Source organism: Phocoena sinus, chromosome 20, assembly GCF_008692025.1.
Source record: "Phocoena sinus isolate mPhoSin1 chromosome 20, mPhoSin1.pri, whole genome shotgun sequence".
Lineage (NCBI taxonomy): Eukaryota > Metazoa > Chordata > Mammalia > Artiodactyla > Phocoenidae > Phocoena > Phocoena sinus.
Window position 1 is genome coordinate 40204703 of NC_045782.1, and position 70539 is coordinate 40275241.

At 47.5% G+C, this 70539-nt stretch overlaps 2 protein-coding genes across 6 annotated transcripts; one reads left to right on the forward strand and one right to left on the reverse strand.

Annotated features, from left to right (window-relative positions):
* Nucleotides 1-16630: 16630 nt before the first annotated feature.
* On the forward strand, nt 16631-44627 carry DHX8 (DEAH-box helicase 8). Its single transcript, XM_032615503.1, is given in 26 exon segments — nt 16631-16889; nt 21493-21578; nt 22080-22152; nt 22565-22650; nt 23338-23447; nt 23835-24027; nt 24029-24104; nt 24107-24176; nt 24555-24699; nt 24793-24996; nt 25688-25775; nt 27585-27682; nt 28649-28794; nt 30035-30081; nt 30084-30235; nt 31607-31801; nt 32108-32293; nt 32419-32629; nt 33483-33664; nt 35895-36035; nt 38818-38973; nt 41345-41482; nt 41969-42097; nt 42276-42472; nt 42951-43130; nt 43936-44627. Coding segments are annotated over 26 exon segments (3657 nt in total). The 5' UTR covers nt 16631-16741; the 3' UTR covers nt 44156-44627.
* A 3232-nt stretch (nt 44628-47859) lies between these two features.
* On the reverse strand, nt 47860-62704 carry ETV4 (ETS variant transcription factor 4). 5 transcript variants are annotated; one of them, XM_032615445.1, is made up of 13 exons: nt 62498-62652; nt 61858-61971; nt 61588-61681; nt 61319-61366; nt 54330-54383; nt 53055-53181; nt 52420-52581; nt 51918-52195; nt 50009-50083; nt 49779-49847; nt 49450-49622; nt 49077-49178; nt 47860-48754 (listed from the first exon to the last, which is right to left on the reverse strand). In XM_032615445.1, exons 2-13 carry the CDS (start codon nt 61918-61920, stop codon nt 48530-48532), a joined length of 1470 nt encoding a protein of 489 aa, XP_032471336.1. In that variant the 5' UTR covers nt 61921-61971; nt 62498-62652; the 3' UTR covers nt 47860-48529. The 5 variants fall into 5 exon arrangements, with proteins under 5 accessions (XP_032471336.1, XP_032471338.1, XP_032471337.1 ...); XM_032615446.1 differs by having other exon boundaries at nt 47861-48754; nt 52420-52563; nt 62498-62704; XM_032615447.1 differs by lacking the exon at nt 49779-49847 and having other exon boundaries at nt 50024-50083; nt 62498-62687.
* Between the last annotated feature and the right edge of the window lie 7835 nt (nt 62705-70539).

Below are 70539 nucleotides of genomic sequence, written 5' to 3' on the forward strand. Positions count from 1 at the left end.
TGTGGAGATGGGTAATACATGAAGGACTTTTTGCTTCATTCTGAGGAGGGAGTGGCCCTAATTTGCCAAATCCCAGTGGCTGCCCTTGATTCTGCTTTCAGATAGAATGCATTAAAAAAAGGAGTAGGGACTGCCCTCGTGGCGTAGTGGTTAAGAATCCGCCTGCCAACGCAGGGGACATAGGATCGAGCCCTGATCCAGGAAGATCCCACATGCCATGGAGCAACTAAGCCTGGGTGCCACAACTACTGACCCTGCGTTCTATAGCCCGCGAGCCACAACTACTGAAGTCCGTGTCCCTAGAGCCCGTGCTCTGCAACAAGAGAAGCCACTGCAATGAGAAGCCTGTGCACCACAGAGAAGAGTAGCCCCCACTCGCCACAACTAGAGAAAGCCTGCGTTCAGTAACGAAGACCCAAAGCAGCCAAAAATAAATAAATTAAAAAAAGGCAGCTGTGCAAATTTGACGGATAATCACTAACAAAAGAATGGTTAAAAAAAAAAAAGGGGGGTAGGGCAGACTTTCCTGGCAGTCCAGTGGTTAAGACTCTACGCTTCCAGTGCAGGGGGCGTGGGTTTGATCCCTGGTGGGGGAAATAAGATCCCACATGCTGCGTGGTGTAGCCAAAAAAAAAAAAAAAAAAAAAGGAAAAATAAAATTTAAAAAAATGTCTTAAAAAAAAGAAGCAAAATGGTAAAAAAAAAAAAGAGTAGGGCAATGCAACTAGAGATTATCATACTAAGTGAAATAAGTCAGAAAGAGAAAGACAAATACCATATGATATCACTTACATGTGAAATCTAAAATATGGCACAAACGAACCTATCTATAAAACAGGAAGAGACTCACTCACAGACATAGACAACAGACTTATAGTTGCCAAGCGGGAGAGGGGTGGTGGAGGGAAGGACTGGGAGTGCGGGATTAGCAGATGTAAACTATTATATGTAGGATTGATAAACAACAAGGTCTTACTGTATAGCACAGAGAACTATATTCAGTATCCTATGATAAACCATAATGGAAAAGAATTTTTTCTTTTTTTAACAGAGAGGTCTTTTTATTCATTTATTTATTTTTGGCTGTGTTGGGTCTTCGTTGCTGTGCACAGGCTTTCTCTAGTTGTGGCGAGCGGGGGCTACTCTTCGCTGTGGTGCGTGGGCTTCTCATTGCGGTGGCTTGTTTTTGTTGCGGAGCACAGGCTCTAGGTGTGCGGGCTTCAGCAGTTGCAGCACTCGGGCTCAGTAGTTGTGGCTCGTGGGCTCTAGAGCACAGGCTCAGTAATTGTGGTGCATGGGCTTAGTTGCTCCGCAGCATGCGGGATCTTCCCGGACCAGGGCTCGAACCACGTCCCCCTGCATTGGCAGGCGGATTCTTAACCACTGCGCCACCAGGGAAGTCCAGAAAAGAATATTTTAAAAAAAGAATGTGTGTATGTGTGTATGACTGAGTCACTTTGCTGTACAGCAGAGATTGCCACAACATTGTAAATCAACTCTACTTCAGTAAAAAAAGTAAAACAAAACAAACAAGAAGAAGGACTAGGGGGCTTCCCTGGTGGCACAGTGGTTGAGAGTCTGCCTGCCGATGCAGGGGACACGGGTTCGTGCCCCGGTGAGGGAAGATCCCACATGCCGCGGACAGGCTAGGCCTGTAAGCCATGGCCGCTGAGCCTGTGCGTCCATAGCCTGTGCTCCGCAACCGGAGAGGCCACAACAATGAGAGGCACGCGTACCGCAAAAAAAAAAAAAAAAGGAGTAGGGTGTTTGTTTTTGTGTTATTTTCTTGTTACTATATGCTTTAAAAAAAATAATAAATCCTGATTTAACGGATATGCAAAGTGTGATTTAGTCAATCAGGTTGAATGGAAGGGTAGCTGTCTGCATGCATTCTGTTTTTTAAAAATTTCGATAAAATGTACATAACAAAATTTTCCAGTTCAGTGGCGTTAAGTACATTCACATTGTAGTGCAACAATCACCTCCATCTACCCACAGAACTCTTTTCATCTTTCAGAATTGAAACTCTGTATCCTTTAAACAATAACTCCCCATTTTCCACCTCCCACCTTTCTTTTGATAGTATGTGTTAAGATGGTCAGAAGAAGCATTAAAAATATGAATTTTTCTCCCTTAACTGACCCAGCTTTCTGCTCATCACTGTTTCTCAGAAGAAATGATTATACAACCACATGAATCATCTGCCTCTAATGGGATCAAATGATTAAACATTCCCCCTTTACAGCTGTGGGCAGGGACGGGGCCTTGGAGTCACAATTCCTTGAGGCCTTATTAAGTTCAACTGGTAAGCTCACTGGGTAATTAATAGTCCAGATAATAGTCAAATGGGACAGATGCTGGGCTGACATTATTTTGAAGAATGATTAGGGAATGGAATCTTTTTTAAAAAGTTAAAAAAAATTTAAACATAATAGATGCTCAATTATGAAAATTTCAAGCTTCACGGAAGGGTATAAAGAGAACATTAATTGTTCCTCCTCAGTTCTCTCTCCTGTTACTTGTGCTGCTTTCTGGATTAAATATGTAGAAAAGCATATGTTTTCAAGTATGTGTATATCCATCTACTAATTTTTTTCTGGTTCTAAAACTATGTTTATTGTATCATCTATTCTTTAAGAAACACCAATGGAATATTATTCTTCTTACAGCTCTGCCACTTCACAACTGCCCTGTCTTCCCAGTATGGATGATTCATTTTGTCATTTCCCTGGTGATGGGCGTGAGGGTTGTTTGCAGTTTTTCGCTAAGCAGTGTGGCAATGAACATTCTCACGCGTTTAGTCATATAGTTTGCACACTTACGTGCACACGTCTATAGGATAAATTCCTAGAAACAAGATGTAAAAATTGGATGGATATTGCCAACTACCGAAAGCTAAAAATTTAGGACAACCGTTGACCTCTTGAGAAGCTTGGTCAGGCCCTCGTGACCCTATAAGCTGAAGAGATGCCCACCCAGTAAGTCAGTTAGGACCATCCAACTGAGGAAGATGCCGTGTGGTCGTAGCACCTGCATAATTTCAGGCGGGGTACTCCCAGCACTGAAAAGTTTCATCCTCATTGTAAGTGGTCAATTTAGCTTTCTGATTTCTAAGTCAGTCTCTTGATGACTTTGGTGAATATCAAATTCTCTGGAGACTGCTCACCGATCTAAGGGGACCAATGCAATTTACAATTTATTTTCTTCCCTTGAGGTTTGAGATGATCAGCCAAAGTATAGCTGCACTGCTGAAGCCTTTAGCCCCTACTGCTCAGCTGCTCTGCTGGATTGCTGGCTTGAATGACCAAAAGGCCCAGAGCTGCTCTGAGACCTGGGATAGGTCTGAGTTCTCATTTTCCCGAAAGCCCACGGGGATCCCAGGTTGATCTTGGCTGACCTGGAAGAATCTGCCCTAAGAAACATTTATCTTCCCATGGGAATTATTCTACTCATTTCCTCAAGATTGGTCTGATTGGAATCTAGCCAGGATCTCTGATAGTCCAAGGCAGATCTGAGTTAGAGATTCTCACCCAACTGATTCTGCCTGGCGGAGGAACTGAAGCATCTGGGGAGTCTGTGACAGATGTCTCCTAGCGGGTGTAGGAAGAGCTTTGGCAACTTCAGCTGGAGGAGAGTCCCCAAGTGACAGCAACGCCTCTGCCCCAATTTACATTTTGATCTAATTTCTGCATGTGATTTCTGAACTGCTAGTCTTCTGGTGACAGGGAATAAAGCAATGACGGGCCTCAATCATCTTTCATGTGCTCAGCAGGAGAAATCATGTTTTCTGCTGCTAGGATTGTCTACTAACAGAAGGGCAGGATTTTCACCTCCACGCGACTTAGGCAGTGGAATGTCCTCCTGCCTCCTTGAATCAGCTTCACATGTCATTGAAAGTAGCAAAAAGGGATTGGGGCTGTGTGTATGATCCAGAAATCATTCGCTAGCTCCTGCGGTAATTTCTTTTTTTTCTTGAGCAATTTTTTGTGTGTGTGTGTGTGTGCTCAAGGCATAGATTTCTGAAACGGATTGCTTGAGTAGCAAAACCTTTCAATGCAAGATCTAATTGTTTCTAGGGCCAGTAAACACTGCCTTGAGAACTTTCTTCAGGGCTGGCAGGCCTGAGAAGTGCCTCTCCCATGCAGTGGGGATCTAAGGTCTCCGAACTTGCAGTGCATGAGTTCATGATGGGGTTAGAAATGTTCACAGTTGCAGATGTAGCTTCGTGTAGTGTAGCGCAGGGCAAGACAACCCGGGAAGAGTCACTTTATGCCTCTGAACCACGTGTTCATTCCTCAAATGTCCACTGGGCATCAGTAGCACATGGAATCAATGAATGACTTTTTTGAGCAAACACTATGCCCCTGGCACCGTGGTAGGTGTCTTTTTTCAGTTTTCCTCTCTAAAATGTAGGTAATACTGCACCTGCTCTATTCCCCCAGGGTTACCGTTGGACTCAAAACAAGATAATGTGTGGGAAAATACTTTGGAAGCAGCAAACCATGTAACCATGTAGAGGCCTGTTACCTTTACCTTTATTTCAGATTTTCTACTTCCTCTGTTTTCCCTTCCTATCCTTCCAAGCCTGTACGAGTTTGCCTGGGTGTGGCTTCAAGGGGCTCATTATTCACCATGCCACCCAAGTCCAGTGTAGACACATAGCTGGGAGTGTAGCATTTCCTTCCGAACCCATGCCCTTAGGCACATGTGTCATCTTGAAATCTACATCAGTGGGAACACCAGCTTCCCACACCCTGTGGGAGATGGAGTTTGAATATGTGTGTGAATCACGTAAAGTTGAAGAGTTGGGTTCCGTGCTTTTGTACTGTGCTGTCCCTTGCCACATTGTCAGAGACAAGATCTGAGTGATCAGGTGAACTTGATCTGTAGCAAAAAGAGCATGGGCTCAGGAGTCAGACCCTCCAATCCTGGCTTCTGCTCTGCCAGTTACTAATTGTATAGATGGCTTGACCCAGCTTAGGCAAAAAGGGAAACTAGTGGAAGGATCCTAAGACATCTAGAATCAGGGATAACTGAAGTCAGGGACTTAAATGCCTCCAGGACACTCTTTTCTCTCTGGATTTTTTTTTTTTCTCCCTACATGTTGGCTTTATTCTTTTAGCTCAGTGTTTTCCCCAGAGAGGGGATCATGGCTTCTGGTAGCTCTTGTGTCTTATGGATCATAACTTTACCATTAGAGTAGGCCTGGTCTCTTCCTTTAATTCCAGTGTCAAAAATTCTGGAGAAGAAATCTGATTGGCCTGGCTTGGGTCATGTGTCAGGTCCTAGACCAGTCAACTTTGACAAGGGGAGGGGCAGGAAGGGTCATGTAACAGAGACAAAACCATTCCCAGAGATTAGGAAATTCATTGTGAGCCTGATAGCTAACCTATTTATACAGTTACTTCATCTCTCTGAGACTCAGTTTTCTAATATGTAAATGAGACTAATAATATGGTCCAATGCCACAATGAGGTATACAGCTCTCACATTTTTTTTTTTTTTTTTTTTTGCGATAAGCGGGCCTCTCACTGTTGTGGCCTCTCCTGTTGCGGGGCATAGGCTCCGGACGCGCAGGCTCAGCGGCCATGGCTCACGGGCCCAGCCGCTCCGCGGCACGTGGGATCCTCCCGGACCGGGGCACGAACCCGTGTCCCCTGCATCGGCAGGCGGACTCTCAACCACTGCGCCACCAGGGAAGCCCAGCTCTCACATTTTGACACCTTCACATTGCCCTTAGATTTAGCTAGCAGCAGGGGCTGAAAAATAATGAGATAAATCAGAAAACCTTTAATTTATTAATACAAAGAAATCTGGTAACGTGCAATATTTACTTTCACGTATCAAAATATGTAAAGCAGAGACTTTTAAACTTAAATTTATTTCCTAGGCAAGACCTAAATTCTGGAATTCAGTATCTAATTAAACAATACCTTTAAAAATGGTAAATGAGGGACTTCCCTGGTGGTGCAGCGGTTAAGAATCCGCCTGCCAACACAGGGGACACAGGTTCGAGCCCTGGTCCAGGAATATCCCACATGCTGCGGAGCAACTAAGCCCCTGAGCCACAACTACTGAAGCCCACGTGCTCTAGGACCTGTGCTTTGCAACAAGAGAAGCCACCGCAATGAGAAGCCCGCGTACCACAACGAAGAGTAGCCCCCGGGCTTCCCTGGTGGCGCAGTGGTTGAGAGTCCGCCTGCCGATGCAGGGGACATGGGTTCGTGCCCCGGTCCGGGAAGATCCCACATGCCGCGGCAGCAGCTGGGCCCGTGAGCCATGGCCGCTGAGCCTGCGCGTCCGGAGCCTGTGCTCCACAACAGGAGAGGCCACAGCAGTGAGAGGCCCGCGTATCGCAAAAAAAAAAAAAAAAAAAAAAAGAGTAGCCCCCACTTGCCACAACTAGAGAAAGCCCGCGTACAGCAACGAAGACCCAATGCAGCCAAAAATAAATAAATTTATTTTAAAAAACGGTAAATGAAACTGTGTGAATAATAAAAGATGCAAACCAATCTAAAGAATTATTGCAGAACTGACAAAAAGACAAAAAACACTAGTGTAGGCATAAAAGAACATAATTGAACGTGAAATTTTTCTGTTTTACATAAACCAGGTTAAAACTAATAAAGGGAAAGGTAAAATGTAGAAAATTAAATGAATAGCTTTTTAAAAGAAGTCAAAAATTCAAAACTATATTAAACAAATACATTAATAATATATATCATTATATATACAACTTTTAACATACAAGGGTGTGTGCAATTAATGTCTGTCTTTTATATTTATACCCAAAGCTGAATGATACCCAAAGATCATATTCCCATGCGCCGTGGAGGAAGAAAGGTCTCCTTTGAGCTGGGATGATAATAACTTGAGCATCAGACGGCCTTTTGATCACAAACCCAGTTGAAATTCACAGGTAGCTGTGAATGACTAGGCGAGGCAAATGGGGACAATATGGTTCTTGGAAAGAATTGAAGGGTATAGTTCAAGGCTTAAACCAACCCTGCTCAAATTTTCTTCTGAAAAGCAGCAGAATTTAGAGGCCCCATCATTTGAGACCTGGCCAAATTGCCTTGCTGCCTGTCTCCCCACTTCCCTGTTTCTTGCAGCTCCTACCTACCTCCTGCGGCTGTGATGATGATGCGTAAAGTATCTAGCCATGTGCCTATGTAGGTACTCAAAGCATACTGACTCTTTTTTACATACGGCTCAAAAAAAATCTTTAAAAAATCATAGGCACATAAAAAGGTTGGTTATAGACATTCATTGTAAGAGCAGGTCACATGGCTCAACTATTGACCACAGCACCCTCTGATTTGTTTAAAATTGGCTGAGAGGATCCCTCAGTGATTTTTAATCTGATTTGAGCACGCTCAATTTGAAAAATATCTCAGTATTCTAAAGGCTCCTTGGTCTATAAAGAATCAGGCAGGCAAGAGCATGTTTGGATGAAGATTCACATTTCATCCATGAAACTATATAAAATGCTTATATTTTATCTAGTATTACACAGACACATGATATAATTATACTACATGGTATGCCAAAAGCTCAGAATAGCAGAACACTTATTTAAATTATAGTTTAGAATTTCTCAAATCACTACCTTTTCCTAAGAAGTCCATGTCGTCATGACATTGTCTGCCCAATTTAAAAAAATAAGCAGGAAATCTAGTTTATCATTTGAATACGCAGTCTCCATCATACAGCAGAACATCTAGCCATGTGGCTTTGGGCAAACCACTTGATCTCTTCAACTTGAAAAACATTTTCATGCCTACCACGTGCAAGGCTTTGGGATGGACTTCTGTGGGATGACTCAGGCATGCCTTTGAGGAGAAGGGCATGCTGGGTAGGGACTTTCAGTAGAAGTTAAGTACAGAATCTGCAATAGTTCTGGAAGTAGACGGCGTATGAAGGAGGGGGGGCTAGCAAGTGGTTTGGTCTGGTGGAAGCATAGGGGACATGTAGACGTGCAGGGGGAGCTAAGGTTGTTGGGGAGCTGTTAATTGGATAGAAGGCTCATAAGGAAGGCAGGCATCGCAGATCTGGAGCCTGGATGACTTGGAGAATAGGATGCCTTTTAAACAACATTAGGGAAGATGGCAGTGTTAGTTTGGGGAAACCAAAAGAAGGATGCTTTTGGTTTTAAATATACCGAGCTTAGGATCCTACTTGGTTATCCAGTTGGAGCTTCCAATAGGTAACCGAAATAGGGGAGTCAAGTCTGAGAGTTGCAGGGGCTGGAGATAGAGATCTGAGAGTTGCCAGAAGTGATAGTTGAACTTGATTGGATCTGTATTCATTAGGACGTGGGTTCAACTGATGTAACAGCAACACCTAAATATGGTAGTTTAAACCAGACAGAAGTGTATATCTTTCTCACGTAATAATTCAGGAGTGGGACCTCCCTGGTGGCGCAGTGGATAAGACTCTACCCGCCCAATGCACAGGGCCCGGGTTCGATCCCTGGTCAGGGAACTAGATCCCACATGCATGCCGCAACTAAGGAGCCGGCGAGCCACAACTAAGACCTGGAGCAACCAAATAAATAAATAAATATTAAAAAAAAAAAAACAACGAATTCAGGAGTGAGGAGTCTAGGGCTGGAGTGGTGTCTGTGGGAGGTCAGAGACTTAGGCTCTACCCTTTTGCTCTATGAACCCTAGGGTCATGACCTTGTTCATATGGTCCAATATGACTCAACACTATCACATCTGTACTTTCAGCAGGGAAGGGGGAAAAATGGGAAAAAGACAGGACCTGAAAGTACTATAGGAACAGAATTGGGAGAGTTGCCTACTGATTAGTGCTTTCACTGCCATGGCCGGGTTCAATCCCTGGTCCGGGAACTAAGATCCCGCAAGCTGCGTGGCGCGGCCAAAAAACAAACAAACAAACTATAGGACCAGAGTCCCAGACTTAGCTAGACATGTGGCTGCCCACAATAAAGGTTACATTACTCATCTGCCTTGTAGATAAGTAGCCAATAAGAGGTGAGCAAAAGACACGTGAGCAACTCCTATATCCACCCTACGACATGCTTTGAATATCACTATATCCTTGGATAATGAATCAGAGACTGCACTGTGGTGAAAGCCAAATTAAGGATAGCCTCCTGAAGGAGGGGTTTCACGATGCTATCCACATGTCAAGGAGTATGAGAATTGAAGACTTTAGGGCAGTGGCCCTTCAACCAGGGTTGGTTTTGCCCCTCAGGGGACATGTGGCAATCTCTGGAGACATTTTTGGTTGTAAGTTGGACAAGGGGGCAGGTGGGAGGAGGGGGAACAGAGAGATTTGAGTACAGTTTACTTTTCGCAGAGCTCTGGTTGTATCAGGAAACAGATAAGGAGAGTAGGTTGAGTGAAAGCAGATAGAGAAAAGATTTCTTTTTTAAAAAAAAATTAATTTATTTTATTTATTTTTATTTTTGGCTGTGTTGTGTCTTCATTGCTGCGTGCGGGCTTTCTCTAGTTGCGGCGAGCAGGGGCTACTCTTCATGGCGGTGCACGGGCTTCTCATTGCAGCAGCTTCTCTTGTGGAGCACGGGCTCTAGACGTGCAGGTTTCAGTAGTTGTGGCATGAGGACTCAGTAGTCGTACATGGGGTTAGAGAGAGGAATTTCAGATATTGAGGTCAGGGGAGTAGAACCATTTCAAATAAAGATGGCATCTAATGAATTGATTTGATTACATTATCTCTTAAATCCCTTCTAACTCTAAAACTTCATAAGGGGCTTCCCTGGTGGTGCAGTGGTTGAGCGTCTGCCTGCCGATGCAGGGGACACGGGTTCGTGCCCTGGTCCGGGAAGATCCCACATGCCGCGGAGCGGCTGGGCCCGTGAGCCATGGCCACTGAGCCTGCGCGTCCGGAGCCTGTGCTCCACAACGGGAAAGGCCACAACAGTGAGAGGCCCGTGTACCACAAAAAAAAACAAAAAACAAAAACTTCATGAGAAGTACAAGTGATTGAAACTGCATTTAAATCCAAATATGCAAGTAGCTGACAGCGTGACCCCAATCAATCCTCGTCAAACGTGAAGTCCCATCAGGTCCAAGTCCATGGGGATAAAACAGGATGGGGATTTCTGCATGTGATCAGTAGGGAGGTTGATCAATCATTATGGGATCTCCATGTCTTGCAAAAAATTTCGGGTAAATTCTACTCACACTATTATTTGAGAGTTAGGGAAGATCAGAGTCTTTCTGGGTCATGTAAAAGCAAATATATGCTGGGATTCCCTGGCTGTCCAGTGGTTAGGACTCTGTGCTTCCAATGGGGAGACTTCCCTGGTGGCACAGTGGCTGAGACTCCACGCTACCAATGTCGGGGGCACGGGTTCAATCCTTGGTCTGGGAAACAAGATCCCGCAACCTGAGCAGAGCGGCCCCCCCCCCAAAAAAAAAAGCAAATATATGAAATATATGACTAAGAAGAAAGAATATCTTTGCCCCACACAAACCTATGTGATAAAGGTTTATCCGCACTTCCCTCCTTCCTCTCCCTCAGCCAATTTGCAGCAAAAGAGGGTAAGATGTTGTTGTGTGGAACAAATGATTTTTTTGAAAGGTGAAACCACAGGTTGGTGTTTATGGAGGACAGACCAGGGGCACTACTGAGAGGCAAAGTGGATGCTTATTAGGATTTGTGATCACTACTGAAGCAGGCAGGGAAGCTGGGGCCCTGAACTCTGTCTCTTTTTTCTTGGCCTTGAAAGCAGGAGCCGGCTTCCTAATTGCCCCATATGCTGGTTTTATTTGGTGGCTCAGCTGGGTGTAGTGAACCCTAGGAAGAGATGCATTCATTTTTAGTTACCTCACCAGATTGCTAATTTTCACTCTGGAGGCATCAGTCACCATAATGACTCTAATCCCAGGGCGGAGAGGCAGCTATTTCGGCACCAGGGCAGCAGCTATTGCTACCACCAAAGCTCCTTTGAGGCTCAGGGCCTGGAGAGCCCAGGGAGAAGTCCCTCATGGCTTGCTCTGCGGGGCACGCTCAGATTTGGGATGGAGGGCATGCCGGGAAGTCATCCTTCTTTTCTTGGGGGAAGAAATGGAGTTTCCGAAGGAGCAGTGTCTTTGGAGTTAGTGGCAAGTGTGCAGACTAACACAGACCTTTGGCCCGGAGCTAACTGGGCAGCTGTTTACATGCCTGACCTGCAAACAGAACACCAGCTCCTCTTTTCTCTGCTCTTTTCCTATCAACATACTTCTTGGTTTGCCTTGTTTTTTGCATCTCTCCTGAGGAAAGCCTCAAGTTACTAAAGAACGACCTCAAGCAGAAACCAGAGGCTACAAAAATACCCTGCTCCCAGAGGTCGGGGCTAAGTATCACTAGAGAAAAAAAAGAAAGCTCAGTGTAACTTGTCACGTTGTCACCTAGACTTGTAATATTGACTTAAATTTTTTCTTTCCTTTTCTTTTTTTTAAAGTTTTAAATCCTGCCATATGCTGATCTCCTAATTGGCTTCCTTGCCTTTTTTTTTTTTTCCCCTCTCTTCTCTTTTTTTTAAAAAAAATATTTATTTATTTATTTGGTTGTGCCAGGTCTTAGTTGTAGCAGGCAGGTTCCTTAGTTGTGGCATGCATGTGGGATCTAGTTCCCTGACCAGGGACCGAACCCAGGCCCCCTGAATTGGTAGCGTGGAGTCTTAGCCACTGTGCCACCAGGGAAATCCCCCCAAAATTTCTTTTTAAAGAAAACCAACCTAAATGAAGTCTACGAAATATCCACTACATCCCGAAGCAGGGTCACTTAAAGACGATTAACTAATAAATAAATGTGTGAAAATTTCTTACCTTTTCCACAGACGATGAGGAGGTAGAGATGGGGGAATAAATTCTCTTAACAAGTTCACATCCTAAGGGTGTCTGGGTGTCTGATTTGTTTTTCTTCCCCTGACATTTTAAAGACAGCCCTTAAAGTGAGAGAGAAAAGAGGAAACTTAACTGCGACAAAAAAGGAAAAGTCTGTTAAGAAGGAATTTTTTTTGCCTAATAATATAAAACTTTGGAGAATTTAGAGCTCAAAGCATCCTTTGTTAATGATGGCGGGTTGATGGCCTAAGAGGAGGGGAAATTTTAGGTCAGGGACATTTGGGGCGAAACTGGGGCTGTGCTTGAGCATTGTAAGATAAGGCAGACAAATAAAGGATTGCAACAGGAGGAATGGCCCTCTGAGATGGCCCTGGCCCCATCTGCCCCCTTCCCTCCCCTCAGCTGACCTCAGAGGACCAGAAGCAAGTGTGCTTTGTTTTTTGTCTTCCAATCACCTGCCCTTATGTTTAGGCAGCAGACAGACGGGACTAATAAACACAGCTCTGCCCCCAGTCACGCATATGGTATTAAGAATGTTCTAGTTCTTCCTTGATGGTTTTCTACTGCCTTTCTGACCCCTAATGATCCTTTCTAGAACCTACCACAGTGCCTGTGCACGAAGTAGATGTTCAATACATGTTTGATGAATTGATTCAAATTTGGAGAAGAACTTGGGGGAAAAGAGTAAAAAATGAGGGGTGTTTCACTACTTCACTCTCTCTGGGGTCCTGTCCCTCTCAGTGAGAGCCTCGGATGAAAGGGCTCAGGCCGTTCCCACCGATGACTTTCGGTTGGTTCCCAGAGTCTCTGGTTGGGTCAGGGCCCCGGTGGAGCAGTGAAGTAGGTGCCATTTTTTTCTGAACTCTCCCTGCATTAATAACAGTAACAGTTGAGTGGTAGTCACAGGCTTAGAAGCAAATCGTTCTGATTTTGCCTTCCAGAGCAGAGCTGTTTCCCCTGAGGTCCCAGCAGAAAAAGTCAGGGCTCTCTTGGTTGCAGCAACACCATTTTAAAAAAATTAATTAAATTAATTAATTAATTAATTAAGTTTGGGCTGCATTGGGTCTTCGTTGCTGCGTGCAGGCTTTCTCTAGTTGTGGCGAGTGGGGGCTACTCTTCGTTGCGGTGCACGGGCTTCTCATTGCAGTGGCTTCTCTCTCTCTTTTTTAAAAATAAATTTATTTATTAATTTTTCAATTTTTGGCTGTTTTGGGTCTTCGTTGCTGCGTGCGGGCTTTCTCTAGTTGGGGCAAGTGGGAGCTACTTTTCATTGCGGTGCGCGGGCTTCTCATTGCGGTGGCTTCTCTTGTTGCGGAGCACAGGCTCTAGGCACACGGGCTTCAGCATTTGTGGTGCGCGGGCTCAGTAGTTGTGGCTCGCGGGCTCTAGAGTGCAGGCTCAGCCATTGCGACGCACAGGCTTAGCTGCTCTGAGGCATGTGGGATCTTCCTGGACCAGGTATCAAACCCGTGTCCCCTGCATTGGCAGGCAGATTCTTAACCACTGTGCCACCAGGGAAGGCCTACCATTTTGTTTTGGTGACAGGAAGTCCTGTGGTTTTTCTCACCAACTTCCCTGAGGATGCCATCTTTCAGCTACACACACGTAGATTATTTCTGCTTTCCATCCAGCCAATCTAGGGCTGCCAAGAGGTTCAAGACTTTCTTCTCTGCTTCCTACTTTCCCCCAAGCCCCAAGTTCTTACCCCAATGCCAGAAGCTGGGACCAGTCTCTGGGACAAAACAGAAATAATGTGGGAATTGTGGGTAGGGTTGAACACATACATCAGTCTAGGAACAGGCATAAAAGCAAAGCCCTTGTTATTACAGGAGGGCAGTGGGAAATTATTTCTTATCCATCACGGGTGGTGGTAGTGATTAAGCATAAGCTATTTGTTTCAGTCTCTTATTTTATTTATTTATTTATTTATTTTGGCCACTCCACATGGCATGTGGGATCTTAGTTCCCTGACCAGGGATGGAACCTGTACCCCCTGCAGTGGAAGCTTGGAGTCTTAACCACTGGACCACCAGGGAAGTCCCTCGATATTTTAAATACTGTTTTGTGAAGGTAGATTATTTAATGGGAACTATCAACAGCTGTATTAAAGGGGCCACACGGAGGCTGTCCAAGGAAAGCAATATAATAATAACAGGCAATTAATTACATCTGGTTTAATATTTAAAAACATATCCAAAGGACAATGAGAATAAATTCACTTTTTCTTTTTTTTTTTGGCTGTGCCGCTCCACTCGTGGGATCCTTGTTCTCCGACCAGGGATTGAACCCAGGCTCTCGGCAGTGAAAGTGCTGAGTCCTAACCACTGGACCGCCAGGGAATTCCCAGAATGAATTCACTTTAAAAACTTATTTTAATTTTATTTTTTATTGAGGTATAGTTGATGTACATTATTATATGTTTCAGGTGTACAACATAGTGATTCACAATTTTTAGTGGTTATACTCCATTTATAGTTATTATAAAATATTGGTTATATTTCCTGTGCTCTAAATATAACCTTGTAAGAATGAACTCACTTTTTAAAACAATTTTTTATTGGAGTATAGTTGATTTACAATGATGTGTTAGTTTCAGGTGTACAGCAAAGGGAATCAATTATACATATACATATATCTGCTCTTTTTTAGATTCTTTTCTCATATAGCCCATTAAAAAGTATTGAGTAGAGTTCCCTGTGTATACAGTAGGTCCTTATTAGTTATCAATTTTATAGTAGTGTGTATATGTCAATCCCAATCTCCCAATTTATCCCTCCCCGCCATGAACTCACTTTTGAACTGCATTTGGTCCAGTGTCTTTCATGGGGAGACAGAGGAGCATTCCACATGCATCTGTGTTTGGGCTGTCAATTTATCAGTATCTATGCATTTGTTGTTTTCCTCTGGTTTCAAAAAATGAAAAAATTCCTTGGTATTACAGAATATATGTGTATTGCATAAAAAAACTTTGACTTCTGAAAACGTGTACTTAGTGGCATATGCAAATAAAATTTAGTCAGTTTTGCTGTTAATATTTACTACTGAGACGTGTGTTCAATAATTCCCAAATAATTCAAAGAGTTCTTATAGTACTGCTACCATTACTACATGTTATGGTTCTATAGCTCTTTTCCCCACAGAGCTTTTGTTTTTTGTTTTGTTTTTTGAGGTACGCGGGCCTCTCACTGTTGTGGCCTTTCCCGTTGCGGAGCACAGGCTCCAGACAGCGCAGGCTCAGCGGCCAGGGCTCACGGGCCCAGCCGCTCCGCGGCATGTGGGATCTTCCCGGACCGGGGCACGAACCCGTGTCTCCTGCATCGGCAGGCGGACTCCCAACCACTGCGCCACCAGGGAAGCCCTCCCACAGAGCTTTTAAAACAAAACAAACTCCACGCTTTTTCCCCCCATCCAGTTAAATATTGGAGGAAAGCAGAGCATTAATTTATATATATTTTGAAAGGCAAAGAAGCACAAAGAAAAGAATTCAATGGAATAAGCCCCAGGTATCGTAACTCCAGGCTGGCAAGTTGAGCTCACTAAATCAAGGGCAGGATTTTCCACCCCATTCATGGGGGAAAGGAGGAAGAGAAAGGGGGAGTGGGAAGAATGCAGAGGGTACAGTACTAATTCCTTAGGAACGTGGAAACATGGAGCTCTTGGAAGCAGTGAGAGCTACTGCTCTGGGGTGTTCTCCCTCTGCTATTCTTTAGTCCACGGTGAAATGTTGGAGGAGCAGAGTTCAAAGGTGCAGCAGGGTAACGTAGCCTGAAGCCAGAAGCAAAAGGGTCTGATTTCATCCCTTTTGATCAGACAGCCACTCACTTGGCGGTGCCTGTTTCCTCATTCATCACGCAGAGCAGTGTAGTGTGGGAAAATCCTCACGTCTGTCACATAGGAAAAGGGGGCCTGAAGCAGAAGCTGGGAGACCTGAGCTTATCGACTTCGGGTTCACAGCACAGCTGATATTTGGGGGAACAAGTTCTGAGAGGACTGAGGGTATGAGCATCCGGAAAATCGGGGGTTGAGAAGTGGTTTTCACAAGAGAGGAGCCACGTGGCTCTCTAGGGTCTCAGACTGAGGAGATCTACGCTTGACAGACTTTACGGTGACCATTGTCTCAGCTTTGGGATTATAGCAACTGCCATTTGTAGTGTGTTTACTACGAGTCAGGCTCCTTGTACAGTCATCTCATTTGATCATCACCTAAACCTAGTTAGAGCAACATTGTCCCACTTTACAGATGAGAAAACTAAGCCCCAAGAGATTAATTGGCCCGAGGTCACTCAGATAGTGGAAGTATCAGTTTCTTCGTCTGTAAAATGAGTTAATGACAGAACTAGACTCCATCGCCTGCTGGTTTGTTACAGAATCGCTTGAGATAGTCATGACCCAAGCGGAAGCAAAGCCCCAGGAATATAGGGATCGGCTGTAAAGCGAATCTTGCTTGCCTTTTCCATACTTGAATTCGGGTACCTTTTTCAAAGCTTCTAAAGCGCGGTTCGGCGGGGTGGAGTTCGATGGGGGGAGGTCGCGACCCCCTTTCCCCAGATCCCCTTGCGCAGGCCCCGGTCGCCCTCTGCCGATGTAGGGTGGAAGCGCGTGGAGAATGAACGTTTCCAAGCCTGAGAGCCGGCCAAGAACCTCGTTGGCCTGTAGAGGGCGCCTCCCTGTGTGCAGAGTAATCCACTCAGCCGTCCCTTCCTTAAGCACTTCCTGTCTGATCTCTATGGTCCATCCGATAACGCCAAGAGAAGCTCCTGGTGATATCAATTTACCGTAAACAAAAGAGAAGTGCGCCGACCCGGAAGAGGAAGCTGGAGCGGGGCGGGAGTAACTCGGAAGACCGGCAGTGAGGGGACCGGCGGGTACAGTAGCTCCGAAGACTGGCAGTGAGGGGCCCGGGGCAAATCGTCGCCATGGCGGTGGCCGTGGCCACGGCGGCAGCCGTACCCGGAACAGAGCTGGGCCCCGCGGAAGAACTAGCCAAACTCGAGTATCTGTCTTTAGTGTCGAAGGTTTGCACTGAGCTGGACAATCACTTGGGGATCAACGACAAGGATCTGGGTGAGTCCGCGGAGGTCTCTGCGCCATCTGGGTTTGGGCTTGAGGGAAGGGGAAGGAGAAAGGGGATTGATGGACCGAGCGTGTGGGTCCGTGTGAGTCTGTCTCTTTGTCAGAGACTTGGCCCAGGCAACCTGCGGCAGTGGCCTCCTCTTGAGAGCCCTCCGGGCTGAGCTGATAGAAACCATTTCCCAGAGCTGTCGGTGAAACCTGGAGCGGCCATCTCTTTATTTTTTTTTCAGCCACAGACAATTAAACAGCGTTAACAACAGCAATGATGATGATGTTCATGGCAGACACTTACTGGGTTCTCATTACATGCCAGATATTATGCTCAGTGTTGTACTTACATTATCTTATTTGGTTTTCATACCACTTTGTGAGATAGTATCTGTTTATAGTTTAAGAAAACAAGGCTCCAAGTAATTAAGTAACACCCCTCAAGATCACATATCAAATGTGAGCGAGCCTGGTCTGGAATCCAGGTCTTTTGTAGTCTGTGGCTTTAACTGTGCTCTTAACCATTCATGCTTATACTGTCTCTCAAGCACCAATGTCTAGTGTCTGTCAAACATGAGACGTCTTGGGACAAACTGTATACAGGGAGAACCCAAACTGAGAAAATGGAAAAGACTGGGGTCCTACAGCTTAAGGCCACAGGCAGGTGGAGTCCTTATGCAAGCAGAGGGATGGATGGGGTCGAGAGCATGAGTGGAGGGATTTTTTGACAGGTACAGGGATGCTTCATCCATTTTAACAGGAAGGAGGACAGAATATGGTTGTAGATGCAGATGGATTTAGGGACTGGTGGTAGGGAGATGAGGGAGAGAGTTCCAATGTGACTGTTCTGTTTTCTAAATGAAGATGAAGTCATCAATTGGAGGGATGGAAGGGAAGGGACACATGCATGACAAAGAGGGGTCAGGGAAGTTAGATGTGTGATCTTGGGTAAGATGTCATTTCTGTGAAGCTGTGTTTCCCATCTGTGAAATAGGTATGATACTGTGTTCTTCACAGGGTTAGTATATAGCACCTGTATATTTTAGTTCACTTTTCTCTTGCCTCCCATCAAGATGTACCTATCCTGTGTCATTTTTCCTCAGTGTTCTCTTTTAGATAATAGTGAGGTGATATTCTCGTCGATTTGCTATCTCTCTGGGTAATATGTTCCTTCATTCAGTAAACCTTTGTTGAGCTAGAGGCTTAGGAATACAGTAGAGAACAAGGTAGATTCTCTCAGTCAGTGCGCTTACATTGTTTCTCTCTCTCTGTCTTTTGAACTACAGTGTACTAATGCCTTAGCCTCTTTTAGAGGAAACAAAAAGTTATTGAGACCAAAACTGCCTCGCCCCCACCTTCGAGGGCCACTTGCAAGTCCAAGTTGTCAGGTGCAATAGATCTGAGGTTCCACCAACCCCTCCTTGGGTTTGATTAATTTACTAGAGTGGCTCACAGAACTCAGAGAAACATTTTACTAACTGGTTTATTATATTTATTTATTTATTTATGGCTGTGTTGGGTCTTTTGTTGCTGTGCGTGGGCTTTCTCTAGTTGTGGTGAGCGGGGGCTACTCTTGGTTGTGGTGTGCGCGCTTCTCACTGCGGTGACTTCTCTTGTTGTAGAGCATGGGCTCTAGACGCGTGGGCTTCAGTAGTTGTGGGACAAGGGCTCAGTAGTTGTGGCTCGCAGGCTTCAGAGCACAGGCTCAGTAGTTGTGGCTCACGGGCTTAGTTGCTCCACAGCATGTGGGATCTTCCCGGACCAGGGATCGAACCCGTGTCCCCTGCATTGGCAGGCAGATTCTTATCCACTGCACCACCAGGGAAGTCCCTAACTGGTTTGTTATAAAAAGATATAACTCAGAAACAGCTAAAAAGAAGGTATGTGGCAAGGAGAGAGGAGCTTCCATGCTCTCTGAGTGCCCCACTCTCCCCGAATCTCCATGTGTTCACCATCCTGGAAGCTGTCCAAACCCTGTCCTTTTGGGTGTTTATAGAGCCCTCACCGTATAGGCACATTTGATTAAATCATTGGCCATTGATGACTGAACTCAATCTCCAGCCCCTCTCCACTCCCAGCCCTCTAATCTCCTGATTGGTTTCCCTGGCAACTAGCCCTCATCCTAGTTACCTAGGGGCTTTCCTAAGGTTATCTCAGGAACATTAAAAAAAGATAACTTACTCTCTGCACTTAGGAAATTCCAAGGGTTTTAGGAGCTCCATGCCAGGAATGGAGACCAAGTATGTATTTCTTCTTATAAATCACACTGTTAAACACAGAATTACAAAAACAGTAACATTAAAAATACTAATATTGGAAAAGTGTGATAAACAATATTGTTTTTTTTTTAAATTATATTCATTTTTTTGGGCTGCAGTGGGTCTTTTGTTGCTGTGCATGGGCTTTCTTTAGTTGCGGGGAGCAGGGGCTACTCTTAGTTGTGTTGCGGGGGCTTCTCATTGTGGTGGCTTCTCTTGATGTGGAGCACAGGCTCTAGGCACGTGGGCTCCAGTAGTTGTGGCACACGGGCTTAGGTGCTCCGCGGCATGTGGGATCTTCCCAGACGAGGGCTCGAACCTGTGTCCCTTGCATCGGCAGGCAGATTCTTAGCCACTGCACCACCAGGGAAGTCCAACAATATTGTTTTGATGAAACTAAATTGCCAGAGTTGGTTTTAATAACAAAAAGGTATATATTTACTTCTTTTGTGTTTTATTTGTTGACTTGATTCTTTTGATTTTGACCTTGATGTATTATCATTTAAATTAGTCTCATTGGTTTTCCTGTTTTCAAAAATGAGCTTGTTTTTAATTACTGATCCAGTTTTTGGTACTTAATTTAATGATGTCCTCATATAATTCTGAAAATTGAAAAACAAAATCCTCATTAATGACGGCTACAGTATGAATATGCCGCTGGCTGCTTCAGGCCTGGCTCTTTTGAGCACTGTATGACTAGCACCATGTGACTTAGTTCTCCCTCCACATTTCTCTAAAGAATTTGGGCTCTGAAATCAGATTTCTGGATTCCAGTCCTGGCTCCACCAATTATTATTGGGTAAGTCACTGTCTCGAACCCTCAGCCTCCTCATCTGTAAAACAGAGACAATAATGGTACCTACCTATGAGGGTCGTTGTGAGAACCATGGGGATAACCCATGTGAAACACTTAGCATAGTACCTGGCATGTAGTAGATGTTTGAAAAGTCTTAACCACGGATGTTGTTATTAACTTGTTACTTAAAAAAAGCTGATGGCATCTGGCTTTCACTTAATGTCATAAAAAAGGTAAAGGCAAATTTCAGCATGGAAATGGTATGGTGTTACTAGTTTATAAGTTAGCTATCCAGATCTTCCATGTTATTATTATTTTTGAAGGATTAACATCCAAATGAAGGGAATTTGCTGGCGGTCCAGTGGTTAGGACTCCATGCTTTCACTGCGGAGGATACAGGTTCAGTCCCTGGTCGGGGAACTAAGATCCTATAAGCAGAGTGGTGCGGCAAAAAAAAGAAAAAAAAAAGAAATCCAAATGAAATCATTAAAATTTTCATGTGGAACTTACAGTGTGAGGCTTATTATCTCAGCCTATCATAATGCACTTTTCTCCCGAAAGTCTCGTAATTAATAAATAGTTCTAGGGCTTTCCTGGTCGTGCAGTCCCCGATGCAGGGGACACGGGTTCGTGCCCCGGTCCGGGAAGATCCCACATGGTGCAGAGCGGCTGGGCTCGTGAGCCATGGCCGCTGAGCCTGCGCGTCCGGAGCCTGTGCTCCGCAACTGGAGAGGCCACAACAGTGAGAGGCCTGCGTACCGCCAAAAAATAAATAGTTCTAATATTAGAAATTTCAAACTGAAGCCGGTTTGTAGAGAAAAATCAGGGGGAGAGGGGCAAGTGAGTCTTTCACCGACTCTTATGTTGTACCATCCAGCAGCTGCCTGGCCCTCATATATAGATCAGGTGTGTCCTTTCAGAAACTGTAGAAAGCATCCTATTTGTGCGTGTGTCCATGTGTGCGTGCATGTACACATGCACATGGGCTCATGCTCTTGGACGTGGTTGCCTCTAGAATCTATATGGTGGAGTACATATCTAGCAGCTTCATGAAGAGAGTACAGTGATCTGGGACAAGGAGGTCTTCCTCCCTTAAATACACTCAAGGGCCTGATGAGCCATTTCTTTTTTTTACTTATGAAAATTAACTAGACTATACATGGCTAATCTTGGTAGTCTAAATTCTTTCTTTACCCTTATTGAATGGTGGTCGTCGGTTTTTATGACTGTTGGATAACCCAACTGGTTTTATTTATTTGTTTATTTATTTATTTTTTGCGGTACGCGGGCCTCCCACCGCTGTGGCCTCTCCCGCAACGGAGCACAGGCTCCGGACACGCAGGCCCAGTGGCTGTGGCCCACAGGCCCAGCCACTCCGCAGCACGCGGGATCCTCCCGGACCGGGGCACGAACCCGCGTCCCCTGCATCGGCAGACGGACCCCCAACCACTGCGCCACCAGGGAAGCCCTGGTTTTGTTTTTAACATACTTGAAACTGATTTCTTGCTGAAGTCTCCATTCTTCTGGTTGTAATCCCTTTTCTCATTTGCAGCTGAATTTGTGATCAGTCTTGCTGAGAAAAATACCACCTTTGATACTTTTAAGGCTTCACTGGTCAAAAATGGTGCAGAATTCACGGTATGTGTATGTAGAGAACCCTGTTTTGTTTCAATGTCACTGTTGGATTTAAATTTTGATAGTACATGCCAATCAAGTAAGCCGTTAAGTGTGATGTTTTCATGCCACTAAGCAGTGGTAATGTAACCGAATTACCTGTGACACCTTTCTAGGAAAATGGGGCAGGATTTCCATTATTAAGTCCTTATGGGTGTTTACATTCTTGTTCTGTGAATCAGGAAGTGAAAAGCAAGAGTCTAGGTTTGAGAGGTAGTTCTAAACCATGGGAAATAAAATGGTTGATGGGAACTAAATTACTTCCCCCCAAAGAGTCCTAAGTAATAGCTTTCTCTGAGGCTGTGTTACTAGGTTCGTGCCATATTAGGTTGACGCTGTATGCTTCATTTGTCCCAGTTAGCCAAATTCAGGTGCATAACCACCCTTTTCTAAAGGACACCCCTTTTCTTAGTGTTTTCAAGCACTGATCCAGGAGCTGGCAATTTTTGTTGTTTCTTTTCAAAGGATTCTCTTATTAGTAACTTGCTGCGTCTCATACAAACCATGCGGCCTCCAGCGAAGCCTTCCACAAGCAAAGGTGAGCAGAGCTCCTAGCCAAGCTTCATCTCCAGAATAGTTTAGATTGTAAGCGTCCTGTGAATTGCATTTATTTCCCTTGCAGCAGCTGCTGAGCAAGTAAATGTTCTAGTAAAATTTTCAAGTGACTTAAGACAAAATTAAAATGATAAGACATAACCAATCAAATGAATGCTGAATCATACTCCCCACTGCCACGCCAGGATAGTTTGTTAAGGGTTTTGTAATCAGTGTTTTTTTTTTTTTTTGAAAATTGAATTACGTTTATAGTAATGTATGTGAGTAATATGTAGAAAAATGTTCTGTTTTTAGTTTGATGCAAATCTAATGTTGAAGTTCTTTTGTTAACCACTAAGAGTATTAAATATATCTTTTTTTTTTTTTAACCCCTTCATGCGCTTTAATGAAACAAGATCCAGTTGTTAAACCCAAAACTGAAAAAGAAAAGCTGAAGGAACTCTTTCCAGTCCTTTGCCAGCCAGACAACCCTTCAGTTCGGGTACTGTTATCATGAGAGCATGAGGATGAGGGTGTCTGCTGTAACTGCATTTTCCCCGCTCCTCACCCCTTTTCTTTGTCTCATTAGTTATTAATTTTAAGTTTGTCTACACTGTAACATATTTTTCAAAGTGAAAGGGGTCACTCCCTGAGCACATACTGTTGTATAGAATAGTGTTAAAGGGTTCAGAGAACCATATTTTAGGGAAATGGGATTGGGAATTATGGAAAGCAGTGATTGGGGATCTGGAACAAGTATGAAACAACTTAAGGTTCTGGAACAGATGCCTGATGTGCGAAATTAGATTTTGACATCTAATTTTAGATGTCATTTAATTTTTCTGACATTTAATTTTTCTAATTTTAGAAAAAAGTTTTGACATCTGTTTTCTGTTTATAATCCTCATTTTCATGCTTTCACGGGAGGAGTGATATCTAATTGCCTTCCATAGGCTTGTATTAAGGACAAGGGGGATTTGCCAAGTGTAGAAATGATTTCCAGGAACCTTTGCTCATACCTTCTTCCTCTCTCTCAAATTGTGTTGGAAATCTCTGTCCTCTCTGCTTCTTTACATAAGTGGTCAGAAATGTAGGGGGTGTTAGATTTGTAGAGGTACCTGAAGTACAGATTCTTGAGTGACTTTTCTTGTCCCCTCTTCTCCTAACTTGGCTGCCTCTGCCCCTGTAGACCATGCTGGATGAGGATGATGTGAAAGTCGCTGTGGATGTCCTGAAAGAACTGGAGGCCTTGATGCCCAGCGCAGCAGGCCAGGAGAAGCACAGAGATGCTGAGCACCGGTTTGTCCCTAGCGTCCTGTCCTTTGGAAGTTTAGGATATGGTGATAGTTGAATTCTGGACCAGCCAAGCAAAATTTTGGGCAAGTTTACAGAATCTAGACTGGCCACGTACCATACTATTGCATCTATTTTCATTGCGCCCTGTCGAGAATGTTTATGCAGCACATGCTGAGGTGTTCAGAAGATAGAAATCCAGGTTGAAAGAGGATGAATATGTTTGTGGCCTCCTTTATTGGCCTGCAGGGATGTCATAGTTATTGAAACTCTGGTTCAGTTCAGCATTTAGTGAGTACCTGCCATGTACATGGCACTGTGCTGGGTGCTTGGGAAGGCAAAGATGGAATTGGGCTGGTTTCTTTTTCAGACAGGTATTTGTTGATTTGTTAGGGACAAGACAAAGAAGAAGAAGCGGAGCCGAGAGCGAGACCGCGAGCGAGACCGAGACCGCAATAGAGACCATAAGCGGAGAAACCGGTCCCGCTCTCGATCACGTTCCCGGACCCGGGAGAGGAATAAGGGGAAGTCTAGATATCAGTCCAGGAGCAGAAGTCAGAGTCCCCCCAGAGACCGGAAAGACCGAGGACAAGTATGGGGAGAGGAATCTGGACAGATGGCGGGATAAGCACGTGGACCGCCCTCCCCCAGAAGAGCCCGCCATCGGGACGTTTACAACGGCAAAGTTACCAGCATCATGCAGTTTGGATGCTTTGTGCAGCTGGAGGGACTAAGGTAATGGCCCGGTACTCTTCTTTCACACCACTGAAGGACAGAATTTCTTTTATCACGGGATTTTCACGTTCTAAAAAATTACGGTATCAGATTGTTAGAAGTGACTTTTTATTTGAAATGTCATAGAGCCATTATTCCTTCCTCTGCCTTCGGGAGATCTGCCCTTTTGCTGGTTGAGACAGATGAGAATTTGTTGCCCCCTGGCCCCCAACTTTTTCTCTGGGAGGGTGGTAATCCTACTTTATTGTTTGGCCACCTTCTTGGAACTTTCCTCTTGAGTTTAAGACCATTTCCCTTTGTTCATTTCCAACAAGGGTGGAAATCGGTTGGGGAAAAAGTATTTTAGGCATGTTCCAGACGTGTGTGACTCTCCCTTAGGAAGCGGTGGGAAGGCCTGGTGCACATCTCTGAGCTCCGCCGGGAAGGCCGTGTGGCCAATGTGGCTGATGTGGTGAGCAAAGGCCAGAGGGTCAAGGTCAAAGTGCTGTCCTTCACTGGGACCAAGACCAGCTTGAGCATGAAGGTAGGTGAGATATCCAGCCGGTTTCCACAGCTGATGGCCAGGGAAACATAAGAGGACGGCAGGTAGGCTCTGTCCCTTGTTTTTGTGCCTTAGGATGTGGATCAAGAGACTGGAGAAGATCTAAACCCAAATCGACGACGGAATCTTGTCGGGGAGACCAACGAGGAGACCTCTATGAGGAATCCGGATAGACCCACCCACCTCTCCCTTGTCAGTGCCCCTGAAGTAGAGGACGACTCGCTGGAGCGCAAGCGCCTTACCCGCATTTCTGACCCGGAGAAGTGGGAGATCAAGCAGGTTGGGGCCATTTGCTCTTACGGCCACGTAGTCATTCAGCAGGTAGCATGGTGTTTAGGAGTGCGGGCCCTGGAGCATGATGGCTTGGGTGACTTTAGGCCACTTGCTAGCTTGTGATCCTGAGCCGGGTTACACTACCTTTTTGTGCCTCCACGCCCCTATCTGTAAAACAGGGCCAGTGGTGACATTGTGGGCATTAAACGAGTTAGTAGAAGTGAAGCTCTTAGGTTAGTGCCTTCCTGTGTTATGTGTTATATAAATGTTCATTCTTGTTTTCATCATTAGTCAGTAAACATAAAAACGCTGTTGGCCAGGCCACTGTGCAGATGCTAGGGCTATGAGGACCTATCATGCTTCCTACCCTTGAGGATCTCTCCTCCAGGGGAGGAGATAGATTGAAACAGATAACTGGGAAGACTTACATATTACATAGTGAGGGGTGCACAGAATGCTGTGGAGTCAAGGGAGGGAGCAGGTAACACCCTGGGGACGAGACCGTTGAGCTGTGCTTTTGGGGGCGTGTTGTCGTGCCCCCCTAGGGATGGGATATACGGTGTTCAAGGCCCTGCAGTCCTGGATCAGCAGAGGAAAAAACCTTGGTTTCCTACATGAAATCTCTGTATTAACTCTCCTACCAAAGAAGAGTTTTGATCTAGCAGGTGACAAATGCTTCCTTTTATCCTTTGGCTAGATGATTGCTGCCAATGTCCTTTCCAAAGAGGAGTTTCCAGACTTTGATGAAGAGACCGGCATTCTCCCTAAAGTGGATGATGAAGAAGGTAACCAGCCACTTAGATGGAGCAGGATGATGGGTTGGGAGGACAGTTGGCAAGTTGAGCCGTGGATAGGGTTTATTTGTAGTTTAACCCAGTGCTTAAACTCATTTGTTCCTTGGGTCTCACCACTCATCTCTCAAAGAAAAGGGTCTCCTACGATGGAAGCAAAAAGCTTCATTTTCTGATAAATATGTATATATGTTACACTTGTTGCTTATAATCAGTTTTTAGGATATAAAAAGTCATAATTGTATTTTTGCGGAGTGAATTTGATCTCACATTTTTAGTAATTGTTCTGTAAACCCTGGATCCGCCTAGATTACCTCTGAGTTGCCCTGGAATAATTTTTGACTTAGCCCATAGGCAATTTTTTAAAATGGTGAAATAAATTCCTTAATAAAGTGTATATAGTTTATATAACAATAACAAATGAACATCTGTGTATATAGTTATATAGTTTATATAACAATAACAAATGATCATCTGTGTACCTACCACCCAGTTAAGTAGAACTTTACCTACCAATACCTTTGAAACCCATACATGCCGCTCTCTGATTAGATCTTCCTCCTTCCTCCTTTGGGCAACCACCATTCTAAATTTTGCGTTAATTATTTCCTATTTCTCCTTTAGCGTTTTACTATCTACTGTATATCTATCCCTAAACATTGTATTGTTCAGTTTGTCTGTTTTTGAACTTTTTTTTTTTTTTGAGTCACCATCATTCTTTCCATATTTATCTATGTTGATTTTTAAAAATTTATTTATTTATTTTTGGCCGTGTTGGGTCTTTGTTGCTGCGCACGGGCTTTCTCTAGTTGTGGCAAGTGGGGGCTACTCTTCGTTGCAGTGCGCAGGCTTCTCATTGCGGTGGCTTCTCTTGTTGTGGAGCATGGGCTCTAGGCGCGTGGGCTTCAGTAGTTGTGGCATGCGGGCTCAGTAGTTGTGACTCGCGGGTTCTAGAGCGCAGGCTCAGTAGTTGTGGCACACAGGCTTAGTTGCTCCGTGGCATGTGGGATCTTCCTGGACCAGGGCTTGAACCTGTGTCCCCTGCATTGGCTGGTGGATTCTTAACCACTGTGCCACCAGGGAAGTCCCTCTATGTTGATTTTTATAGTTATTTTTCACTCGTTTTCATTGCTGTAGACTTTTTCTGTATATAAATTTACCATTATTTACTCATTTTACTTTTTGATGGGCATATAGGCTGTCTTCTCAGTTTTTTTGTTTACCTTTATGAATAGTTCTATTATGAAGTTCTTGTGTTTGTCTCTTAATTCACATATGCAAGACCGTCTCTTTTTCCTAAGCATGTAGGAGGAGAATTTCTGGGTGGTAGGAAATGTGTGTATTCAACTTTACCAGGGAGTCCACATTGTTTTCTAAAGTTTTTGTACCAGTTTACACTTCTACCATAAGTGTAAGTGAGTTTCTGTTGCTCCACGTCCTTGTCAGCATTTGGTATTGTCCATTTGTCCAACTAAAATTTTTTTCCCTAATCTATTGTGGGTTAGGAGTTATTCCATATGAAGTTGGATGGCAAATGCCTTAGTGCCATTTAGAGTGTCAGACAGCATTTTTCCACAGGCTTAACTTCTTTTGAAGAAAGCTCTGATCAGTTCTTGGGCTGGGGCGCAAATGCCCTAGAAATGGCTGGTGGAGGGGGAAACAGACACCTGCATTACAGTTTTGACCTTGGGAGCTATCTTTGATAAAGATTGCTGATGCTTGTGGAAATGTATTGTTTTGGTGAAAACCATCAGTCATTTCTCTCTTTTTCTTTGGCTAATTCTTCTTTTGGGGGACTTTTAGATGAGGACCTTGAGATTGAACTGGTTGAGGAAGAGCCTCCATTCCTGAGAGGGCACACCAAGCAAAGCATGGACATGAGCCCTATCAAAATTGTTAAGGTGAGAAACACTGAGACTCTAACCTGGACGTGTCAAGTGAACTTCTTTTCCTAAAGCGGCAATTCAGTTTTTCAGAGCAGGTTACTAGATCTGAGTAAGCAGAATTCAGGCTACGGGAGGTAGTAGTGACTGTTGGTCGGGGTCCAGAATATTTTTGTTTTTAGAGGAAGATGACTTGGCTTTGTTGTTTTTGCCTTTTAAATTCTTATACTCTCATTTAGAGTGTTTTGGGAGGAAGCAGAGGTAACTGTGAGTGCTGGATCTACCATCACTGCCTTTGCCCAGGCTTTAGGGCTTGAGTCATTACCTTGCAGATTCAAGGGCAATTTTGAAGGGTTCACTTGAGCAATTGGGCCCCCCAGTAGAAAGCTTGTGGACGCGCAGTGTGAGGAGAAGAATTCACTGAATAATTATGATAAAATTTTAGGTTTGGAAAAGGGTATCTTAAAGATCTCCCAGCCCAGCTGATGCTTGTAATCCGCCCATGTAATCCTTCTTCAGTGTTCCTCCCACGTGGTCTTCTCATGTCTGCTTGACAATGTTGGTGAATTCACCAGCCCTTGAGGAGACCCATTCCATCCCCAGGTGGATCTGATCAGTAGTTCTTCTTTAGGTAGACCTGAATATGTTTTATTGAGGCATCTCATTGGTCTCAATTTTAGTTCTCAGGACCATACAAGAAGAATTCTTATTTTTTCTTACATGTCCCATTCTCTTGGGGTTCCATCTTCCAGCCCCAAATCCCTAATTTCTTCAGTGATTTATCATTGTCCTTGTTCCATTTTCTCTGAATATAGTACAGTTTATCCATTTCTTTCATGCAGTCTGGTGTGTTAATATGAACTTTCTTCCTTGGCGTGGGCCTCTTTTTAGATTTGAGTGGCTTAACATCTGAATTTTATTTCCTGGATTTTAATGCATGCTGAGACCCCATTCTGATGTTGCTTTGTCCTCCTGTTGCACTAGAACCCGGATGGTTCCCTCTCCCAAGCAGCAATGATGCAGAGTGCCCTCGCCAAAGAAAGGCGGGAACTCAAGCAGGCCCAGCGGGAAGCAGAGATGGATTCTATTCCCATGGACTCAACAACATTGGTTGATCCTCTACCTGATTGGTAGGACTCCGGGAGGGGACTGTGGACTTTCCAAAAAAAAAATCTGAACTTTCCATACACAGGGCGAAGGCACTGCCAGTACATAACTAAAGATTAGCCTTGGCTTTGGTGATTTAGTTTTTCCCTTCAGTTAGAGCACGTTTTTGGTTTGTTTTGTTTTTTAAATGTTTCGTAACCGTGGTCAAATCATTAGACTGGCTGTTTTCTTCTGAGTAACTTAAACATTTTTATTCCAAAGATAATACAGCTTTGAACTTCTCTTTTCATATAAATCTTTTTTTTTTTTTTTTTTTTTGCGATACGCGGGCCTCTCACTGTTGTGGCCTCTCCCGTTGTGGAGCACAGGCTCCGGACATGCAGGCTCAGCGGCCATGGCTCACGGGCCCAGCCGCTCTGCGGCATGTGGGATCTTCCCAGACCGGGACACGAACCCGCGTCCCCTGCATCGGCAGGCAGACTCTCAACCACTGCGCCACCAGGGAAGCCCTCATATAAATCTTTGTGTAGTAAATATTAACTGACTGCTGGATACAGTCATAACAAATACTTACTGTTTGTGTCAGGTACCTGGGTATACAACTGTGAAGGAAGCAGACATGATCCCTGCTCTCTGAGGCTCACATTTTAGTGGGGAAAATGGATATTAACCAAATACTACCAAATTACTGACCAAATCACGATGAGTGCTACATAGATAAGAAGTACAGGTAGTATAGTTGGCTATGGTGGGTCATTTCCCTGGGAAGGTGGAGACCCGAAGGATAAATAGGACTTAGGTCTGTCAAAGGGGCTGGCATGGGGATTGGGGGAGTATGTTCCAGGCTGAGGAATAGCCTGTGCTGAGGCTGTGATGTGGGAAGGAAGAACCTGTGTAGCTGGAATAGAGAGAATGATGGGCAGAGAGGTGGGGGTGAGTTGTGGCTGCCAGGCATTTGGAGATGGCATTAGGAAATTAGGGCTCAATCCTAAAGTTCACGGGGAAATGGTGCAAAGTTCTACGCAGGGAAGTGGCAAGATCAGAGTTGCATTTCCAACAGGATTATTGAGGGTGCCCTACAAAATGGATTGGATGGGGCAAAGAGTAGACACATGCGGTGAATTAGGAGGCTTTTATAGTAGTTCAGGGGAGCGAGATGGTGGCTTCAAGACAGAGATAGCAGAGAGGAGGGATGTACTGGAGAAACGTGATTTGTGAGTGTGGGGGGAGAGGGCAGTGAGGTAGCATGAGGATGATACTAAGTCGCCTGTTTTCCTTTGCAGCGGAAGGCAGGCAGATTGCTGCCAACATGAGGGTATCGGGATGATGCCCAATGACATTCCCGAGTGGAAGAAGCATGCCTTTGGGGGCAACAAAGCTTCTTATGGAAAAAAGACCCAGATGTCAATCATTGAACAGAGAGAGAGTCTGCCCATCTACAAACTGAAGGAGCAGCTGGTCCAGGTGAGAAGCCCCTTTATGATGTGTTGGTGGGGAAGTCAGGGTGTTTTCTAAAACGAGGATGGACATGTTTTAATTGAAATTAGCACATTTGAAGTGGCTTTCCGAAGGTGATAGGAAAAAAACATTTCCAAGTACTTAAGAAATATGTATATATAGTCTACACATTTTTTTTCCTATGAGGAATAAATCTGTTGAACTAGGGATCCCTAGAGCAGTGGACAGAGTCTTGTGTTGCACAGACAAATAGCTCTGGACAATAAGAATAACGTGGATGCTTGACTTGACATTGAGGCAAATCTTGCTTCAGATACTTATTTCCATTTTCTGGAGATCTGATTTAAGGACCACTAAACCTTCCTGAGGCAACTGAGTTTACTAGTTTCCAGGGAATCCTTTCAATGACATCTTTTTTTTTTTTTTTTTTGCGGTACGCGGGCCTCTCACTGTTGTGGCCCCTCCCGTTGCGGAGCACAGGCTCCGGACGCGCAGGCTCAGCGGCCATGGCATCACGGGCCCAGCCGCTCCGCGGCATGTGGGATCTTCCCGGATCGGGGCACGAACCCGTGTCCCCTGCATCGGCAGGCAGACTCTCAACCACTGCGCCACCAGGGAAGCCCCTCAATGACATCTTATACATATACAATGAAGTACAAATATATATGAAAACACAGATATTATATGTTTTATATGAGCTGTATGTGTTTCTAAATGACACTGCTCTGTATTTAGCTTTTTCCCCTTAGTGATATAGCTCAGCATTGTTCCCTTTTTTTTTAAGGTGCTTTGTTATGTGGATGTGCTCTGGCTCATTTAACTAGTCCTGTGTTAATAGACATGTATAGGTTGATGGATGGTCCTTTGCTGTTATAAACAGTGTAGAAATCAGGTGACTTTAGGGGGTAAAGTGACTTTATAGATTTGGGAATGGCAGTAGAAAGGAACATTGTATTTAACTTTTTATTTACTACTGAATTCTTTAACCATGTTTGTGTAACACTTAAAAAATACATGTACGTGTATAAAGTATTAGGTCTATCTGGATAGTTATGCTTTTGGCATCATCTTTGTGGTTTTATGAACTTAAGGAAACCAACAAATTAAAAAAAATTTGAGTCAGTTAAAAAGAGAATCTCATAAAGTTTAAAATTTGTCATACATGCGATTAAATAAGAAAGAGCATTGCTCATAGAAAATCACTGTTAGCATTTGTTTCTATGCGTCACTAAAACTAATTTAAGCTCTGATTGTCATCTTCCGTGTGTATACTACTGTTTCCCCTTCTTCTCCTTTAGTGTTAGAGCATAATCAGTTGCTTTACTCCAAAATGTGCGGCAGATTTTAATGCCCGTGTTTATGTTTGGCTGTCTTCAGGCTGTCCATGACAATCAGATTCTGATTGTCATCGGAGAGACAGGGTCTGGGAAGACAACGCAGATCACCCAGTACCTGGCAGAGGCGGGCTACACTTCCAGGGGCAAGATTGGGTGTACCCAGCCCAGAAGAGTTGCGGCCATGTCAGTGGCCAAAAGAGTGTCAGAGGAGTTTGGTTGTTGCTTAGGCCAAGAGGTAAGTGGTTGGCGAAGCTATGCTGAAAATGCCTGAAGAAAGTGTAAAGGCCCAGATCTCTGTCTCTAAAATGGGAGCAGTTCTACCTTTTTTCAGGTTTCTCCTGAGAGAGAGGGTTCTCATGGTCATCACTGATCTGTTCAGGATCAAGTCCAAGGCAGATTTTACTTTGAGGAAGTCATTGTACATCTCGGTCAAATTCTGTCTGTTAAGATTATGGGTAATAGCCTGGGCTAAAATCTTGCCTGGAGATTGCAAAAAGGAGAGGTTTGTGTCTTAAGGTTTTCAGCTTCTGTTCTGCTTTAGGTGGGCTACACCATTCGATTTGAGGACTGCACCAGCCCCGAAACAGTTATCAAGTACATGACGGACGGGATGTTGCTCCGAGAGTGCCTGATTGACCCCGACCTCACTCAGTATGCGATCATCATGTTGGACGAGGCGCATGAGAGAACAATTCACACTGATGTGCTCTTTGGATTGTTGAAAAAGGTAACTAGGTGCTCTTTGGTGACCCTTATTCTACCTGTTGGGAACTGAATTCTGGGAATTGGATTTGAGTACCTGTGCCTCTTTGGGCAGTCCTTTTTCGTCAGCTACGTTGCATTTCCCTTTAGACGGTTCAGAAACGGCAGGACATGAAGCTGATTGTCACCTCAGCCACCTTGGATGCGGTGAAGTTTTCTCAGTACTTCTATGAGGCTCCCATCTTCACCATCCCAGGTCGAACATACCCAGTAGAAATATTGTATACAAAGGAACCTGAAACCGATTATCTGGATGCCAGCTTGATCACTGTCATGCAGATCCATTTAACAGAGCCACCAGGTAGGGGGAAAGAGCATTTTTTCCTCTTACACCAAGTCCTAATGTAGGTTTTTGTTCTTTTTTTAAAATAAATTTATTTATTTATTTTTGGCTGTGTTCGGTCTTCGTTTCTGTGCGAGGGCTTTCTCCATTTGCGGAGAGCGGGGGCCTTTCTTCATCGCGGTGTGCGGACCTCTCACTGTCGCAGCCTCTCTTGTTGCGGAGCACAGGCTCCAGATGCGCAGGCTCAGTAGTTGTGGCTCACGGGCCTAGTTGCTCCACGGCATGTGGGATCTTCCCAGACCAGGGCTCGAACCCGTGTCCCCTGCATTAGCAGGCAGATTCTCAACCACTGCGCCACCAGGGAATCGCTAATGTAGGTATTTTTGCTCATCTTTTAAAAAATGCCTTTTAGGGACTTACCTGGCAGTCCAGTGGTTAGGACTCCACGTTTCCACTGCCGGGGGCCCGGATTCAATCCTTAGTCGAGGAACTCAGATCCTGGAAGCCTTGTGATACGGCCAAAACAAACAAAAACAAAAAAACCATCTGTAGTTTAGACGTTTAAAAAAATGCCTTTTAAATATTGGTCTGTCTGTAAGTCTCAGGCTTGCATGTTTGAAATGGTGGTGATGGAAATATAAATAATGGTGTGTAGGGTTTAAATGCATCTATTTAAATATAGATACAAATTTTTAAAAATTTGAAAAACCAAAAACAAACAAATGAATAAACATGGATAGATGAAAACCTCTTGATTTGTTAGAGGTCAGAATATGAGTGTGTTTTCCATTGTTTGGAGTTCGGTGAATGTCACTGTGGCCTTTGTATAGGGCACACACACAGAAAGTCAATGCTTCTGTTCTCCTCTTAGGTGATATCCTGGTCTTCCTGACTGGTCAGGAAGAGATCGATACTGCTTGTGAGATCCTGTATGAAAGAATGAAGTCCCTGGGACCTGATGTTCCAGAGTTGATTATCCTTCCAGTGTACTCTGCTCTTCCCAGTGAGATGCAGACCCGAATCTTCGACCCAGCTCCACCTGGTAGCAGAAAGGTAACACAGGCTCTTGTGCTCTGAAACCATGTGCTGTATGCAGCTGGCCCTAACGGGGATTGCTTAAGGTGTATGTGAGTCCTGTTTATTATGTCTTAGAAAGTGGTCCAACCAGTTTGTTAAGGAATGGGGGTCTTGTATGTGATCCTGCTCTTCTTCCTCTCTTTTCCTTCATTCGACAGATATTTTTTTGAGCATCTACCAGGCTTTGGGGTAGACACCAGGGCTGCAGTCTGAGGACAGGCTTCTGTCTGCTGTGGGACATCCACCGGTAGACAGGCCTTTAACATATAGTGTGAACGTGCTGCTGGTGTGCTGGATGCCCAGTGGGGGAGCACCCAACCCAGTGTTCTTACAGGAAGTGAGGATCTAAGCTAGTCCTGAAGAACACGTGGATGTTCATCTAGACGAGAAGGGCAGGAGAACATGCATTCTGAGTAGACAGAACAGGCTGTGATAGCCGAGGGGTGAGAGAGTGTGGCCATTTCAGGGAGCTGTGTAGTTCCAGCAGCTGGAATTGACTGTGAGTGTGTGTATTGAGGCAGTGGGAAAGGGGACAGATGGATTTTAAAATACTAGTTTTACTGAGGTATAATTTACATACCATACAATTGTCCCTTTAAAGCATACAATTCAGTACACTTTAGTATGATCACAGAATTTTTTTAGTATATTCACAGAATTATGCAGCCATTAATTACCATTATTAATCATTAATCAATCACCATTTATCACTACTGTTAATTTTTAGGACAATTTCATCACCCCTCAAAGAAACCCTGCACGCTTTAGCAATCATCCCCCATCCACCCCTCTGCTCAGCCCCTGGGAACCACTAATCCACTTTCTGTCTCTGGATTCACCTATTCTGGACATTTCATCATTTCATATAAATGGCATCACATAATATGTGGTCCTTGCGGACTAGCTTCTTTTACTTGTAGCATGTATAAACACTTCATTTCTTTTTATTGCTGAATAATATTCTGTTGCAGAACAGAGTACCACATTTTGCTTATTCATTCCTCAGTTGATGGACATTTGGATTGTTTCCACATTTTAGCTATTATGAATAATGCTGGTATGAACATTTGTTTACAAGTCTTTGTGTGGACATGTGTTTTCATTTCTCTTGAGTATATACCTAGGAAGGGAAGACAGATGGATTTTCTTTTTTAATTGAAATGTAGTTCATGTACAACATTATGTTAGTTTCAGGGGCACTACAAAGTGATTTGACATTTGCATATATTATGAAATGACCACCACAATGAATCTAGTAACCATCTGGAAGACAGAAGGATTTGAATAACATTAAAGAGTTAGAACGGTGAAGACATAGTGGATGCCTGGAGGTTTAGGGAAGGGCAGAGGGGAGAAGTCAGGAATGACTACCAGTTTCTGGCTTGGGCAGCTGGATAGAAGATGATGCTGAGAAGGGAAACGAGGAGGAGCAGGTTTGGTGGGAAGACAGTGATTCCTCCTCTGTTCTGTTCCTGGTGATGACACTTCTCTCCGGGAGGGCTTCTGCCGCTCTCTGGCAGGTAGAAGCGTTTCAGGGCCGGTAAGATGCTGGCATGGGGTGAGATGTTTTGGTGCCTCCTAACAATGATTTTTCTGAGCATTTGTGTTTTATTATCTGAACCTCTGGGTGGAAGAACAGTGGCAGTGCCAAGCTGAGACCAATAATCTTCTAGATCGCATATATTGCTGCATACACACAAACTGTGAAATTCCTCTGCCGCCTTATAGTTCATTTCATGATCAGAAAAAAAATCTCCCTCTTGTTCCACATACACAAACAGCCCATTTTGTAGTCCAGATGTCCCCGTGGGGGAAGAAAAATCTCATTTTGCACTGGCACATGTGATGCCAGGAAATCTCTGCCTTCCCAGTGTGCTAGAAAATTAAAATTGTAGTAATCAACATTGGATCTAGAAAATGAGATATGTAACCATTTGCACCAAATGAAATTGGCTTTGATTGGCCACTGCTTTTTCCTACTCCAGTTCTCTCAGGTACCACTCCCTCCCCAACCTAACCCTTAAGATGAAGGCATCTCCCCTTCTGCCCATTTGAGGCCAAACTGAGGTTAAGTGCTCTCTAATCATCTAGAGAGAGGGAGAGCCACACAATCCCTTTGGGAAGGTGTCTGAGTTCAGAAGTCTCCTCTCACACCTCTGGGCTGAGCCTGGGCAGCTCAATCCAGCTGTGTCCTTCTTGCGTGCAGGTCGTGATTGCCACCAACATTGCAGAGACGTCACTGACTATTGACGGCATTTACTATGTGGTGGACCCTGGATTCGTGAAGCAGAAAGTTTACAATTCTAAGACCGGGATCGACCAGCTCGTGGTAACTCCTATTTCTCAGGTATGGCAGCTTCTACTGGCAGCTTTTCTGAAAATCCTGGTTAGGGCTTTTCTGAAATTTTTTATGGTTTTGTATTTTGAATTTTATTGTTTCAAGATGCTGGCTGCTTTCTTGAGATAAGGGAGATTTTGTGTTGTTTGTTTTTAATCTCCAGAATTGTGTGTCAACATTAAAAAGCCCCATAAAACTGGAACTTAAAAAAAAAAGAAGTTGAATCCTAGCACCCTAGATGATCTAATGTAAGTGGTAAGAACGTATATTTTAAAGTATTGCACTTAGCCACAGATATCTGAGATAGTAATAATTCATGAGACGATAATATGTTTCTTTGGTAATTATGGAATAATTTCCTACCTAAATTATATTTAAAAATGAATAGCCTGATCATCCCTTTTGAAGGCAGTTTGGCCACAAGGTATCCGAAAGGTAAAAGTTCATTTCTTTAACCTAACAGTTCTGCTTCTAGAAGTATATCTGAAAGTTAGAAATGATTGAACACATATCCAAAGGTAATGGAAAAGGATGTTCACTGAAGCATTGCTTATATTGGAGGGAACCTGGAAAAATTCTAAATGAGCTCCAAAAGGGAAGTAGTTTAATAAAATATGGGAAATTCATTCCGTAGAATGTTATGTGACATTAACATGGTGGTGTGTATCTATATTTAATGGCATAAGCATATAACTCTGGTATATCGTTTGAAAAAAGTGAGCTACAAGATAGCATGAGTAGTATAATCCAGTTTGTGTTTAAAAATGTGTGTGCTTGCGCACAGTGTATGTAAACGTGCCTGCAACTGAAAGCATGTTGGCGAAATGTTAGCAGCGTTATTTCTTGGTGGTGCTGCTGGTTACTGTGCTGATGGGTAAAGCACATTTTCTTCCCTGTACTTTTATATATTGTCTTTTTTTTTAAAATTTTTTGTATAGGGGTATAGTTGTTTTACAATGTTGTGTTAGTTTCCGCTGTACAACAAAGTGAAGAAGAGGTTCTTATTAGTTATCTATTTTATATATATTATATGTATTGTCTTAATATTCTGTAAGAGGTATGTATTACTTTCATAATTTATAATACCATAAGGCTGTTTTCATTTTGAAACTTTAGTAATAATAGCTAAGACTTGCAGGGTACTTCCTAAGTGCCAGGCACTGTCCCAGCTACTTTCACATACATGAACTCATTATATTCTCAGTTGATCCTTTGTTGTAGATGTTATTATTATCCTCATTTCACAAATGAGACTGACAACCAGTGGGGTTATGTGACTTGCCTGTTACACAGCTGGTGGAGCCAGGATTTAAACCAGGGCAGTCTGGCCCCAGCATGTGTACTCTGTACAGTTCTCTTGGGGGTGATACGTGCAACTCGCAGTGATGGAGAAATTATTTATTATTATCTGCTCTCCCTGATTTGGAGAGACACCTGTAGAATGCTGTGGAATCTGCCACGGTGTGTGATTGCTGCCTGCCTTTGAGTGGGTAGTGACCTTTCATAATCCGTCCTTTGGTTTGGAGCCGGCAGAGGAATTTCTAAATCCTGATACTATTTATAAGACAGATGGTTTTGTCAGAAAACAGCCCTCTTCAGATTGCTGTTCACTGTTTCCTAGCAACCTAGGGCTAACTGACATTTTTTTTTTTTAATTTCAAAAATTAGCGCCCTTCTCCCATAAGTTCAGAAATAATATTACATTATTTTGGAAGTTACCCATAGTCCTACTACCACCAATCACTGTCATCATTTTGATGTTTTTCTTGCCCATCTTTTTTCATGTTTGTTTCAGGTTGCAATTCTAGTAGTGTAGTAAGTATGCGGTTTTTAATTATTTAATTTTCCTGATTATTAAGGTGATATATGTTCATTGTTGGATATTTGATAAAGAAAATAGAACTCATCTACAAGCCTACCATTAGAATTAGCCACAGTTAACATTTTAAGGTATTTTTTTCCTAGGTTTTTACTTCTGGTAGTTTGTATATTTGCATTAAGATTAAAAAATAAATAAAATTAGTATTACATTGTTTGGCAACTTGCTTTTTCACCTCTGTGAGTGAACATTTCCTCCTGTCATTGAGCATCTCAAACCGAATTTTTAAAACAGCTGCAGACTCATTCACTGGTATGATTAACATTATATTTATTCAGTTCACTTACATTTGGTCATCACTGTGGAGGGTGGGTTTTGTCACTTTGTGTTATGCTTTCTCATTTATGATGTGCCACACTATTTTGTGTTTTTCTTAATATTTTATTTTATTTTTAATTTTTTGCCTGTGTTGGGTCTTCGTTGCTGCACGCGGGCTTTCTCTGGTTGCAGCGAGCGGGGGCTACTCTTCGTTGCAGAGCACAGGCTCTAGGCGCGTGGACTCAGTAGTTGTGGCGCTCGGGCTTAGTTGCTCCGCGGCATGTGGGCTCTTCCCAGACCAGGGATCGAACCCATGTCCCCTGCATTGGCAGGTGGATTCTTAACCACTGCGCCACCAAGGAAGCCCCTGCCACACTATTTTGAAGGTATATTTCTGTGATCTTTACCATATTTCTTCTATTCACTTGCTTGTATTTGGCCTCACTTGAACAAACTTTCCTGAAATGCTGAGTGTTGGAGAGGGGATGATAAGAGTGTTGGTAGGTAGTCTTGGAAATGACCCTAAAGGAAGTGAAGTAAACCCCATTTTAGGTTTTGCCTGTCGCTGAGTGCCCCTCTTTTAACAGATTGCCTGGGTAAAGCTGTTAAGCAATGTTTAACAGATATGTTATTTTTATATGCCCACTTCTCTAGGCTCAGGCAAAGCAACGCGCTGGCAGAGCTGGGAGGACAGGCCCAGGAAAGTGTTACAGGCTGTACACAGAACGTGCCTACCGAGATGAAATGCTGACCACCAATGTGCCGGAAATCCAGAGAACCAACTTAGCAAGCACAGTGCTCTCACTCAAGGTAGAAATCACTGTCTTGTTAGAATGCTTTGGTAGAACAGTCCAATCCTATGGCCTTAGTAAATGAATCTCAGTTTTATGAACCTTGTTAAATACTTCAGTAACCTCATGGAACCAGTCCCTTTGAGTGGAATGCAAACGGCTGTGATAACAGTCTCTCTGCTGCGGGGCTGGGGCTAAATTGGCATGTGTGCTGTGACATTTTTTTCTTGCCATCGTAACCAGCAGGGTATTTGGTTATAAAAGGTTTTAGTTGGGAGCATTTTCAAACAGGATATTAGGAAAAATCGAATCAGTGCCAAACTGTGGACAAACTCACTTCCCTCAACCCTTTAACTTTCAGATCCAATTCTGTTCTTTTAGAACAGAAGCAAAACCCCCAATCCAAAAAGGGGAACTGTTAGTACAGATTTCAGCCTGGCCCCCTGGGGACTTGGTTTTCATTCTGAATCATTGCTCTTCCTCTCTCAGTCCCCTGTGAGGACCTTCATTGTCTTTTGGCAGGGGGAGCTGCATGAGTAATTTCCTAGATGATGGCACCCCCGCCCCCTACCCCACCCCCCCACACTGATGCTGTGCTGGAGCCCTGGCACTTTGCTGATGCAGAGTGCTCTGTTGTAATTTATTATTCATTCCCTGTAAGAGAGGCTAAAACAGAGCTTCAGAAAAAAAAAAAACCTGCTCCAGTCTCTGGAGTGAGAACAGAGAGGCATCTGTGGCTCAAACTTCTGCTCCGAGCTGTGTGTCCTTGGCAAATTTATCTGCTCGGCCTTCTGCCCTCTATTCTCTCAAAAGCGGGGGCTGTTAATAGTCTCTCCTGTGAACATAAAGGAGATAATGCAGGTAAAGGCACTGGGCACAGTGCTTACTGATTGCTAACATAATTCCTTGTAGTTCTTATACAATAAGAATTTATTGAACACCCGCTGTGTTTATGGTCACCATCACTTTATGGGAAAGAAACAGAAAGCGTAGGTCCTGCCACATCTCCCTTTACACACACTTGGATAGTGCATCATTCACTTGTTGCTCTTAGTCATCAAATTTGGTAACAAATGTATCGAATACCCACTCTGTGCCAGGCAGATTGCAGGTGGTTTTGTGTCCACGTGTCTCACCATTGTGAACTCTGAGAACAGGGACCATGTCTTAGTCGCCTTTATATCCCTGCCACCTAACATGGTACAAGGCACTTCCTAGGTGCACAGGAGAAATTGTGTATGCAAGAGACAGGGCAAGCTGGTTGTTGTCTTTTTTTTTTAATTATGATAAAATACACGATACATTATCACCGTAATCTTTTTAAAGTGTCCCGTTTGGTGGCATTAAGTACATTTACAGTGTTGTGCAGCCATCACCACCGTCCATCTCCAGAACTTTTTGATCATCCCAAATCGAAACTCTACCCGTTTAACTAAACTATCCCTTTTCCCCTCCCTTTGGCCCCTGGTAACTATTATTCTACTTTCTGTGTCCATGAATCTGCCTATTCTAGGTACCTCAGATAAATGGAATCATAAAATATTTGTCCTTTTGATCTGGCTTATTTTACTTAGTATGGTGTTTTCAAGGTTCATCATGTTGTAGCATGTGTTAAAATTTCATCTTTAAAGGTGAATAATATTCCATTGTGTGTATATACAGTGTTTTGTTTATGCATTCATCTATTGACGGACATTTGGCTGGTTTCTACCTTTTAGCTATTGTGAAAAATGCTGCTGTGAACTCAACGTACAAGTGTTTGTCTGAGTCCCTGCTTTCAGTTCTTTTGGGTATATATCTAGAAGTGGAGTTCCTGGATCATGTCGTAATTCTCTGTTTAAGTTGTTGGTGAATCACCAAGTTGTTTTCCTCAGCAGCTGCACCATTTTACATTCCCACCAGCAACATATGAGGACTCCTATTTCTCCATATCTGCCAACACTTGTTATTTTCTTTCTTTTTTTTTTCTTTCTTAAATTATAGCTATAGCCATCCTAGTGGGTATGAAGTGGTATCTCATTGTGGTTTTGATTTGCATTTCCCTAATTACTAGTTATATTGAGCATCTTTTCATGTGCTTGTTGGCCATTTTTATATCTTCTTTGGAGAAATGTCTACCTTTGCCCATTTTTAAATTTTTATCTTTTTGTCGTTAAGCTGTACATACTCTCATTCTGAGAGAGTGTTTTTTAAAGTTTCCCGAGAAAGTATATGCTTTCTATCAGTCTTGAGTTTTGTGTGGCGCATTCCTGGAGATTCCTGCTGATCCTGCTAGTGGCTTCCTAATTGCAGTCGAAGATATAAGAGAGAAGGTGACAAGTAGTCTCCCTCCATATTAACACTAGTGAGGCTGACCTTCCCATCACACACATTCTTCTCTTCTGTTCTAGGCCATGGGCATCAATGACCTGCTGTCCTTTGACTTTATGGATGCCCCGCCAATGGAAACCTTGATCACAGCCATGGAGCAGCTATACACATTGGGGGCCCTGGACGACGAGGGCCTACTTACTCGCCTGGGCCGCAGGGTAGGGGACAGAACCTAACTTCTGGTGCTTTGGGGAAGGTTCCCTGGCTAACCTTCCATACTCTGTTCTGTTTAAAAGATTAAACTCTGAGGCCCTGGATAAGCTTTGAGTAGAATTCTACATGCCTGTTTTTAACCTGGATTTTCCGCTATCACTTAAAACTCTTTCTTCTTTACAGAAAAAGAAATTCTATTCAGTTAATCTTACCTCATGATATATTATTGAGTTTAGCCTTAATTTGAAAAGATGTCTGCAAAATTCCCACCTATCCCAACGGTAGTTATATTCTTGGTCACATACATTTTGTTGGGTTTATTTGGGAAATTAAAAATAAAAAAGTCTTCTGATAGAGCCAGGCATCCCACACCATAGTGCTTAGGTAAACCTCCTGTGGTCTGTTACCCACTCTGACCAGTGTTTTTACACTAGCAACCCCAGATGGGTCTTCCCCAGGGATGCAATTGTAGTTTCTTCTTCTCCCTCTAGATGGCAGAGTTCCCCCTGGAGCCAATGCTGTGCAAAATGCTGATCATGTCTGTGCATCTAGGCTGCAGTGAGGAAATGCTGACCATTGTGTCCATGCTGTCTGTGCAGAACGTCTTCTACAGGCCCAAGGTAGGGAGTTCAGGCCCACATTCAGATAGGGGTCAGGTGAAGTTGGGTGAAATCAGCCTGTTGCCACCACAGTGCTTAATGTGGACACTTGATGGGGCCGCAGAGAGCTCCCCAGCACTGCTGGATGTTCAGTTAGTAGCTGTGGGGTGGAAAATGATCCTCTCCGCACTGCTTGCAGGATAAACAAGCCCTTGCAGATCAGAAGAAAGCCAAATTCCACCAGACCGAAGGGGACCACCTCACCCTGCTGGCCGTGTACAACTCCTGGAAGAACAATAAGTTCTCCAACCCATGGTGCTATGAGAACTTTATCCAGGCTCGTTCTCTGCGCCGGGCCCAGGACATTCGCAAGCAGATGTTGGGCATAATGGACAGGTAACACCCGGTGACTTCTCATGTTCAAGTTGAACCTCCTTGAATGCCGTGTCTGTTTGTCTCTGTACGAACCTGTGAAGCTGTAGGCACCTGTCCCCTTGCTCCTCACATAACTCTTTTCCTCCAGCTTTTCCGTCTTTGTTGTACTCCTCCCCAGGTGAGGATGTGGCTGAGAATCACTTCAGAAAGTTCCTAAGAGGGAGATGATATGTTAGTTGTTGACAATGCTCTTTGTTTACAAGCGTCTGCAACATTATTAGTTGGCTTGAATTACAACCTAAGCAAAGTGTCTGGCTCTTGTGGCCTCCATCTTGCCCGCTGTGTAGAGCTGCCCCTGGAAGGGCTGGAAGCAGGGTCCTGGTGCCAACTCTGGGGACCCCAAGAAGGATGTGTTGGGTACCATCATTCCAGAAGATAGAACCTCTGAAAGCAGAATAGTCTCACACCTTTGTCCTCTCTTGATTTATTCTCCTGCTAGACACAAGCTGGATGTGGTCTCCTGTGGTAAGTCCACAGTCCGAGTGCAGAAGGCCATCTGCAGTGGATTCTTCCGGAACGCTGCCAAGAAAGACCCACAGGAGGGTTACCGGACACTGATCGACCAGCAGGTGGTCTACATCCATCCTTCCAGTGCTCTCTTCAACAGACAGCCCGAATGGTAGGTGGGCAGAGAGAACTTGTGGATCTACTGGCCTTTTGTGTACTTCCTATTCTAGAGAAGCAGGAGCCTGCATTAGACACAATATCAGGCCTTTTAATTTATTATTTATTTATTTATTTTTAGTTTTATTTTTTTGGCCGCACTGTGCGGCACGTGGGATCTTAGTTCCCTGACCAGGGATTGAACCCGCACCCCCTGCAGTGGAAGCACAGAGTCTTAACCGCTGGACCGCCAGCGAAGTCCCGAGGCCCTTTTTAGAGAAAATCTTGGGGGTAAGAGCTAGGAAGGATCTTAGAGATTATCTAGTGAGGTGGTTAAAAAAATTTTTTTATTTTTCAAGTAGTATTTAAAAAAAAATTGGAATCTTACCCACCCTAACATAAAACCAATTAAAAACCACGGTGCCACCATGGTGGTAGAAGAGGGCTGGAGATGTAGAGCCTTGCCTGCTTGGCTTTCCCCATCCCCTTGTGGCAGCCTCTGAGGTCCTCGTCAGGGCCCTAGAGTTCTATGGATACAGCCCAGAAAACCACCCATTTCACAGAGCAGGTATCCGAGGTCCAGAGAAGGGATGTGATTGGCTCCGTGTCATTTAAATCATTGGAACTGGCAGTTCTCTGTGGTTAGAGGTGTGCAGGCTCCTCAGTATTGGGGTGTGGCTGTCATAAACAGTCTCCTCAGGGCTCAGGCAGGAGAGGTAAGAGGGTCAAATGCAAGCTCAGCTGAGGCCCACCAGGGACCAGGGTGCCGTGGAGCCAGGCCTGTATCGGAGGCTTGAGCCCTCTCTCTGTACCCCGCTCAGGGTGGTGTACCACGAGCTGGTGCTGACCACGAAGGAGTACATGCGTGAGGTCACCACCATTGACCCCCGGTGGCTTGTGGAGTTTGCTCCAGCCTTCTTCAAGGTCTCTGACCCGACCAAGCTAAGCAAGCAGAAGAAGCAGCAACGACTTGAACCCTTGTACAACCGCTATGAGGAGCCCAACGCCTGGAGAATATCCCGAGCCTTCCGGCGGCGCTGAGAGGCGAGTCTGTCTGTCTCTTCTGCAGCAGTGGGCCAGGGCTTGGCCTCGCTCTTACTGATGACAAGCTCATCCTGAGGATACAGCTGTCCAGTGACTATCTTAACTGGGCATTTCCTAAACTTGTCTCTCATTTCTTCCCTGATGGTAAAATAGAAACAGGGATTTACGCCTGGTTTGATCAGAGCCTCCAAGCCCCACCACCCCAAGGCGCTCAGCCAGGGCTCACAGCCAGCATGGGGGCACACTGCATCATCTCCAAGACGGGAAACTTCTGCAGCCCTCGGATGGGAAAGGGGAGTCATGAGCACCTGGTACCTGGACTCAGTGAGGGCCCTGATGCCCTAGCTGGTACTCTGGAGGAGGGAGCCACAGAGCTCGCTGAAAGTGTTGGCCCTGCTTCCTGCCCCTGTCCAGCCCCTGTACTTTTGCTTAACCTCCTGCAAATATTTATTTTCTTAAGGAAACAAAATTGGTTTTCTGTGGCTGTTTCTTCTAGCTGAAGGGTTAGTGTTGGCCTGGGCTGAGGGTGGGGAGGGTTAGTATCTGTGGCTTCAGTGGAGAGTCCCCTGAAACCAGAGCCCGGGGCCTCTTTGGGCTGGAAGGTGACGCACAGCCAGACCTCCAGGCTTATCTCTCAGCACCGGCGCTGGTCCGGCTCTGCGTGGACCGCCCTGTGATTAACCACATCCACTGCACAGGCGCTCCACTTTGGGCGCCTGAGTGGTTACAGATGCCGCATATTGAATACAGAAGGCTCTCCCTGGCTCCCTTTCCCGCCTGCCGTGCTCACAACACGCACGTGTCCTATTTCCTTTTGCAACATGTAAGTAATGACACGACGTTCAGTTTATTTTGGTTTTATTTTTATCCTCCTGAGGTCTTTGACAAAGGGATTTTTTGGTCAAAGCCTCCCTTCCTCCACCCCCAAACTGAAAATCAGCAGAGCACCTCTCAGAGCCTGTTTGTGCCGCCTAGGATCTGTGCTCCTGGCCTCGTGCTTGGTGGTTTTCTCCTAGCATTTGCTGGGGAATGGCCACCTCCAAGTGCCCTCCTCACATTTCCTGAGAAGCCTCTGGGCTTGGACTTGGGAGAACATCAGGCAGGTGCTGCTGGGCCAGGCTGTGGAACTTCTGGGAAGTTGGTCTTGTAGAGAAGCCCCCGGGGGATTGGGGACATCCTATGTTATGGTCCGCACTGCTTCCTACCTCCTCACACCAGTAAGTAAGGATGTAAATACTAGAACTACTATACAGTGGTACGCCGGACACTAAAAGAGACCATATGACATGTTAGGATATAAAGGACTGTGGGCTGTCATTGAGCAGCAAACCAGCCACCCTGAAGACACAATTCAGAAACAACCCAGCAGAATCTGCTGACTGTAGGTCCCCGCCCCTTTACTGAGCTGAGTGAGCTCCTGCGGTTCTGAGTGTGCCTCTCAGGAAGCCCAGGCCAGCAGGTAAGGGCAGGGGATCTTTACGTGCTAACCTTTAAGGTATTATAGGGAGAGGTAGTGCAGGGACGGACCGAGGAAAGTGAAGTGGAAGCAGGGGCTGGGTACCCAGCTTGCCAGTCTTAATTCCAGCCCAGGTCTCTCCAGTTTAGGAACAAACTCTGGGCTTGGCAGCCCACCTTTCCCAGCTGGGTGACCAGCACTGACGGCATTCGCACCTCTGAAGTCATCGCCCCCAAGGAAGGAGGTTTGGGTTTTAAGCTGAAGTTGAAAAGGGGATGTTTAACAGGCCAAGGGTGAGAGACAGCAGGCTGGTCATCTTTCTGGGTTAGGTGAGCAAAAAGAAGGACACCAGCTCTGTGGGTGTTCCTTGAACATCTCCCCGAAGAGCTGGGGTCATGTCTCTGCTGTGACAACATGGCTGGGGTCTGACCTTCTGACTGTCCACCAGGAAACAGCATGTAGGCGGTATTGCTGAGCCTGCCCAGAGGGAGAAGGGGCTCCCAGCCAGATTGGGAAGGACTCGCCTGCTGCTCCTACACAGTGGGGCCCCCGTTTCTCTTCCTTGAACCAGTATTTCCCGAGATTGAGTGACAGCCCAGGAGAGGATGTGGGTCTCACGCAGGGAGCTGGAGTCTTCTCGGTTGTTAAGAGTATGCTGTTTACCCCACCCCTGTGGGAGCCTAGCTCAGGAGTCTCCTGCCCCTGCACATGTGCCGAGTCTTGTACTTGTCTGTGTGTCGGGGGAACATCCCCACGGGCCACGTGTCAGCTCTCCTGCTGGGTCACGTGCCTTGGTCCGGGGTTCACCTTCATCCATTCTGGAGCACGATCTGGTTTTGGCTGTCTCTCCTTCAGCCAGAGAATTCTCTCCAGTGGTCGTGGTTGTGATCTGGTAGCTGTCTCCACTCGGAGCAGTGCCCTCCAAGTGTAAGGATTTGAACAAGAGTTGTGAGGAGTGTCTCAACGCGCCTTTCAGAGGGCAGAGGTCACGTGTCTCAGCCTGTGGAGACCTTTCCAGGACACTGCTTCTCACCTAAATTCCTGTCTCTCCTCATGTGCGCCTACTGGGGACCTCAGGGTTTCCACTTGACTTTACACCTCTTCCCACCATGATACCCTGGCTTTCATGTACAATTGAATCATATATTTTTAAAAACTTGTTTCTTAAAATTTTCTGTCTCTTGCTCTAAATTATGAAAATCAGCATTGTTTTCTGTTTCTGGGGAAAAAAATAACATTGCTTTTTATTTGTGGGTAGGGTTCGAGTGGCATCCCTTTCTGCCATCTTGGCGTAAGCACTGGGCAGGGGCTGAGGGTGAAGCATTGACGGGGTTGGGCCGGCCCTGCCTCGGCGCAGCTGTGGTTCCCCGCAGTTCTGATGTACCTGGATGGAGAGCACCCGTTTTCACCTGAGCCTGGCTCCTAGGAAGCTGCTTACACAGGGGCTGGGTCTAGAACCGCCCATCCTGCCCTTCCCTTACACACAGCCACCCCGTTGTCATATCTACTGTTACACTTCCTCTCTAGGTGTCACTTTTGCAACCTGGCCTTTCCCCGAACCCCAAAAACTCGGCCCAGGGTTCTGGTTTCCCCCAAATTTGGGCAAGGAGAATCCATGCTGTTTCTCCTTCCCTTTTCCTGCGAAGGTCTGGCCTGTTCTTCCTCCACTAGCCAGGACCCAGGGCTCGGGGCTGCTCCAGCCTCCCTGCACCCTCCTGCCTGGGTGCCTTGCTTCTCTCCCCGCTCTCCAGATCCTCTCCGCACAAACTCTGTCCTCACCTTCAGCAAAAACAGCAACCTGGAGCCACGGTGGGAGGGGACACACAGTTGGGGTACACATGGGTAGCATGGTCATGGGAGCAACTGTGATCACAGAAACCACAGGCCAAACTCTGCCTGAAGAAGCCCCAGGAGGCCCTCAAAGCTCTACTAGGCTCCCACTTCCCTCAGCCTGGACAGGGAGATGGCTGCAGGTGGCCAGCGGGCACTAGGCCAGGTTGCAAAGTACCCTTTGTCCATTATTTCAGACAGTCCTCACACTATAATCCTGGGAGGGGGAAAGAGCAGGTATCACTGAGCCCATTTTCCAGAGGAAAAAGTCAGAGGTCAATTGTTTTTTCCTAAACCCATAAGGGAAGTTAAGTGTCAGGGCCAGGCCCCAAACTCAGGTTACGTGCCCCCAAGGCCAGAGCTCTTTCCAGCCCCAGGTCCTTCTCCCATGGCAGCAAAGAGGACAAAGGAGAACTCACAGGAGACGCAGGGGCCTTTATTAGGGTCTGGCAGATGTAGTGGAGATGGAGGTGAAATCCCAGGCCTGGGCCTAGGAAAAGGCAGAGGAGAGGCAGAGGGCCCTGGGAGCAGAGCCCAGCCATCCCTCCTCCACCTGGCAAGCCCTCCCCCATCCCAGATTCCTCACTCCAGCTTCCCCGACTCTAGGAACAAAGAGCACCAAGAACTGCCAAGTAGGACCCTCCAGGGCCACAGCTTGGAGCAGAGTGCAGGACGCAGGCTGCTGTCTCCCCAGCATGGGAGATCAGGGGAGCTCAATGTCTCCCTCTCCGCCAGGATGAAGTGGGGAAGCTCCTTCTCTGTCCCCCAGAACAGAACAAACTCTTGTTCTCTGTGATGGGGGAGAGGGAGTGGGGCTTGGCCTCTAAGTAGGACCTAGGAAGAGGCCAGAGGTGGAGTCCCCGGAGCAGTTTCCGAGACACCACCTTCACACTTGCAGTGTCTCCACTTTCCCTTCCCATCAACTCTGGGGAGCAGCTCAGAGTCTGGGCTGGAGTGACTGATGGGCAGAGGGGATCTGTTCCAAAGACATCTGTGGGTTTCAGAGTGGGAGTTTCCCTGACACCAAATTCAGCTCTATGTACACAGGGCAGCACCCCCGGCAGCAGGGGAGCAGCTGCTAGGGGCTAGTAAGAGTAGCCACCCTTGGGGCCAAAGGGCTGGGCGGGGCCAGCCAGCTCTGGGAGGTAGGCGGGGCTCTCGTCCAAGTGGGACAAAGGGACTGTGTCCTCCTCACTGACGGGCCGGTCAAACTCAGCCTTGAGAGTTGGACGCTGATTGTCCGGGAAGGCCAGAGAGAAGAGGGCCTCGGGCTCGCACACAAACTTATACACGTAACGCTCGCCAGCCACCTGTGGGAAGAGAGGGCTGGGTCAGTGTTGGGGTGGGGAGAGCAGCCCTCCTACAGATGCCCGGGGCACATTTCTCCTCCAGCAGGTTCTTCTAAGAAGCTCCTGTTCTCTAATCTCAACCTCTCCATGCTTTAGGCTTTTCCATTACCATTTATATGTATCACTGTTTTGGGAGAGGGAAATCTTGGGATTGTCCACAGTTTGACTTCTCTGACTGGTTCACTGTCTGCTCCTTCAAACTTGCGAGAGTGCTCTCCTGCCCCCATCACCTTCCCACATCCGCTGCCCCCCACCCCCTTGTCCTTGGACCCCTAACCCCGACCTTCTGCATGATGCCTTTCTCGTAGTAGTATCGGAGTGAGCGGCTCAGTTTGTCGTAATTCATGGCTGGCCGGTTCTTCTGGATGCCCCAGAGCCTGGCGACCTGGGGACAGGAGACAGAGTTTGGGGATGGTGATGGCAGCTCAGCGGAGGAAATAATGGGGCGCAGGTCAGAAAGAGTCCTTGAGATTCTTGGTGCAAATGCTCAGCTGGCCCTGCAGGTAAGCACCAGCCCACAGACCCTGGTTTGGCAGGAATTCAGGTTAAATAAAGCAGCGGTGCTGGTGAAGGCACGTGCCACCAGTTCCCAGGTCCTCTCATCTCCAGGCCCCGAAGTCGTTGGGAGGAGGGGTGGGGACATCTGAGAGGCCCACCTCCTCAGGCTCAATTAGTTTGAACTCCATCCCCCGGCCGGTCCAGGCAATGAAGTGGGCATTTGTCGGGTCATCCAGCAAGGCCACCAGAAACTGCCACAGCTGCAAGGCACCCCGGCGCTGGTAGGACGGTCCCTCTCTGAAGGCTCCCACCCCTTCCTGCTTGATGTCTCCTGGGGAACACGGGAAACAGGCGGTGGAGGGCTTGTGCCCTCTGGTCCCCCAGGCAACCCGGTCCCCTCTCCCCAGGGGTCTCTCCAGGCCCTTTCTCATGAAATGTGATGTGATTCCTGGGGGACACAGAGGGCATGAAAGGTCACTTCTCTGACCTTCAAATTTCTCAGGGACGACGCAGACATCATCTGGGAATGGTCGCAGAGGTTTCTCATAGCCATAGCCTTGAGGAGGAAGTTGCAGGGATCACTCAGATCTGAGGGTTCACTGATACGAGACCCCAGAGAATCCAGAGGGACTCCTTGGCCAGGAGCCCCTCCCCCAAGGCACGACTCCCTCCTCCAAACTTGGAGGGCTTGGCAGGGGAGGTAGGAGGCTGCCTTACCCATGGTCCCGTCACCTGGAGAGGGCCCGGAGAAACCCTCTGCGTGAAGGTACATTGAAGCATACCCAGGGACGTCTGGGGGGGAAGAAAGAAAAAAGGGCGATGTTATAGGTAGCTGGGGTAGGGGCGGCAGTCCTGCACACATTCAAGAACTTCTTCTGCCAGCCTGCTTTCCGGTTCTTTTCCAAGAGGCCTGCCTACCGCCGAATCCTAGGGGAAGTTCCCCCCAGAGGGAGTGAGAAGCCGGAAGCCCTCAACTTGAGGGCGGGGCCAGAGGGCCTGGAGGGCAGCAGCTGGGGCTGGGCAAAGCTGCTCCACAAGGCCCAGGATTCCAGGGAGCAGCTGTTTCCTGTGAGTTTATGGGGAGGAGGAGGGTAGAGATGAACCTCCGGGGAAAGGGTTCAGTGTCCCAGCCTAAGATTCCCTTGGAATGGGCTGACGTCCGGTCAGCAGGGCAGGTTCCAGCCCAGTGCGGGTGTGAGGGAGGGAGGGAGAGAGGGAGGAAAGGAGTGGGGGTGGGGCGGGGGGGAGAGAGAGAACACGCATGCATCTATTTGTGGAAGAGGCAGCGGGCACACGGGGCTGTGTGTTTTCAGGTCTGACAGCAGACAGTCCACTCTATTTCATTCCATTCCACGGAATTGACACCTCCCCACCCCACCTGGAGGCGGCCCCGGTGCAAAGCCAGCCCTTCAAGGGCCAGCCCCTTCCCGCCCTACCCCCACCACTCCCACCTATGAATGAGATGGTGAAACCCGACACCTCCGGGAGGCGGCGGGAGGGTGGGCTCATTCATGCCTCCATTTTGTGAATGGAATTCCTGACTCCATTCAGAGAAAGCTGAAGGGGGAGGGGCAGGAGTTCAAGGGCATGTAACACGATCTCCTCCGGTCTACATCCTTTGAAGGTCGGCGGCAAGAGCGTCTCCCTCCTCCTTCCTCCATCTCACTGCCGGGCACGGCTCAGGCTTAGGGCCCGGGCTTGAGGAGAGGTGGGTGCACCCTTCTGGTTCTTGCTGGGGCAGCCTGGAGGATTTGGGGCTCACCCCCCTGCCCCGAAAAGACTGGGCACCAGGAAAAGAGAAATTCAAAAGCTCTGGCCAGCTCTGAGCCTACCCTAATCTCTGAATTTATTTTTTCTAATGCAAGTTTGCCGATAAACTCAAATTTGGAGCTGGTAGCAATGTTAACAGGAGACAAGGTTTTCTGGGCCTTTCCTGGGCGCATGGGGTTTTGAGCTGTAGCTGTTTCTGAACACAGAAGCTGAGTGCATCTCACTCCTGTCAACAGCCAGGTGGAACTAGAATTTAAAGCAGTCCCTACTTCCGGTCTGGCCAGGATGGCGGGTCCTTCCAACCTGGAGGCTCGGAACAGGATGTGAAAAACACATGTGAACCCCGCCTTCCAACTGGGAACTGTGAACCTGGCTAGTTTCAAGTTCATGTTTCTCCTCATTAAAATCCCTTTGTATTTTTAAGCTTCTGTGGGGACAGGGACCAATGACACGTCCTATTCATCTTTGTGTCCTCCAACTGCACACACTCATGCTCCTGGCACGGTCCTTAAATCTCAGTAGGTAATTAAACCCCCAAGCACCTGCTAAATAGAAACAGGAAGAAATGTCTTAACTTTCCTATCCTATCAAGTCACAAGCTACCCGAGGGCAAGGACCTGCACATGTCACTTATCTCTTATCTGAATATAAGTTTGCTGATTGAAAAGTGACAGTTCTTTTGAATCTATGAAAAGAAGTGGTAGGTGGGTGGGTTGAATGTATGAACTGGTAAATGGATGGGAAGGTAAAAAAACTTGTGGGGAGATATTCTGGGTTTAATGGAACTGATCACATGCCACCCCACCCAGCAATCCCACCAAAACCCCTCCATCTCCTTCCCGGGAGCATCTCTTACCTGAGTCGTAGGAGAAGTCCATCTGCTCCTGTTTGATCACTACCCCCGCCCCTGGGTACCTGTGCCCATTGATTCCACCCTGGCCCACTGCCGGCTGGCCGGGCTGGCCGGCCTGTTCATACAGGGGGTCAAGGTATTCCCGCTTGAAGCTCTGCTGGGGGTAGGGTGGGCAGGGCTCCGACAGCTGGCGTTGGTAGGGGGCTGGGAGAGGTTCCCGGCCCCCTCCCTGAGAGGGTGTGAAGGAGTGGCAGATATCCAGGGGCTGCTGGAAGACAGAGCTGGATGTGGTTGGATGGAGAAGGAAGAAGAGAGATTAAACGAAGCCCTCCTTGTGCCTGCTGCTCCCAGAGCTTACAGAGTGGGCTCCGGGGTGGGGGGGATGGGGGGGATGTCAATATCCCTTCCTCCCTACCTCCCCCCATGCCAGGTTTCTTAAGGGCAGTGAAGAACACTCAGGGATTGAGAAACAACTGGTGAGACCCGGTTCTCCTTGTCACCTTACCTGTGCTCCCCGAGGTACCCATGGCCAGGGTGGGGCTGGGAGGTGCCAGAAGATCTCAGGAAACTCCGTTGTTCTGCCCGGGGAAAGGGTTGCAGGGGCGACTGTCCGGGGGCACCAGGGACGGGGGACTTGATGGCGATTTGTCTAGGGGGGTCATAGGCACTGGAGGTGAGGGGGAGACAGGGGTGAGGGGGCAGAGAAGCTGGGCGAGCATCTTTGAACGCCTCACTCCCTGGGAAGTCAGGTCACAGGGATTATGGGAGAAGAGTAGAGGGTGCCGGGAAAGGAACAGCATGAGCCAGACTCAGCCCCAAATGAACTTGTTTTTCTCCTTTCTTAATCCTGAAGCTGGGTGTAATCTTTAGAACACCTCTCCCCAGCCCAGAGCAGCTGGGCTGGGTCAGACAGCAGCTTCTCCAGTGGAAACACTCTGCCTGGGTCTTAACACACATCCCTTGAACCCGCTGCTGCATTTTTCATCCTAACTACTCAGGAAATCCTGAGCTATATTACTGTATTACAGGAGCTCGGAAATCCTTTCTGTGTCTAACCTGCATCTCAACTGCTGCCAGTGCTCACAGGTGCCCACCCCCACCCTCCATCCAACCCTTCCCCAGGGCGGGGCTGGGGCTCACCTGGAATAAAGGCACTGCTCGCCATGGTGGTAGGAGAGGGGCGGCTTCCTGCTGCAGGGCAGGGCCCGCTCTGTGCGGGGACTCTGGGGTTCCTTCTTGATCCTGGTCGTGGGGCTGTGGAAAGCTACTGTGGGGGTCAGGAGAGGCAGAGCAAGGCCAGAGAGTGTCACGGGAGAGGCAGGAAGAGCTTCAGACACCTTCTGCTCTTTAAGGATCAGCTGGGTGCCAGTACAGCCTCATCCCCCTTCTCTGGATCTCCGTTGTCAGACACTTCTAAGAACAGTTTGGCTGTTTACGTTATGTGTAGCTTTATACCTCAGGCTAATGTCCAATATGAACCAAAGAAACTGTCTGAAGTTCAACATTTAACGCAATCCCCCCACCCCCCAAACACCTTTCTAGGAGTGAGCACCTCCAACGAAAGGCCTCTGGTTTTCCTGACTGCCCTGTAGAATTCCAAGGGAGAAAAATGTTTTCTTCTTCGGGGCTATGAAGAATCTTTCTTTTTCTGGTTAAGGTTGGATATCAGCCCACTTGCCTGTCAGCTGACTAGCATCGTACACATGCTCCTAATTATCCGAGAAGAACATTGGCCTTTCCTGTGGCCCCTGCTGGGTTCGCCAACTCCAGCCACCAGGCTGAGCAGCAGAGTTGGTTCCGAGGCAGTGAATGTGAGAGAGTCAAAACCTGCAATCGACTGTTCTGTCGTCGATCATTTGTGCCCTGTTTTCGTTTCACTGAAGATGGTTGAGAGCAAAGTATCTGACGTTAAAGCAGCGTTTCTCAACGTTCCTTGTCATGGGGGCTATCCTGAGCATTGTAGGATGTTAGCGGCATCCCTGGCCTCTACCCACTAGATGCCAATAGCACCCCACCCTCAGTTGTGACAACCCCAAATGTCAACTAACATTGCCCCGTGTCTCCTGGGGGGCAAAATCGCCCCCAGTTGCATGAAAGTAACTTAGAATGGTAGAACTGGACCCTGCCGCACTGGTCCAAGCCCCTCGTTTCAGAAATAAGGAAATGGAGGATCACAGAGATGAAGTGTCTGCTCCAAGGTCACACGACTAGGATGGGCAAGCCCCGATCTGAAGCGAGGTCTTCATCTCCCAGTTATTGCTTGGTCTTTGAGTCCAAACCCAAGAATGGGGCGCCCTGCCCTTCACCCTCTTCTAGAGGACAGAACAAGTTGATCTTTTGTGATTCTCTATCCCTGTGACTCATTTCCTGCCCTCCCCTACTCCCCATTCCCTCTACCCAGGGCCCTCTACTCACAGTTTTCTGAATGGAAATCAGGAACAAACTGCTCATCACTGTCCGGTACCTGAGCTGCAGAGAGAGGCCAGAGGTGAGTCTGGGGTGGGGGCCATGGATGGCAGCCCCTGGCAGACACCATTATCGCAGCCCTGCAGATTAGCACCAGCCCGAAGCAGGGAAACAGCTTTCCTAGGACTGAAGGCAACTCCACCCCAGGTCCTAGCGACCTCCATCTCTGGGTTCCATTAACACCCTGGAGGGAAGGCTGCAAGTTCTCAGAACCCGTCTGAGCAGATTCCAGAGTTTTGTCCTAGATGCTTTGTCTTTTTTTCCCTCCACTTCTATGAGTGAAGACAGCCCTGCCCCTCAGAGTTTACAAAGCTCCCTCAAAGCTCCCAGCAGAGTCACATCTGGGGTGGGCAGGTACTATAAGGAGTGAGATTCTGTGGACTTAGAATCATATGGGAAGATTCTGAATCTGGGCTGGACCCAGGAATCTGCCTTTTATAGAACCTCCCGGGTGAAAGGTAGAAATCTAGAGCCTGGTAAAGGAGATGGAATGGAAGAAAGAGAATGGTTCAAGAGAGGTGATAAGAGGATGACAATGGGAGAGGAGGCTGGGGACACTGGCAGGCCAGGTGCCTTATCGCTCTGATGTGCAGCTAGGAGAGAGAGAAGGGTTCCCAAGCTTGGAGCTCTGAGGAGCACTCCCAGGGTGCCAGCGTGGGGAGAGTTGAGTTTGGGGATTAGGCAGGAAAGCTAAAATAGAACAACAGCTCATCCGTGGCCTCCAGACTGGATATCCGGGCTTTGATTTCTAGCTCTTATCCTGGGCTCACTAACTCCTTCAGGTGGGATACAGCTCAGCACCTCTCCTGACCCCAGAGTCTTTGCCCACTTTTTGCCCCTCTCTCAGGAATAAATAGATCACAGCAGGAAGGGGAAGGGTAGACACCGAGAGGGACCTTCCTATCAATCTGGGAAGAGACTGGCTTGAAGATGAAGCAATGGAACCCATGGAGAGGGGTCTTTTGTTCCCTGGAGACTGCTCTCAGATTGGACAATAGGAAAACTCATGGATAAAATGACCGGAGAGTTGAGAATGGCTGGTAAGGGTGTGGGATATGAGGAGATGGCTGGAGGTCACGGCCACTCGTCCTAGCCTATACAGGACACACCCCAGTCTCTACGGCTTCCCTCCTGGGCCAAGGCTCCATCATTTCTTCCTTGGATGTCAGCCACGACATGTTATCAGAACTCCCAACGTCTACTCTCCCCAAAACTGTCAGAGGGATCTTTTTACAATAGAAATCCGATCACTTCTCTCCCTTGCTTAAAGCATGAACCCCAAACTCTTGCCCTTGGCCTCTGTGGCGCCCAAGTTTCTGGCTCTTGCTTACCTCTCTCACCTGCCTCTCCTTGCCTGTTACTCTCCAGAGCTCTGGTCTCCTTTTGGGTCCTCAAACTTGACCAGCTTGAACCCTCTTCCCCACATCTTGGCCTGTTTTTTTCTGGCCTTTGAAGTGTTAGCTCACTTTGCTTTCTCAGAGGCTTGCTCTGACCACCCAAACCAAAGTGGTCCCTCCTAGCTCTCGATCGCATCCCTGTTTTATTTTTTCCCTAGCACATATGACTACCTGAACTTATTAATTTACACACATGTAACTTATGTGTAATTTATTGTCCATCTCCTCTACCAGAAAGTTAACCTTGCTGAGGGCAGGGGCTTTGTCTGTCTTATTTGTCTGACTCCCCAGCACCCCTCAAACAAGGTCTCGTTCAGAAGAGACACTCAATGCGTTATTTGTCAACTATATGAATAAACTACAATGACGCCTTGTCCTCAGGCCGGTGAGAGCCAGCAACATGGGCCTGGGAGCAAGAACTGAAGAGATCCTAACCAATCAGCCCTTCCCTCCCCTTTAGGGCTCCCCCTCTCCACCACCAGGTAACATTAGAGGCAGGTCCCCTGAAAAGCACATCTCACAAGGGATGCTTTAGGCTGTGATCAATTGCTTGGCAAGTGGATTCTTCACCAACTTACTTTAAATATCAGAGGTGTCAAGTGCTTTAAAATACACATTTATGCGGGGTGGGGGGGAGGGATAAACTGAGAGCGTGGGATTAACAAAGGTACACTACCATATATAAAATAAACAAGGATTTACAGTATAGAGCAGGGAACTATATTCAATATCTTGTAATAAACTATAATAGAAAGGAATAAAAAAATATAGGTATACACATATATACATGTACAACCAAATCACTTTGATGCACACCTGAAACTAACACAATATTATAAATCAGCTATACTTCAATAAAAAAATAAATAAAATAAATAAAATATACGTTTGTAGGTAGGTGACTTCCTGACAGAGGGAACCCAATGGCTGAGGGGTTTAAGAATCAGGAACCACTAGCAGCTAAAGAACTTATGAAAGAAAATTAAGCATAGAACAATCCTAAAGTGATCAAATAGATCACTAGGGCATGAAATCCCGTGGCAAAAACAAATAAACCAAAAAACCACACAGCACATCTTTTCAGGAGCGCGACTAGGGTACAAAGGCAACCATTCCCAGACTGGGCCCAATCAAGGATCCCGGGGCATTGTTAACAACAGATTCCCAGTCCCCTCCTCTGGAGAGTCACATTCCATAAGCCCGGGGTGGGGGCCAGGCATCTGCATTTTAACGCATGCCCCTGGTAGCTCTTAAGAATAGGCAGGTTTGGAGAACTGGATAAAGGGAAGAGTGCAAAACCTGCTCAGCTGCCCAGGGGTGCAAGGCCCAAGCCCATCCCTGCTGTGCCCTCTGGCCCACCCACAGACAAGACCCCCAGAGTGGCAGGATGGGGGTGATAAGAGCAAGATGGACAATATTTCCCTCCCTGCCACCTGGGCAAGGAGGGTTCCAAGGGTGGAGGAGGTGCAGAACACGGGGGAGGCTGACGCACATAGGTCTGCTTCTGGGGCTACATTAACTGCCGGTTTACACGGAGGTAACGGGCTGGGGGCATCTCCTGCTGGCGTCACAGACCAGGTCACGTGACACTAGAGAGCCCTGGGGTCATCTTGTCTCTCCTCTTGCCTCAGGCCTGAGGGTTTGACCAGAACCCCCAGTCCCCCCAGCAGTCCCAGAGGAGCCCCCCCCGCCCCAGCACACTGACCACACCTCAAAAGAGGTGGCACCATCTTCATCCCAAGGCCATGAGAAATCAGCCAAGGCAAGAAGGGACTGTGGTGGGAACCCCAGTCCCTGCCTGGCCCCTCTCCGGAACACCGGCTTCTCCCAAAGGGGCAGGACAGGGCTTCAGTCGCACAGAGACTGTCAAGGATGGGAATAGGAACAGTGACGTGGAGCCTCTCATTCCTGGACAGCAGGAGAATTTCTAATTACCGTGTTTGGTCTTGAGTGTCAGCCGCTCTGTATTTGTTGAGCTGGCTGAGCTCTGGCTGCCAAGCCAGTGTGCCAGGGTCTGCCCTCAACTCCATCCTGGCACTAAGGTGGAACTTATCTGCCTGGGGACATGGCAGATGATTAAGGAGGGGACGGGAAATGTGCCAAGCCAGCACGATACCCAGAAAGAGAGAATTTTACGGAACATCCCTCCAATGGGGGGCGGGGGTCAGTAGAAGAGAAGGGGCTTAGGGGCCTCCCAAGCTGGACTCCAGGAGAGCTGGGAGGTGAAAACCACCAAGTAGCTAAGCCCACCCCAGGCAAACCACCCACCTATATGATACATGCCCCATCACCTTCTCCCCCTCCTAGGGTGCAATTACAGGGTGAAGGGGTCTCTTAAGGAGCCCCAGGGGGAAGGGGGGCCATTCCCCGGAGCTTCTGCTCCATTGTGTCACCACTGGCCTCATCTCTCTCACCCTTACCCCGCCCCCACCCTGGCAGTGTGCTGGAAGGAACCAGTTCTCTATCTGTGGGGGGGACATTTGTCCCCAAGAGCCTTCTGGAAGGGGAGGAGACAGAAAGATGTAGAAGGAGGCATTGTAGCTAGGAAAGACTGGGAGAGGGGATTAACCCCATATCGCCCCACAGACAGACTGCAGCACCAGCGTGTACACACGCAGATTCACACACACCCTGATGCCTTCTACTTCACGCCAGCACATGGATGAAACACATCCTCTATGCATACCCTTCCCACACAGGTTCTCTTTTTGGACTTAAAAATACGATGAGGGAAAACCAAGGGGCAAGGGAGCTGAAGACCTTGGAGGAAGATTTGGGAGCAATTATTCTTATGGCAAGGGGAGCACAGACCCACCCCTTTGAGAATCTCATAAAAGCTATGGATCATTCTCTTCCTAGAAAAATTCACATTCCTTTGTGTATGGTGTACCCCCAACAATTTTATACACATATCAGAGGGCGCAAGGACCCCTGCAACCTATCCACAGAGCTTTTGGGAATCCACCGACCCTGTTATGGACCCCCGCCTCATACAAAGGACATACATGACCCAGAGTCAATGTTCCTTACCGCCAAAGAGACCAACATCATTGTCTCTGAGGGTTCCTGTGGGCTCCCGACAAGCCCGGAAAGGAACCCTTGTCCAGAAGCGGCACATCTTTAACCATAGCCAGACACAGCTTGGGCTCAGCCTGTCTGAGCCTGGGTTTCCCTGCAGTAGCCTGATTATTTCTCCAGCAACTCAGCAGATCCCAGGCACCCCGAAAACAGACACACCTTCTTAGTCTCACTTCACCCCCACCCTCTCCATCTAGAAAACCTCCAACCCAAAGCTGTCTGAACTGCCTCTACAGAGCCCCCCTGCCCCTCCCCCTCAATGTTGCACGGACACCAGACGCCGCACCCAGAACCGCCTCCGCCAGAATCCAGCCTGGTGTTCCCCCGAAATCTTCACAGCCTCACCCACACTTCAAGGACCCACTGCGTCTCTCCACATTGGGGCTTTAGGGGGAAATCAAGCTGAGGGAGGATGGGCTCTGGCCTCCAGTCCCACGCGCCCCACCACTGGCAAGTTTCCAAAGGAGCTAGTCCCTCCCTGCCACCCCAAAACTCCCTCTGGGCTGCAGGGGTCACTGACCTGGTGGGAAGAGGCAGGAGAGGAGGCTGGGGCGCTGCTGGGATGGTGCAGGGGGACAGGGCCCCGGCAGCTGCATCTGTCTCCGCAGAGAGAGCGAGAAGGAGCGATCGGCCTCAGCATCCCCCCCTCACGCCTGGCCATCCATCGCCAGCTGGGAACCTGAGCTGCTCCCTCAGAAGGAAGGACAGGGAACCAAGGAGACCCCAGCGGCCCCCCCCCCCACCTCCGTCTTGCGATCCCCACCCCCACCTCCCCACCCACTGGATTTAAGTGTACAGGGACTTCCAGGGCAGCAGCAGGAAGCACACACACTGGCTGTCACACTGACACATGCAGATAGACACAAGTACAATTTCTAGACCCCCACCGCCAAGGGGTGGGGCTTCCAAGGTTGAGAGCAGATGAGAACGTTTTCCTCCCCTTCCCATTCCAAACCCAGCTGCTTCCAAAATGCCACCCTCTGAGCCTACCCCTAGATCACAGCCCCGGGAGCTGCCCACCTGGGGAGCCTAGGGACCCTCGGCTGACAGACGAGGAGCCTGGCAAGCCAGACAGAAATCAGACTTTGGGAAAGGAAGTCTTTTAGAGACGGTGGAAACCGACACCGCTGCGTCCTTCAGCTCCAGCCCAGCTCCGAAACCTCGAGCGGAAGATGGGAGGACTGGGCATAGCTCTGCATGTAACTCGCAGCTGGGCACACAGGGCTTGCAGAATCGGGGAAGACAAGACGTGCACAATCTCCCCCAGAACCCCCAGATCCCTCCAGCACCCACGAGGCCGTTCAGCCTCGAATTCCACAAAATGTTTTGAGTGCTTGCTCTATGCTAAACAGTCAGTCTGTTAGCGTACATATTTTGGGGACACCACAGTCGTCAAGACAGATCTAGTCTCACCTAGTCAGGGGTCTTTCTCTTCTACCCCAGGGTTTTAAAGATGGCTCTAGAGGAGCTGGGTTTGAGTTTTAAAAAATCGTCAAAGATACCCAGGTGGAGGGAAGGGGAGATCCCAAAGAAGAGAAAAGCCCTCAAGAAGGGGTTCCTAGTGCTGTAGTTTCTTGGTTTTCAGTGTTACACTGAAGGGACCCTCAGATGGGGGTGTTAACCCTTCCCTCTCAGAGACTGTCTAAACACCATTAGCCTCTTACCTGCAGCCCCACCGGCGACACCCTCAGGCCCCACCCAAACACACCAAGGAATCCAACCAGGAGACCACCCCCCCCAACACACCTCGCTACCCAGAGGAGGCCTCGCTATTGACCCCACCCCCGCCCCCAGCAAACTGGAGGGGCAATTTGCCTGGGGAGGGAGGTAGTCAGGAGGGAAGGGGGCGGGAGGATCAGTTGCCATTAGAATTACAATCAAGGCTGTTTGAGGAAGAAGCCCTGGGCTGCTTTGCCAAAGTGAGGCAAAAAAGAATTATTTAAACTTTTGCAGTTCTTTTGGCTCAAACAGTAAATTGTTTGGCGCTGCGGGCTGGGAAGAAGAGAAACCAAGGGTGTAACAATGAATGTTTTGGCAATTCCAGAAAGCAAGTAACAAATGAATCTCTACTTCTCCTCCTCCTGTTTCTTAAACTCCCCACTCCCGCAACACCCCAACCTACACCTCGGCCTGGCGGCTGGTGCCAAACAAACTTTGCAAATGAAAATTTCAACCAGGAAAACGGGCCTGGGGCCAACTTCCATTCAAATAGGCAAATACCCCACACAATGGTCTGATTCATCCGCAGGCCTAGTTACACAAGCCTGGCTCAGGGCAGAGAAAATAAATATCAATATAAGTAACCACGCTGGGAGCTGGAAAGAGTGGAGAGGCAGGGGACGTGGGGAAGGGGGCTTGCAGAGGCCCTTGAGGGTGAGGAGAGAGGAAGCGGGCTAGGCTGGAATAGTAGGGGTAGAGAGCATCCCCCACCCCAATAATAGTAAAGGTCACAAAACCACTCACCTTCAGCAAGCCACGTCTCCTGGAAGTGACTTAGATCCTGGAATAGATCTGAGGGGTGAATAATGGAATTGGAGAAGGTGAGCTGGAGGTGCTCGTGAGAGAGCGGGAGCCCTAGCGAGCCGGATGACCTTCCCCTTGGGGGTACTGGCGGATAATGACCAGAGTCCCTTGGATGGCGAGTCCTTTTGGGAAAAGGGCGGGGGCTCCAGGGTCAGCCCTCAGGGTGTGTGAGGTGGGGAGGGTAGCGGTTTGTCGCTCTGTCTCTTTACCTTCGGAGTCGGGGGGCGGCAGGGAGCCCGGGTCCATGAGCTTCCCCTGCGGGACCATCAGCGCTTCGCGCAAGCTCCCATTTCCGGGAGATTTCTGCGGAGAAGGGGAAGAATGCCCCCGAGTCACCCTGAGGCCGCCTGGTCTGGGGGGCGGGGCTGGGGTCCCGGGGTGACTCCGGGGCGGGCAGCCCTGGACCCCGTTGGGGCCGCTGGGTGGGTAGGGGCGGGGTGCAGGGAGGGGGCGGGCGTGGAGGCCGGCGCAGCGCTCACGCTGCAGAAGAAGGTGTAGGGCACTTGCTGGTCCAAGTATTCGCCTTTCATCCTCCGCTCCATCCGGCCGCTCCCTCCGGCCACACGGCCCGGGCCCCGCGCGGGGGCAGAGACCTGGGGGCGGGGGAGCTGCGTTTGCACACCGTCTGGGGGAAGGCAGCGAGGTGGGGGTGGGGAAGGGCGACCGGGAGGGGCAGTCGCGAGGCTCTGGGTCCGACGGCAAAACTTCTCCGACTCACTTAGGCGATGGGGAGGCTTCCGCCAGCCGAGCCTAGCGCCGCCACCACTCCCCTCCCGCCAAAGGAGGTCCCACCTGCTCCTGGGAGCCGGGCTCGCCGTTTCGGCTGCTTTCTGCAGCCCTGCTTTGCCCAGGCTCAGTTACATAAGACGTGTGTGTGTGTGTGTGTGTGTGTGTGTGTGTGTTCGCTCTCTCGCGCGTGTGCGCTGGCGCGCGGAGGAGCGGGCGAGGACCGCACCATTCGCACACCCACAACTCTGGCGCCCCCTCCAACCCTGAATCCCAGCGTCTCCCACCCCTTGCCCTGGAATCTGCGGAGGCGGCGGTGAGAGTGTGGTGCGTGTTGGAGGCGAGGCTGGGAATCGCAGACATTCTCCCTCCCTCTCCCTCCCGCAGCCTCACCTGAGGCCCGGGCGTCTGTGCTGGAGCAGCGGGGGGTCCCGAGCATACCCCGGGACCTCACTGAGGGCCGCGGGGCTAGGCCGGAGCGAGGCGGCCCCGGCCCCGGGTCCCCCGCGCACCGGCTTGTTTTCCGGGCGCCGCCGACAGTTGTGAGCCCGGGGGAGCCGCTGATTGGTGCATTTCCTTCGCCTCGGCCTCGGCTCTCTCCCCCCACCCTGTTCCCTTTGTTTCATTGACTTTTGTGAATGAAACCCCAGGGCCCGGCTCGCCCGCCAATCCCGAGACTCGCCCGGCCGAGCCGGAGGGGCGGAGTTTCCCAGCCGCGGGGGCCAATCAGAACGCAGGGGCTGGCTCCCGGCTTCATTCACCGCTCGGGCTCCCATTCATAAAAAAATAAACTCGCGGCCGGAGTTCATTCATAAATAGCTGAGAGAAAACGGGGGAAGTCGAGGACCCTACGGCTCCTCTGCGGGACTCGTCTGTGGCCCTGAGGCTCGGCTAGCACCTCCGGTTGGCGTCTGCACACATCTCTGTGCATCTGCGTGTACGTGGGAGTGTGAATATATCTGTGTGTGCGCCCTGGGGGGAAGCGAGCGGACTTCCATGCCCAGAGGAACAATAATAAAGAGCATTTATGAAGCGCTCTGCTTCCACGTGCTCATTTCACTCCCATAAGTTGGGGAAGGGGTTCTATTTTTTCCATTTTACAGAGACTGAAAATGAAAACTCAGAGAGGGGCAGTGGCTTTGCGGAGGTCACTCCGTCAGCGCCGCTGGGGTTTGCAGCCCGCAATCCCCTATGTTCTCCTGTACAGCCCTTTGAGGCCACAATTAAATAAATTAAAGCTATATGACAACAACTGATACACAGTAGGCCCTCAATAGATGTAAGCTGGCACGGAATCCAGACTTTTTCTCAAGGGTCTGTTCTCTACAGAGCTGTTCTGTGACCCACTTTCTATTGATTGCAGCAGAAACTAGAGGCCCGGCGTGGACCTCTGAAAATGCAATTCTCTCTCCGCCATCTTTCCTCTTATCCTGAGAGCAAACACAAGGTATGAGGGAGCAAAAGCCCCAAGGGATCTGATGATCTGGGGGCAGGACTGCTGTCAGTTCTAGCCAAAAGCTACTCATAGTCTGTCACCTCATTCATTTACCAATTCATTCAATAAATATTTATTGTGCCAGACACAGTGCTGGGTGCCAGGTAGGCAGCTGTGACCAAGATAGACACTTGGTGTGCTGTGCTGCTTAGGCTGGAGCCATGGAGGCACACAGGACATGACATCCCCCAGGTCTTTTTTTTTTTTTTTCCTGAGATAATCTGGGTCTACAGTCTATGCCCTCCTTTGAGGAGAGCCTGATTTTGTTTCCTGCCTGTTTGTGATAAACACAAGAGAGTGACCAAACCTCAGGCCTGTTTTCAAAATTCATCTAATCCAACACCCCCACTTTACAGATGAGGCTGTCGAGCTTCAGAGAAGGAAATGATACATGCAAGCTCTTTCAGTTGTCAGGATCAGAGCTAGAACACCAAACCTCTAGCACCTCTAAACTAGCTCCTTTCAGGAGATCATCCTGGGCAAATGAAAATAAACTTCCCTCTCTTCTCTGCCGAAATATTTAAGACTCATGCTTATTGCCTCTCTTCTCCAGGAAGCCTTCCAGATATCCTGAATCAGTTCCGTAAAGACCCTACAACATTCTTGCCTATATCTCTGTTGTCAAGTCTTTTTCTGCCTCGTGGTCATCCGATTGTATGGAGAGCTTTCCAGGGCCTGGAAAAGATCTCATTTGCCTCTTTAAGTCTTCCCCAGCTTACTTCAAGCTTATGAGGGTCCCAGGAAATAGTTGTTTAGTGAGTAGGTACAATAAAGACCAAACTAATCGAGCTTAGCAAGGAACCCTCCCCAAGCAAGGAGAGACAAGCCCAAGCAGATCTCAGCTTTAAGCTGGATGGGACCAGTTTAGGGAGGAGCTTGTGTCTCTGAGCCAAGAGAAGTGGGGGAGGAGGAAAGGCAGCTTCCAGGAAGGCAGCTCTGATGTAGTTTCCCTGACAATGAAGAAGATTCTGGTGGGTCCTGGAGAGGGCACTCCAGTCTGGGGCTCTCTTTGGGGTGCCCCTCTTGTTCTGAGTTCTTCCATTTTTCTGGAGGCCCCCTGGCTCCCTGGAGAGTAAGTGCTTCCTTTTCATTCCTCATCCAGGGTCGTGGCTGAGGGGCCCGCCTCCTCCGGCTGTGGCTCAGCAGGCTGGCTGAGTCGCCACTGCTGTCACCTGGCCTCTGATTCAACATCCAGGCTCAGAGTGAAACTGGAGGGGAGGGGGCAGGGCACAGCCTTTAAAAAAACAACATAGCCATAGGCTATGATGAAAGCTGGTTAGAACCAACTAGGTCCAAGATGGCAGAATATTTGACTTCTGGTGGACCTTGAGCCTCAGTATACACTCATTGTAACACATCAGCAAGCTAAATGACACACCCACAGGCGCCACAGTTCCAAGGCTGACCATAAAGACCAAAAAGTGGGCGGTGGCCCAATTCCTGGAAATCTCCACCCCTTCCCCAAAATAGTTGGAATAATCCTCCCACTCATTAGCCTATGAAATTACTCAGCCCATGAAAACTAACCACGCCATATTTCGAGGCCGCTTTTGCCTTCTGAGATGGCCCACACTCTGTCTGTGGAGTGCATTTCTCTCTAAATAAATCCACTTCTTACCTATCACTTTGTCTCTCACTGAATTCTTTCTGTGATGAGACATCAAGAACCTGAGCTTCATTACGTCCTGAGACCAGGTGCGTGATCTCAATTAAAATACCGTGGGTTCATAATTCAAAAAGAGACATGTACCACAATGTTCATTGCAGCACTATTTACAATAGCCAGGTCACGGAAGCAACCTAAGTGTCTATCGACAGATGAATGGATAAAGAAGATGTGGCACATATATACAATGGAATATTACTCAGCCATAAAAAGAAACGAAATTGAGATATTTGTAGTGAGGTGGATGGACCTAGAGTCTGTCATACAGAGTGAAGTAAGTCAGAAAGAGAAAAACAAATACCATATGCTAATACATATATATGGAATCTGAAAAAAAAAAAAAGGTTCTGATGAACCTAGGGGCAGGGACGCAGAGGCAGAGAATAGACTTGAGGACACAGGGGGGTAAGGGTAAGCTGGGACGAAGTGAGAGAGTAGCACTGATATATATACACTACCAAATGTAAAATAGATAGCTAGTGGGAAGCAGCCGCATAGCACAGGGCGATCAGCTCGGTGCTTTGTGACCACCTAGAGGGGTGGGATAGGGAGGGTGGGAGGGAGACGTGAGAGGGAGGGGATATGGGGATATATGTATACATATAGTTGATTCACTTGGTTATACAGCAGAAACTAACACACCATTGTAAAGCAATTAGACACCAATAAAGATGTTAAAAAAAAAAAAAAAAAGACCATGGGTTCGGGACTTCGCTGGTGGCGCAGTGGTTAAGAATCCGCCTGCTAATGCAGGGGACACGGGTTCGAGCCCTGCCTGGTCCGGGAAGATCCCACATGCCGTGGAGCAATGAAACCCATGCGCCACAACTACTGAGCCTGCGCTCTAGAGCCCGTGAGCCACAACTACTGAGCCTGTGTGCCACAACTACTGAAGCCCGCGCGCCTAGAGCCTCCTGCAACAAGAGAAGCCCCCGCTCGCCGCAACTAGAGAAAGCCAGTGCAGCAGTGAAGACCCAATGCAGCCATAAATAAATGAATGAATGAAAGAATGAATGAAGAAATAAATTTATTAAAAGAAAAAAAAAAAGATCCTGGGTTCAAGTCCCAATCTGGGTTTCACGGTTTTAAGAGCAGTGACATCTCCAGGGGGAACATTTGAGCTTCTTCCAGGGCTTGAGGTAGTTGGGGAGAGGAAGGAATACAGGGGCTGGAAATCACGTTTTACTGAGGAGAGGGTCCAGAGCTTTTTTCTGTTGGCAATCACATCACAATAACCAATATGTACTGAGAACTTCCATGTGACATGCCCTGCTGCAAAGACTTGGCCAGTATTTACTCACGCAGCCTTCACAGCAGTCCTGTGGGGAGTCATCTTCATTTTACAGACGAGGAAACTGAGGCCTTGGAAACACACATCTACCCCAAGGATCTGCTCAACAGACGGAGAACTCCCCAGACCGACTCATGGGCCCAAAGACTACATTTGAGTGAATACACAGCAGGAGGGATGGAGAACACACCTGAGCCAGAGAGTATACATAGACACATCCAGATTAAGGAAGCTCACAGTCCCTTCCTGGACACACAGCTTCATGGAGGACACATACAACATACTCCCTGACACCTCCCAACACACCTCTGGTTGGGGGCTGTGCAGGTTAATGCTTCCATCTCTCTGGAATATTGGGGCTGGACTCTGACTTTGTTTCCTAGGAGTCTAAGTTATAAAATGTAAATGTGGATTTTAGATATGCAAATGTCCAACAAAGGCAGCTTGGGACTTGTCTGAGAGCTGGAAGTTCCAAGCACTGGGATGAGGAGGGAGACACCTGGATTAGACCTGAAGGGCCCAGGAGCCATCAGAGAAGCAGGCTCTCCTAGATGGCCTTTCAGAATGTAGCGGTGGATGCTGGGTGACCTGCCCAGCGCGACTATGCGGGGAAGACGGAAATGCCTTCAGAGGCTTGGCTTCCTCAGTGTCTGGAAGAGCTGAGTCTCAGAGGCTTAAAGGGCAGTATTTAGAAGGTAACCCAGCTTAACAGTAAGGCCAGATGGATGAGATAAACAGGGTCAAGAGGTAACCTGTGACTCTTTAGTGTCTCCCAAACTGGAGCTGTCACCAGGGGGGAATGAACCAGAGAATAGGGTCAGGGCCTATTTTCTGGTGGGGGTGGGAGAACATGGGGTCTTCGCCACGGGCCGGTGGGTCACCAAGAAAAGAGTGCCACTCTTGGATTTCGTTTCGTCCTTGTCTCACAGTCCCACTCTTTCACACTGCTTCCTCTAAACGGCAGGGCTTCTCAGCCCAGGGTCCATGGGTAACGTGCCTCTCACTGCTGTGGCCTCTCCCGTTGCGGAGCACAGGCTCCGGACGCGCAGGCTCAGCGGCCATGGCTCACGGGCCCAGCCGCTCCGCGGCATGTGGGATCTCCCCGGACCGGGGCACGAACCCGTGTCCCCTGCATCGGCAGGCGGACTCTCAACCACTGCGCCACCAGGGAAGCCCAGATAAGGCTATATCTTGAAACCAACTGTCTGCGTCGGTGTGTGCAGACGTGTGTGCATTTGGCTGAGGAGAGGGTCCAGAGCTTTTATCGGAACCATCACAGATGGGTCTATGATCCCCCATCTCCCCAGGTTAAGAACCACTGCCCTAATGTCTTTTATCCTAGATGTCTTTATAAACATCTTGTCAATATATATGATCTTAAAAGTGGTTGGAAAGAGCACTTTTGGAGACTCTGCTTGGGAGGGGGTGGAGCAATTGCTCCCCTTGTTCTCTCCACCTTCTACTTAGTGGGAGACCTCTCAAGAGCCCCACAGAAAAGGGGGCGGGCCCTCCCTCCAGCCATTTGGCTGGGAGCACATCGTAGGCCTGGAGGAAATGTAGGGGTAAAGCAGATGTCTTGTGCAGCTCCGGAGGGCACCCTGGTAGAGGAGAGCTGTCTCAGGAGAAAAGGCCTAAAAATGAGGCCATGGGTGGAAACCGGGCCTCTCTTTCCCTTGGGTGTTGTAGGGGTGGGATGTACTCAGGAAACGTGGGAGAAACAAGAGGAGGTGATCACCACAGCCTGACTCTTGTGGGATCTCGTACAGCAGAGAGGGGCCACAGTCAGGAATCTGAGACGGGAGGTTCTGCTTTCCCCGAGAGACCCTCAATTGGGTGTGAGATTCTCAGGAGTAGAGGGACAGATACAATGACCTCCTTGGGCCAGGCCAATCCCTGGGAGGGGCTGATTTTAGGACTCCTCCTTTGGGAGTCACCTTTTGGGGAACCATATAAGAACTGGTCAGACACCCACTGAGGAACATTTCCATATTTTTAAATGAGGCTAAATGAATGTGTCCTCTTTTCATCTGGGATATTGTCATGGGAGGAAAGTTTGCGCCTAACACTGGGAAGAGTCTGGGAGGTCAAAGTGTGCCCCTGAGGAAAGTCACTTTTATTTTTAGAAGGTGCTGGTGACTTCAGCTGTTCCTCTTTGCTGCTGCAGCCGCTCAGGACTCTCCCAAATGCCAAGTCTTCCTTGTCTTGCTCTGTCTCTTCCCCTATTAGTTTAGATTTCAACACTTGGCCTTTAGACGAAGCAGCCCAGCTCAAGAACAGGCTCTCCCTGAAAGCTGTAAGATGGAACAGGATCTTTTTTTCCCTTTCGAATTTTTTCCCTTTCTGTCAAAGAGAGACAAATGGACAAATGTCAGCAGGCTGAAGGATGAGAGTGGAATCGGTGCCAGTTGGGCAGAATCCAGGATGATCCCCTTTTTAATTAAGTGTGGATTTGAATTATGAGGGGCCGTAGCTCCTGATGGGCATGGCACTGCCAAGGGGAGGCAATTTCTCTCCTTAAAGATTAAATGCCGTTCGTTCCACTTAGTCTCTCCCCAGTTCTCTGAGAGCGTCTATATTTGCTCTTGTCATCACGAGTAATGCCCCAGCTGGCTAAGGCAGAGGCAGGGAACCCAGAGCTGGCAGAAGCCTGGGGGATTGACTTCTCCTGGACTCCCTTTGGAGGAAATAGTGGTGGTGGTGGGGATTCCTGGTTTTATTTCTGAGTGGTTTTTTTTTTTTTTTTCAAATCAGAAACTCTTCTGACTCCCCCTGAGGCATCTTAAGGGCTTCCCCGCAACTTGGGAAGCGCTGTTGTAGATTTACTTTTCCTGTTGATTCTCAGCTATCCCTGCTGGCGACCCCAGTCCAGATTTATCCGGTAATTTACAGCCACAGTTGTTAATTTATGATCTGGGGCCATGGAACCCAGAGCCCAGGAAACGATGCTCACCCTGGGTGAAGGCGCTGCTTTCTTTTCACTCCATGGGGACCAAGCACCTGGGTGGAGAGAGGATGGCAGAAAGGAAAGATGTTAGGGGGAGGCATGCAAAGAGGACACAGAACCTCACCAGATGGGACCCACGCATTCTGGATCCCAATCTGAGTTTCCAAAATATGATATGTTCACGTGTGCTTACGTGCTTTACATTTTATTGTATTCCAAAGCCTTTTCAGATATGTTATCTAATTACCTTTTCCCAGCATTCTTCAAAGCAGGTATTTTTAGCTCCATTTTGTAGTTGAGTACTCTAAAGTTCAGAGAGCAACTGGCCTTCTATCACCGAAGGGTGGGGAGTCGGGGGGGGATGGGAGAGTGGACCAAACTCCCACCTCCTGATTCCCTGTTCAAGCTCCACCCAGCTCCAGGGGCAGCGGCTTCTGAGAGACCCGGAGAGACAAAAGCATGTTGTTCTTAGCAGCCTGATCCCCAGTCCTCTGATATCCTGACCCACCTGACCCTTCCCTCCCTGACATTTCCTTTTTATGCTCTTTTTTTCCCCCTACAAGACCCACTTTCCTGTTAATACCTGTTAGGGTCTTGTTAATTGTGTATCTTCTTAGGGGGTAGTTCAGCATTTTCTTAAATTGCATATCAGACACGAAAGTCTCCCACAAAGGGAAAACTAATGCAGGGGGAAGCATTTTGCTTCCTAGAAATTGAGAATGTAAAGTATATTTAATTAAAATGATAAATCTGATTTTCAGTTTTGTTTTTACTACCGCTAAAACTAATCTATTTTATGCATGTTTGCAGGAGGCTGCAGCCATCAAATCAGAGAATATTAGAGCTGCGAGGCACCTGGAGATCTTTCTGGGCCAAACCTTTCATTTTATAGACAAAGAAACTGAATCTTGATTGGGGAAGGGACCCCTGAAGTTCCAGTGATGTGTGAGGGGCTGGTTCTTCATGGCCCCGCCTTCTTTCTTAACTTACTGGTGTATCTCAAGGGCAGGAATCTTCTGGCTGTGTTCCTCTCTTTAAA

Coding starts and splice junctions, on each gene's coding strand:
- ETV4 (XM_032615445.1), bottom strand. CDS start 61,920: ATGGAGCGGAGGATGAAAGGCGAATACTTGGACCAGCAAGTGCCCTAC. Junction 61,367..61,587: donor GCCGCCCCCCGACTCCGAAG/GTAAAGAGACAG, acceptor TTCACCCCTCAG/ATCTATTCCAGGATCTAAGT. Junction 49,623..49,778: donor CGTCCCTGAGAAATTTGAAG/GTCAGAGAAGTG, acceptor CGTGTTCCCCAG/GAGACATCAAGCAGGAAGGG.